Genomic DNA, 68,430 nt, shown 5'->3' with positions numbered 1-68,430 from the left:
CTGCAGTCTGCTCTCAGCTCTGGAGAGACAGCTGCCCAAGGGACAAAGCTAGGACAGGAAGGGCAAAAAGGGATGGTTTGGTAGTCCCCCTGTGATCTCATCTTCCCCAACCTCCCCCTTTTCTTTTTCTTGCAGTGACCCTCAGTCCACCCAGCCCTGTGATAGAAAATGAGCTGCTCTTGTTGAGCTGCAACTCTAGCCACCGGGCGAGCCTTGTGGAGACATGCTGGTTCCACAATGGACGCCTGTTCCCCACCTCCAGGACCTTCTGCTCCTTGCCTGGGGCTCTCTCCATCTTCCGGCCAGCCATGAGTGATGCAGGCCCCTGGCGCTGCCAGCTCAGATACTCCGATAACGAGATAATTTCTGCCACATACGACCTGCAAATTCTAGGTGAGCTCAGCCTCTGTGTTGCTACTCCAGCATCCCCAAGTTTCTCCCTTTGATGTGACTGACCAACCCCAGTGGCTCAAGCTTCCCAGTTCCCACCTTGTCCTCACATCCCAGGACAGCCACCTCTCTGTGGAGCTCTTTGCAGCCACCACCCCACATTGTCCTCTTTCTCTGGCTCAGGTTTTGATGGCCCAACCAACCCTGTGGTCTATGCTGCAGCTGGCTCTGCAGCTGATCTACCATGCACCCTGAGCTACCTTCCCAGCGCCTTCGGGATCAACGTGGTGACAGCCCACTGGAGCCGCCTTGCAGGAGGACACTTGCAAGGCTGGGGCATCTCCCAGAATTTGAGCAGCAGAAGCTTCCCCCTTCATCTCCCTGTGGTGTGGCCAGGTGATGCAGGGCAGTACCACTGTGCTGTCTCTATTGGCAGCAAGAAAATCATCAGGGACGTGACCTTGGCAGTGATTACAGGTGAGGGGAGAGACAGGGAGGTGCATCACCCCTCTGGGGTCCCCCATCACTTGCAGATAAACCTCGCTACACGTCAGTGGTTGCTCCCACTCATAGATTCTCATTCCAGGGCGGGAAACAAGGTCTCTGCTGAAAGCAGGGGTTTCCCTGGGTAACTTGATTATTCTTCTTGAGACTGAAGAAGACAAAGAAAACAAATTAGAGGAAGTAATAAAGAAGGGGTGTATTAGAAGGAGGGATGGGAAAGAGATGTGGACCTGCCTGTAGTCTTTCCTGAGGATGTATTTTCCTTTGCTGCAGTCACCCCAAGCATCCAAGGACTGGTTTCTGAGGGGTCTCGCTTGCTGCTCATCTGCAGCCTCACACACCACCAGGGACACGAACGTTTCCAATGGAAGCACCTCGACTCAGCCCCCACCAACAGCAAGGTGGCTGTGGCCACCTCCCGTAACCTGGAGGGCCACAGGTCCCAGACGGGCCCTAACTTGGAAATACTCCAAGTGTCACAAAAGGATACAGGCACTTGGGAATGCAGCGTCTATGGCCCAGAAGGCAGACTGGGAGCAGTGCAGTATGGGCTGCAGACCACAGGTACTGTCCCCCATGGATCTGTGACTGATCCCTTCTTGCTCTGTTCAGTTTTCTGGCGCCCTTTCCTCTCTCAGTCTCATGCTGTCTTTCTCCTATCTGACCGCTTGGGTTCCCCTCTTGTTGTCATCCTGTCTTAGCTCTCACCAGTTCCCCCTGTTGCTTCCAGTTCCATGCACCCTTTTCCAGTTTGCCTGTCTTTGTGCAGTCCCTGCCTTGCCTCAGTGCAAAATCAATCTTGTCTCCTTCCTAACTGTGGCTCCTCCTCACAGGTGCGCAGGTCTCCAGCCCTCCCACCATCTTCAGTGGGCAGGTTACTTTTGGGCTCACTCTCACCCTCTTCCTCCTGCTTACGGTGTGTGTTCTGGCTGTGGCCATGCAAAAAAGGGTAAGTGTCCACCAGTCCATTTCTATTAGTTTTCCTGTACCTCAGCCGTTATTTGACCTTCCTCTGGGTACCCTAGAGACAGCAGTGCAATATTGCAAGGACACACAATCCAGAAGAAGAATGGGGCTTGGGCAGCCTGCTGAGAGTGCCATGGATGTGTGGTGAAAGCTGCACCCTGGGCATCAGCAGGTCTGGCTAATCATGGCATTCGTCTGGTGCCTGTGGGCAGGTTGGGCTCTTCAGAGGAGGGGTTAATCCCCCCAATAGGCAATCACAGCCCAGCCTTGAAAAGCTTCTTGTTTATTCTCCCAGAGATCAAGCCACGCTGTACTAGAGGAGGGTCAATTTCCAGGCTTTTGTAGGTTTCCTCTCTCTCATTCTTTATCTGGATGCTTTGGTGCAACAGAGTCTCTTCTTCCATCTGGGGCTGCCGGTCCCCAGATGCTGATCTCGATGCAGGTCTGTTGTTGCTGGCTCAGCCCTTGCACCTCGGCTGTCTGCATCCAGCAACTTACTGCACTTTGTTTGCTCAGCTTGTTCCAGTATCTCATCTCCTCAAAACTCTGCCTTGCCCTTATGATTCCAAAGACCAGGCCAGGACTGATCCCTCCCCAGCATGCTACTGGAAAAAAACGTGCAAACAAGTCACACTGTTTCTCTGCAGCTTTCATGCTGTTTCTCTGCAAATGTATTACATGACAAATTCTTCCCTCATAGACAAGGGACACCTTTCATGAGTAGCTGTGGTGTAGTTCCCTTCAACTTAGCTTCTTGGAAAGGGCCCACAGTGAAAATCCTCTTCTAGTATAGAAGGTTCCTGGGCCTCAGAGCGATTTCAGGTTGGGAGAACTTGCCCTGGTGAAAGAGCTGGATGCCTTGAGCCTGCCTTGAGCTGTAGATGAGGAATGTGACAGCATTGATGCAAATTCTTACCAAGTCTCTGTGGCTGGAGGCTGAAGACGGGCAGCACTTGAACAGAAGCAAAACGGGCATTTAGAAAAAAAAAAAAAAGCAGAAAACAAAAAACCACAAAAACACTGCAAGTAGTGCTAGACACACTCATGACCGGTTCTTCGTCAGCCGTCCTTAATCAGCACTGATGGCAAAGGATAATCTGAGGCAGAAATCTACAGTTTCCGGGTGACTCTCTAGACCGTGCAAGTCCGGTCCAAGATGATCAGAACCACCCTTCCTGACCTAAAACCTTGGATGAATAACCCTTTACAGTGTAACTGTAAACCCTCAGCTAGCAGTAAACAGGATACCTGGGTGTCCGGCTCTGTTAGCTTACACAGCTCTAATCCAGCCAGGATATTTACTGCCTCAAAGCATTTGTATATGCCCTCACAGCCTTGCTTTGCCAAGTAGCAAAGCTCCTATGTTGCAGCACAGGTCCACCATCCACAGATGGTCTTCCTGCCCACCTCCCCTGGTGGGCTCAACCCTTGCGAGAGTGCGGATGAGGTGCCTTGAGCAAAGATATAAGCTCTTCTCTTGTTCTCTCCCTCTCTCTGCTGGCATTTTCTGATATTACATTTGCTCTTCTTGCATTGGTTGAACACTAGCTGCTCACCGGTATCCCTTGATGGGCTATTGCCCACACATTAGAAATTCCTGTTCCAGTCTCCTGAGCCTACCAACGTGCTGTTGGCACTGTTGCATTTCATTCACCTTATCATTCAGTTTAATGCTCTGTTCTCCTAAAATGTCTGGATGTCCAATGACATTTCCATCCTCTTTCTTCCAAATGAGGCTCCTCAGCTTTATCAGCTACATAACTCATTAGCACTTTCACGCTCTCTGTGCCATTAATGATTGGTCCCACAACTGATCTTTGAATACTTATGCTTATCATTTCTCTACAGCCTGGCAGAAACCTGCCAGCAAAATCCCAGTACCTTTCTTAGCTGAGGTCACACCTACTATGCCATTCTTTTACTAATCTCACCTTTCCAGTTGTATTGATTACCCGTGTGTCACCATATACTTTACCGTTATCAGGAGCCCTGAGATCTACCTCTTTTCCATTGTCTATAAAGTCACTTGTTAAAGCAAGATCTGGAAGTGGTTCTGTCTTTAATTTGTTCTTACCACATTTTGCATGAACCTTCATGCTTTTAATTATTCACTCTGAAAAGGTGGTGTAAAATCTAGCATACCATTGAACCTGACAATGGCCTGACCATTGCCCAGATCATTGTTTGCTCTCTCTTAAGCATGTCCTGTCTTTATTATTCCTTATGCCCAGGACATCACAGGGAATAGTATGGAGCCAGCCTTCCCTAGAAGAAACTGTGTGTATCTGCAGCTCTTCCCTGGCTCTGGAAGGGAATGGGAGCCTCATGATTGCAAGCAGTAGGACCGTGTCTTCCATGTCAGGGAGAAGCCCAGACTTGTGCTGTTCAGTCTCCCTCTCATGCCTAATATTGCCCTTTTCTTTCCCTTCAGGCACGGTCTCCTGCCTTCCCAGCAATGGAAGGGATGTTTGCAGTCACTGTGCCATGGAAGAAGATGGAGGAGAAGCAGAAAGAGAAGATGCAGCAAACTGAGTGCTGACAGGAGCAGGGACACCAGGCCCAGTCTGCATGGGAAGATGAAACTCTGCATGCCATGCTGCAGAGAGATGGGCACCATGCAGACCTCTCAGGAGGGTCTAGGGATGGCACGAACATATCAGGAGGCCATGGAAGCTCTGTACCTGCAGAGGGGCTGGAAGCTGCATAGCAGGGCAAGACGAGACTCACTGCTGCAGTAAGGTGGCAGGCAGCACAGACGCTTTGGAGCTATTGGAAGTATTTGAGCCAGTAGCTATTGCCTGCTTCGGAGCCACTTCTCTCTCCCACCCTTTGGCCCCCTTCACAGCCTGTCTCACAGCCTTTCACTAGTGGGACACGTGAATGTGGGAGATGGCTGGAGCCCAGATCCCCTGCAGCCCGATGGTGTTTTCTCCTCTCTGCTCACTTTCTTCTCCCTCTCCCTGTACTGCCCTGCTATTGTGCTCATTCAAGTGGCAGAGGGTATCCCCAGAGGACTGCACACGTTGCACATTTTGAGTGTTTTATTTTATTATAAATGCATTTTAGAACCTAAAATAAAACTATCTTACAAAAAATTAAAAAAAAAAACCACAACAACCCTGGCTCCCGTGTATGCTTGTGGAGGATAACACCTATTGACAGTGTCAGTTGTAACTCTGCCTTTGTGAAGCAGCTTGTAAGAACTTTGCTGCATTCTCTTTCTCTTTCAGTTCTCTTTTACTGAAGTTGCCTGTTAATTTCTGACATTTTGGTGGTGGGGAAAGGGAAATAATATGCTATTAGAGAACAAAGGATCACAGGTTCATTCTCTCCTTTTTGCTGTGCTTCAGAGTCTGTTTTGTTTTGGTTTGCTTTGTTTTGTTTCCTCCTGTCTGGCTTTCCCATTCATTAATTCCTTTATTCCTTTAGTCCTCACACTTTCCTGATAGATTGATGTTAGGGCTCTCTGTCACTCTCCTCCAGCTAAGGATGTACTTATGTGAGTCCACAGGTCCCATCACCCACGACCCTCAATGGGTTTAGATTTAACTTAGAGAATTCTCTTCACCACCTTTCTGAACAGCCATGGAAGATCATGGTACCACTCTTGAACAGCCCTTGCATGCCACCCCAGAAGAAAGTCTCGCTAATAAAGTGAGTCACACATGTAGCTTCTTCCATACAGGTCACTGGGCTGTGGCTGCTCTAGGAGGTGGTGGTACAAAAATGAAGCTCTCAGTGTTTAGGAAGGGAGATTCTTTTGACTTGAGAGCTTGGCTACCAGGCCAGCTTTTCATTATTTCAGCAGGCACACAAAGAGGTGTTCTTGCTAGTGTGGCCCTCACCTTCCTCCCAAGAACTTCAGGCACACAGGTAATGAACGGCCTCTGGCAGACTTCAGCTAGTGGAGCAGCACCCAAGAAGTCCCAACTAACCCACTCTGGGGAACACAGCTTGACTCTACAGCTCTTTAACTGCTCAGCTAGCCATGCATTTTACTGGAAGTGATACCCTTTTATCCACCAAGTCATAGAGAAACTCAAGCAGAGGTGCAAGGTAGACGTGTGCTTTAGCTATCTCATGCAGACACTGAAAGAGAAACCCTATAAGGAACGATGGTCCAGCCTAGTACCTGACATCTTCCTCGCAAATGATGTTGTTGCTGCATTTTTTTTTCAAGTTGGAGTCATCTGTCTAGCTCAGTCTCTTCTCTCTGTCACATGCTTTGGAGATAGAAAAAAGGTGGGAAAGCCCCAGTGGGGTTAAAGGGGAGTCCAATATTCAGCAGGACCACATCATATTCCCTCAGTGCTTGACAGCGGTTTGCTCTCTCTTCTCATACACAATGGGGTGCTCTCTCCTCCTGTAGGTAACTTTTCTAGGATTGCCTGTTACCAGCCAGGATGTTCTCATTGCTCAGATGTGTGCCCAATCTGTCTTTAAACCTCATCGTTTTCTTGTACTCTTTGACTTCCTCTGGCAATCAGTCCTCGGGTTTGCTTATTCACTATGTGAAACTGGTTCCTCTTTGTCAGTTTTGAAGTCAAAGCTTTCTGCTTTCATCATCTGTTTTCTTTTTTCCTGTCAGAAAGGATGGAAGAAGAGGGACGCCTATCACCTCTTGGCTGGTCATTATTCTGCGGTCTTTTATCACATCTGTTTTTTCTTATTTCCCTATCCCCTCCTGACTCATTTCCCTCCAGGTGCCAGTCCCGGATTTTGGGGACTTTCTCTGTGACAGTTTGCTCAGGACCATCTCTATGCGTGGTGAACTCTCCTTTGATCCTTTGTGCTGCAACAGGAGGTAGCAGCCTAGTGGGAGAGCAGTGCCGGCTTACAAGGAGGCACGGTGCCTTTCTCCGCATTACTTCCATCCTACCCTCATGGCTCCCAATGTCTTGTCTGCTCTCCTGACTGTAGTTCCCCACTGAGCAACACTGAGCTTGTACCAAGCTGTTCACTGTGTCCTCAGTGAAAGGCCTGTTGTGATGCCTGGGGCTCTTGCTTGACCTGGTACAGGTAGAGAGCCAAAGCCTAGAAGGACTTACGCAGTTTACATTTTCCCTGCAGCTACATGGCTTTGGGAACAGTGATGCTGAATTTCATTTCCTGATGAGCACAGCTTTCTTACATGTCCCCAAAGTTCTTGTCATCCTCTCGTCTCCTGGCAAATTTAAACGGCTTCATGTCATCTACATACTTGGCCTTCTTGCTGCTAACCTTCTTGAACACTAGTAACTATTGTCTTAATTCAGATACTTTTGGGCTTCACTGCTGTCTCTGGTGACAACTTGTAGTTTAATCCTCCTCCTCCCGTCCCACCCCAGGGGTCAGTCTCAGGCGCCCAGCAGAGCTGTCCCACTCACCCCCGAGCAGGGTCAATCCATTGCCCTGCTTAGCCCTGCAGCTCCAAGGGAGCGAGGAGAAGGTGTGAGCTGTTCAGAGATGCAAAATGCAAGCTGAGGACTGAATTACTTACTGTGACACAGGTACTCTTGCTTCATGACTCTTGACCAAGAACTGATGGTACCCAGAGTAAGCTTGACCAGAAGCGCTCACACAAATATGTACAGTTACACTGCAAGACCTGGGTATGCAGTAGGCACCTCCGCAATCATTGTAATATCTCTACCAGGTTCTGAAACTACTTTCTTTGTAACATAGAGGACGATGGTGGCTGAGGTGCATGATCTGCATAGGTTAGGGTGACACCAACTACAAACGTTACAAGACCTCAGGCGCGGTATATGAATAGAAATTCCACCAGCTCTGGGGCGCTGAGAATGGTACCTGAAGCTTCACGGAGGTCGCAATCTTGCTTTTGTAACCCACAGAATACTTCACACAGATGAGCATTACTGACAAAATACACGCATCAACAAAAATGACAAGCGTGGCCATGGATCTGTCATGTTTGACAGACCTCAAGGAAAAATGCTCAAAAGCCAGCTGCCACCGATGCAGAAATAACTGTCTATGGCCACAGAAAGCTTTACAGCCCAAATGCTGCAGGATAAAGAATGTATCACTGGAACACTAGGAAGTAGGAAAATTTCTGAACACTGGGGGAATCGGGATGGCTCCAGGCAAATCAGTACAAGTGAAGTGAAAGGACCAAGAGTCTGTACAATCAAACAAACAAATCTGGAAATCTGTCCCAGGTGGAGTCAATAAGCAGGAGGAGCAAATAAAGCAAATGTCATACCAAGGAGAGAGACCCGATGTTTTGCCACAAAGATACAGCTACAGGTGCAAAGATCAGATAAATATTTCCAATGTACCAGAAGCAGAAAGCCTGAGAAAAACAGAGGAAATCCAGTAGATTCCCTTTTGGCAGAGGGGAGTGGTAAAGGAAGGCAAAGAAAGTACTATGCATACAAATTCCTTTGCATCTGACTCCTCCAAAAGAATGGGAAGAGGATCTTTAATCCCAAATTAATGTTTTTTTTTTTTTGGTAAGAAAGACCAGCACTATCAGAAGACAAAAAAATAATTTCTAGGTCCAGATGTTCTGTGTCCATGTCTTCTGAGGGATTTCAAGTGAGAGGCTGAAGAAGTGTTAGCGAATAGTGTAGTCTGACAAAGAAACAACTAGGAGCAATACATCTATTGGGGTCTTGGTACATTCTGCACAGCCTTTTAAAAACAACAAAAAATTAGAACAAGATCTTGAACGATCTAGGACCCTAAGGCACACTGAGCTTTATAGCTGCCTGGCAAATCAATGGGAACAATATCAGTATCAATTTGGGGGGGGGGGGGGGGGGCGGGAATAAAAAGGAAAAAAAAAAAAATCATGATTCACTACTCTGCTTGGATTTCTTCAACACTTTGATGTAGCAGTGAATAAAACAAAAACAATCTGGAGCCCTTCATTTTGTCTTCCAAAGGTTCTCTCAAGCCAAGCCACTTACTGGAATGCTGTTGTTGTGGGGACTGCATCTTGAGACCCGAGGCATCTGGGACAGCTGTTACATCGTCCTCGACTCTATCAAACTCAAGAGCTTCTGCTCCTTGTTTTCCGTCCTGCTGGCCTGCCAGTCTGATGCAACTCACTCCAGCTCTCAGAAGCTGTCATACGGTGCACCTCTGACCTGGCTGTCGCTCCCACCTGAAGGGAGGGATTTCAGAGGGTCTTACAGGTGAGAGGACACAGGATGCACCCTGTGCATAGGAAAAACAGCAGGAGGTGATGCACAAGGGCAGCTTTTGGAAGAACTTGTTAACTCTCTTGTGTCTTCCCCTCCTGTCACCAGACCAACATTCCCTTTTTTTCATGGAAAACAGCACAGGTTTTTGGACAGAGGAAGGCGCATCAGCAGAATCCCTACCAAGCTTTGGGGGCTGGCAGGGGCTCAGCTGGGACCCTCGGCTCAGGCACTCCCCAGCCCTTTGAAACCTCACACCCGGGTGAGCACAGGTGCCCAGGGTCCCCTCGAAGGGCCTCCCCGCCTGCCCCACGGCTCAGCCCCACGGCTCAGCCCCACGGCTCAGCCCCACGCATCCTGCGGCCCAAAGCCCCGGCTACCCGCTGGAGGAGCCTTGTGCCTCCATCACCAACCGAGGGCGGCCCCGGAGGACGGCAGCGCTGTGTGGGGACACTTTGGGCTGAGGGGTGGGAGGACACGGGTGGACCAGCCGCCCCCACTCCCGCCCCAGCGCAAGGCGGCTCCGCTCCCTGGCCCGGGTTTGTGCCGCCATCTAGTGTCCACGCAGGACCGAGATTTCCCCTCCATCCCCGCCTGCGTTACCAGATACGCCCATCGTTGGTTCCTTTCGTGCTGTGGACACCCGTGACCAGCCCTCCAGTGACCGGGTAACAGGCCCAGGTCCTTCTCTCCCTTTGCTTTCAGCTAAGGAAGTTAAAGCAAAAATTTTATAATTACTACTGAGAAGGAAAACCTTACGACGTGTGCTGTTGGATTGCATTCCACTTTAATGATCCAAACCTTAGGTGCTTCCAGTGTGAAATTCCAGACTCTCTCTGTACTGATGAAACCCTTCCAGTTGTGCGTCATAAAAAATATTGTCACCAGCTTCTCCCCCTTCCTTTTGCCAAGGTCATTACTACTAAGATAGTATGCAACATCTGTCCCACACAAGTCCTTAAAAACTCGTCCAGCTACTTCTCCTGCCTGTTGCATTTCTGACACATCTTTAACACTGGCCTCATTTTGTTTAGGCTCACTTTAGTCCCTGTCACTTTTCATGACACAATTTTGTGGCTGATGATTCTTGGACCATCCCTCTCTACAGAGCTCCCAAGCAGCCCCTGACATCCTGGCACATCTGGCTAGTCTTCCACCATCAGATCTCACACCTCCTCCTAAAATACAGGGGATCCGTTGTTCATGCAGAACATCTCTGGAGATTTCCTAATTTTCCACTATGACCAGCAAATGAACCTTCATGATTTCTGCTTAGGGAGTTGTATCTTCCTAGTCAAAGCTTCTGCAGAGAGACTCCAAGCACCTGCAGACAGGGGTCTCCCCTCAGCATAACCCAAGACCCTTTGTCCTTTCGGAGGTACATAGCTGGGGCAAATCACTAGGCCTACTCACCAGATGGATGGTTATTTCTAGCTCTCCACGTCTAGCGTCAGAAATGCCTCTCAATGAGCTCAACAGGTGTCCTCAGCTATTCTGTTGCAAAGAGAAAGCTCCTGGCCTTTGAGGCTGCTGACATTCAGATGCCTGAAGATACGGTTTTCATGCTGTGTTCAACATTTTTCCTTCCTTCTCTCCTACACCACTGAGCATTCGCTAATTTTCCAGCACATCTGAGTATCTTTTACCCATCAGAGTTCATTGGTACACTCCTAGCCCCCACTGACATGCAGGGAACTCGGTTTTAAGGAGACCATCTGTGGAGGTTTCTTGGCTTTCCGCTGGAGTCAGTAAAAGATCCTTCTCAAAATCTGATTTCTGGGACCCTTTCCTCCCTTTTACTCACTTCCTTGAAGAGACTTTGTGTCTCTGCAGACTGTGACTTCCACCCAGCGTAGCCTGGGAACCTCCTCTCTCCACGAGAATCTGTTACTCACCAACCCCAGTTTGAAAAATATTGCTGGTGATGGGACTAGAGCAAAGACAGCCACCATGGGATGGGTGGGGAGTGTCTCTGCAGGGGAGAAAATGAAAAGAGCGTGGCCTCAAATTTGGCTGAGGGGGCCGCAGGGTCAGTGTGTGATGCTGGATAAGCCCCACTTTCCCCATGGGTGCAGTACAGCAAATGTCCCAGCGAGGTGAGAGCCATAGTCACATGGAATTTAAAAATCAATTAAATATTTATGAGAAATATTACATTCAGAAGAGAGGCTGGCTGGCCAATATTATTCATCCCTCCTGGATTCTGATGTTTAATTAATGCTTGCAAAAAGTGCTTTGAGATGCTTGGATGAAAGCGATGCAAACACGTCACCACACATTGTGATCCTTGGTCCCAGAGGCACCTGTTCACCACACAGCTGTAGCAGCTCTGTGAGATGAGGCTCCCTCCTGAATCCCTCCTCTGGGGGTGAGAATGGGTCCATGGAAAGGGCAAACCTGCAGCTTTGTCACCTCAGATGCACAGGCCTGCTACTCCTTGCAACTCTGCAGCAAGTTTCAGTGTGTTTTGGAAGCTTTACCCCTTCAGGGAATGCTTTTTCTGGTAGATATTTGCAGTGACATTAACCAACTGTTTAAAAACAAGCTGGTATTTTTGCATTACAACATGCTGGGGAGAAAAAAGCAAGCCAGAATCCGTGTGAACTGAAGCATCAGCTTAATGTCCCAGAGCCTCAAGCCCTGAGATGCCAGAGTCTTACTATCCCAAACTGACTTTTCCCAGGACAGCTTGTCTCTGGCAGCTAGTGTCCAGAAGGGACATTTCTATTCACAGGCATGTGAGAGAGTTCTGGAGATACTGATGTGATCCTGCAGGCTCTTGTAGGAAACCTTGTCTCAGAATGGGGCTTTCTCAGGCTCAGGACACTGGCAAAGCGGGCATCCATCCCATCCCAACCTGTTTCATCTTGTCCCATCCCATCCCATTGCCTGCATCCCACACTAGGAAGTTCTTGTCTCACACAGGTGGCTCATTCCCTGTGATGCTTCATCTTTCTCCAAAGACACAACCAATGAGGCCTGGTCGATGCTGTTCCTTTCACACCTGGTGGCACATTATGAGCCTTGGTGCTGTGTCTGTCTGTCTGTCCCTGCTCCTCCAAAGCCTGGTTGTGCCTTGCACCCCCATCTTCCAGGCAAAGGGGCAAGTGACTACCAGGAGAGAAGAGTGGGTGGCACAGAGATGAAATCTCAGCCATGTCTGGGGCTCAGTGGGTTTCCGCCGTCTTGGCTGAGGCTGGGATTCAGAGAGACATTGAATGTGGGTGGGAAACCACAAAAGCCCCCTCCTCCACCCCACAGAGAAGGGAAACAGCTGAGATTCACTAGTGGCACAGGTTACCTCAAAGTAACCTTGTATTGTGTTTGCATGGCAAGATTTTGGTAGCAGAAGAGCTGCACGGGCGGCCTCTGTGAGGTGTGAGCAGGAGGCGGCCTCACGTCCGTCAGAGCCGTGCCCAGCCAGCCCCAAAATGGGCCCACCACAAGCCAAAGCTGAGCCAATCAGCAATGCTGATGGCGCCTCTGTGACAACATATTGAGAGGGTAAAAATGCTGCACGGCACCTGTGAGATGGAGACGAGTGAGAAAATGTGAGAGAAACAGCCCTGCAGACACCAAGGTCAGTGAAGAAAGAGGGGAGAAGGTGCTTTGGGCACCAGAGCAGAGATTCCCCTGCAGCCCCTGGCGAAGACCATGGTGAGACACGCTGTCTCCTTGCAGCCCGTGGAGGTCCACGGTGGAGCAGATGTCCACAGTGCAGCCCCTGGAGAGTCTGCGCTGCAGCAGGCTCCTGGCAAGACCCGGGGCTCATGGAGATCAACCCACACTGGAGCAGGTTTTCTGGCGGGAGCTGTGGCCCGTGCAGGACTCACACTGGCGCGGTTCGTTCCTGAAGGAGAGTACCTCGTGTAGAGGATCCATGCTGGATTAGTTAGAATCATCAAATCATAAAACAGCTGGGGTTGGACAGGAAGATCATCTGGTCCAAGCTTTCATGGAAAAGGGGCCCTGGATGAGATTATCTCGCATCCTGTCCAGTTGCGTCTTGAAAGCCTTCAGCAATGGAGACTCCACTACATCCCTGGGGAGGTTGTTCCAGTGAATGGTTGTTCTCACTGTAAAAAAATGTCTTTCTTATGTTAAGGTGAGCATGAAGAACTGCAGTCCATAGGAAGTACCCACATAGGAGCACATCATGAAGGACCCCATGGTGGAGCAGGGAACAGCATGAGCAGGAAGGAGCAGCAGAGACAAAGTGCTGTGAACTGACCACAACCCCCACTACCCGTCTCCTTGTGACACTCGGGGAGAGGAAGGAGGGACAGAAGAATCAGGTGTGAAGTTGAGCCTGGGAAGAAAAGGGGGGTGAGGGAAGGTGGTTTTAGTTTTGTTTTTATTTCTCACTATCCTACTCTGCTTTTAATTGGCCATAAATTAGATTAATCTTTCCCCAAGTTAAGTCTGTTTTGTCCATGACGGTAACTGGGAAACAATCTCCCTGTCCTTATCTTGACCCATGGGGTTTTTTTTCATCTTACCTTCACCCCCTCCCTTGCCTGCCTGGCTGGGTGGGTACCTGGTGGCCGGCCGAAGTCAACCCACCACCACTATAAAGAAAATATTCTCTCATCTCACCCCAAATCTCAGCCATACTCCACAGACAGGTGCCCCTAACATACCATCAAGGTCCTCTCTTCCTCTGTTATTATTCCTGTGCCACCCCTGGGGCCAGGTCCATGGCCCAATCCTCAGAGGTGCCTCCTCTTAGCAGTGACACAGGCTGGGCAATGGAGGTCGGATGGCTCTTATAGACTATCAGAGGCTCAGGCTAGGTCCAGATCCGCTCAACTAATATGTTCATTTGCGAGCTTTCTTTGTCGGTAGAGCAGAACCCGTTTCCAACGATTCGCTTTTAAGTTTCAGCCCCGTCACGGCCTCCCATCAGCTGCCATATGGCCAATAGGCTCTCTCTGTTTTACACACTCATTCTCCCCAGGCGCTGCAATACATCACCTTCCGTTATGGTCTCCATTTCTGTTCACACCCAGAGCTGAGATCACATGCATTTGGGAAAATCACCATCAACCTAGAGGAGCTAGGTGCCAGGTGCCAGCAGAACCTGGACTGGCAGCAAGACCTTGCTGACGCTCCGGCAGGAGAGGAGGAGACTTCAAGGCCAAAGTCTGTTGAGCTGCTTTCTGAGCATCAACTTCGTTCTTCTTTTGTTTCAGCTGTAGCTGGGTGAGATCAATTACGGCAGGTGACGAACACAAGGAGACAGAAACACAGAGGCAGAGAGGAAGGAAAAGAGGTAAGGAAACTTTCTTTCTTTCTTTCTCTGAGAAAAGGGGCCAATATGTTTTCGGGTTTTTTAATGTTACAAATTTTACTATTCCGCACGAGTTGCTCTTTCTGCACGGATGGATTGGTTTTGCCCCACTTAAAGGTCTGATGTAAAACCATCTTGAACTTTTGACTTGATAGTACTTTTGGCTGTGCAATCCTCCAAGGCCTTTTAGTTTTAACTAAGAAGTGATTGTCTCCCTGGACTTTTCCCTGAAAGGGGCAAAAGAAAGGGAGCTACAAGAAGCTCAACCAGCCTCAGAGGCCGGAGATCTCACAGATCTTTTAAATCCATGTATAAGGAAAGACGTCAGATATGAGGGCCTGTCTCTGGTGACTGTATATCCCCCAGGGTTGGAAATGCACTGGGGAGCAGCCCTCCACCAGCTGCCACTTGCTATCACCTTCTCCATGTGCCCTCCAGGAAGGAGAACATTATTCTAAAAAAAGCCTGAAAAAATAACAAGATGTCGGTCTCTAGCTAACTAGGGGCGTCTGCTGACATCTGTAGGAGCTGAGACCAGAGGGGTCTGTTCTGCTAATCCAGGCTGACTGGCTCACTGCCTGACGCTGGCTGCCGATGCAGCCTGATCCACTTGCTCAGGGCTGAGCAAGCAGTGTTTCTTGGAGAAAGAGTAATCCTTTCAGTATAAGGATACCAGAAAAGAGACTTACCTTACTCTTCCGTGGGCTGCTGCAGTGTTCTAAATGGGAGTTTCATTTCTGGTTGAATTTTTAAAGTTTCAGATGCTGTATCCTACTCAACCTCCATCAGCCACCTCAAATATTCCTCCACATGGTGCATTGAGGTTGAGCTCAGGTTGCTACTTAATGTTCTCCACTATAAACTAAACAATCCTCTTGAGACCCTGGCGCGCATTAGCCTCAAAACAGTTCACAGCCTTTGGCTTTTTTCCCTAGTGTTTCATAAACATGGCTGCCAAATCTGCCTGCAATACAGCAGGGCTTGCCTCATCTCAATTGAGCATCTGTCCCATTCCCGCTTGTGGTTCTCAGCTGGCCAGGGACTCTTTCTACCCAATCTGCTGCCACCCTCTGTATTCACCAGAGAAAAATTAAGGAGGGGTGTCTCCTGGGCTCCCCAGATGTAATGGATGTATTTTTGCTCTGAACGGGCAGGTATATGCCGTTTTGCTGTGCTGACCTTATCAATATGTATACAGACCCTTCTCCAGTCTGGGCTGCATGTCAAGTATGCTGCATGGTAGGATCTCACTGTTCCCATTTTGGCAGCTGTGTGAACGATACCTGAACATCAAACCATGCATGCACATAGCTTGGGAGGGTGATGGAGGGCATGACTTCAGAGGGCATCTCAGTGCCTTTGCTAGTCACAGCCTCCAGTGGCTTTAGAAAGTCACCTCTGGGCTGCACTTGCAAACTGCAGGATGAGAGGCTGTGGAGCTAAAATGAGGAGGGTTAGGAGGAAAGAAGGGGACTAAGTGTGGGGGGAAAAGCTCAGAAAGCAGGTGCTGCAATGCCTGTGAAGCAAAGGCAGATCTTGGCTTCCCTGTAGGCTGCTGGAGGGGTTAGAGGCTGCAGGGAGCAGCCCAGGCTGTGGAGATAGAGCCACTTCTCATGGCCTCCACATGGTTCCACGCACATGGCAAGGCCACGGGAACTTTCGGGCTGACGGAAGCCCAACTGGCACTGACATGTTGGCCTCGCCACCCTGCCTCTGGAACCTCTCTCTGGAGGGGGTCAGCAGCTTTCACCTTCCTGATCCCGGGGACTCCTCCCGCAGCAGCTCCCAAGGGTGGCAGCTGCTCTCGGGTGAACGGCCCCAGGCACTGGAGGGGACATCGAGGCAGGGCTGGCCGGTCTGCGAGGGACAGGACAGTGGGGCCCGTGAAATGACCTTCACTGCTATCGTCTCTTTGATCTCTGGTGGCTATTTTTTGTTGCATTTGATCTCTTACCCTGCCTGCTGCTCGCATGCGTTTGCTTTAACTTTAATCAGTAATTTCGAAGACCAGCTTTGGTTTAGATGTTTAAACTGTGAAAAAGAGAGGTGGTCCTCTGCAAGCCAGATCCCCAAAGCAAATCGGACCTGATGTGCGGGGACAAGGGGCAGCTGCGTCCCTCCCTCCGCTCTGGCCCGGCAGCCACGGCAAGGGGAAATGCCGTGCGGCAGCAGAGCAGAGGTGTGGGAGCCCTGGGGCGGACGGATGGCGGGGAGGCCCCCCCGCCCCAACCCAGCGAGCTGCTGCCAGATCAAAAGCACAGCCACAAGCAAGAGCGAGAGAAAAAAAAAAAAAAAAAAAAAAACAACAAGAAAACCACACTGCATGAAAGAGGCACAGGAACACAGAGAGAGAGGGAGATGGCCTACTCAGGAGCGGTTTCTGAGTTTTTGGTGTTTCGTTGTTTTTTTGAGTTTTTTTAATTTCTGTTTCTTCCTGTGTCATGCCAGCGCCAGCCTGGGGAAGAGCTCTCTGCAGCCCTCGCTCCCCGGTGCTGGGTGCTGGAGGGAGCGAGGGCTGCCAGCCCCTCTCCCAGGCAGATGTTCTCCAGGCCAGGCTGGTCCTGCAGGCATCGTCCCCCAGACAGCTCACTACCCCAGCTCATCTTTTCCTATCCCTCAGAGAGGCAGGCATTATTAAAATGAGTCAAGAAGGAAATTAAACCCGTTTAATAAGAGGGGGAAGTTAAAATGAAATGGAAATCGATGTTCACTTGGGAGGGAGCCTTGCTCTTCCGTTGCTAGACGTGCTAATAAATCAAGTGTGCCTGGACTGTTCTGGCAAAGAGGCCAACCGGCATGAGATGGTCTGGGCTATTAAACTCACTTAACCTTCAAAATGAACTGGCGACATGCCAGCTGCCTAATGGGAGTGGTCCCTGGCCCCTGCTAACACCTAAATGCATCTCCGGAGTTGCTTGGGAGCGCGAGAGTTGTCCTGGGCCAAAAATCTGTCAGGAAATGTTCTAGCAATTTAACAAGGCTGATGAGTGTGTGTTCCAGTGCCTGGGGACATCCCCTGACACCACTTAATTTATGAGTACCACCATAAGATACAGCTGGGCTGCCTGTAAGGAGGTTGCGGGTCTGCTGGAGGCATCCACTAATGAAAATTAACATAGCAGAGCCTTACCCACTGAGATCTGTAAACTCCAGAGTAGCAATGCCTGTGATCTGACCTGGAAAGATACAGAAGGAGATAGAAAGACAGCGGAAAATAGGAAGTGGCAGGCATGAGAAGAGATAATCAGTAGACAAAATGTATGAAAGAAATGCTAGCTGAAGGCAACCCGTTTTCCCCATTGACTTGCAACATGTAGGTGGGTAAACATAATATTGTAGAGATTTGCCACAGAAATACAAAGATTAGTGTGAATGAAGTAGGAATGAAGAACATGTGAAACCACAAGAAGAAACAGAAAAACAAAGGTAGATCACTCTGTATCTACAAAGCTGCATGAGTTCAGCAGTTCACCAGTCCCACGGTGCTCTGATTGTGGGGTTTCACTCAATAACCAGATAGCAAGAAGGCAAAGAACAAACTGAAGCCATAAGATGACAGAAAAATAGAGATTCCCACCTAAAACAAAGTGATGGGGTGTGACTCAGCAATTTGATTGATTTTTACCCGTTCCTTTACCTTCAGGTTTTATATAAAGTTTAATGACTTAAAATATTCGAAACCCAGCACTGGCCCTGTTAATTTGTAGATATCACTTTAGAGTGGGGACTGACTTTTCCTGCTGGTCCCTCTAGGACAGGTGATATAAGTGTTCACAGCGGGGATGAGGTTTCTTCTGTTGTCTCAGGAATTGATCTACCCGGGGCCCTGCGCCAGTTCTCGGTTATGGACGTTTCTTTAGATTGAGATGCATACAGATGCCTTGTTGTTGGCCCTTTCTTTATTCTGTAGCATAGCCCAGCAAACTGCTTGATCACTGCTACTGCATCTTATTAGAAGTGATCTCTAATCACATGCACTGGTTCCTTCATTTTACTTTTTTGCACAAAACAGCTCATGCAAATATTCCCTGGTGCTGGGATGGGATTTTTGCATTGCACGAGGCACGCCACAAATTTTCTCTGACTGTGCCTTTGCCATCTATGTATCTTCTGATGGTGTATATGGCTGCTGCCTTGCTCTTGCACCTGTATTTTTCATATCTATATGTGTGTACATCTGTCAAGCTGTCAAATTGTTGGTCGTGCTTACCTGATCTCCATGCAAATGTAGTGCTGATGTTTTCATCTACTCTTTGATAGTTGCATGTGCTCTAATAATTTAAATTAATTTCAACTTTAAATTATCCTCTAATAGGATATATTATATTTAATATTGTACAATAATACATATAAATATTGTATACAAATATTCTAGCTTTTTTTTTAGTTCAATCCCGTTATGACTCCAGCCTTCTATCTATCACACTACCTGCAACAGAAAGTTTCTATTATCAGCTAGAGCTGAGTGACCATCCCACCAGCTATCCTACTGATTTCACAGAATCACAGAATCACAGAATGTTAGGGACTGGAAGGGACTTCGGAAGATCATCCAGTCCAATCCCCCCGCCGGAGCAGGAACACCTAGGTGAGGTTACACAGGAAGGCGTCCAGGCGGGTTTTGAATATCTCCACAGAAGGAGACTCCACAAGCTCCCTGGGCAGCCTGTTCCAGGCTCTGTCACCTTGACTGAGAAAATGTTTCTTCTCAAATTTAAGTGGAACCTCCTGTGTTCCAGCTTGAACCCATTACCCCTTGTCTTACTGTTGGTTGTCACCGAGAAGAGCCTGGCTCCATCCTCGGGACACCCACCCTTTATATATTTATAAACATTAATGAGGTCACCCCTCAGTCTCCTCTTCTCCAAGCTAAAGAGCCCCAGCTCCCTCAGCCTTTCCTCATAAGGGAGATGCTCCACTCCCTTCATCATCTTCATTGCCCTGCGCTGGACTCTCTCCAGCAGTTCCCTGTCCTTCTTGAACTGAGGGGCCCAGAACTGGACACAATATTCCAGATGCGGTCTCACCAGGGCAGAGTAGAGGGGCAGGAGAACCTCTCTCGACCTACTAACCACCCCCCTTCTAATACACCCCAGGATGCCATTGGCCTTCTTGGCCACAAGGGCACAGTGCTGGCTCATGGTCATCCTGCTGTCCACCAGGACACCCAGGTCCCTTTCCCTACACTGCTCTCTAACAGGTCATTCCCCAACTTATACTGGAACCTGGGGTTGTCCCTGCCCAGATGCAAGACTCTACACTTTCTTTTGTTATATTTCATTAAATTTTTCCCTGCCCAGCTCTCCAGCCTGTCCAGATCTCGCTGGATGGCAGCACAGCCTTCTGGCGTGTCAGCCACTCCTCCCAGCTTGGTGTCATCAGCAAACTTGCTGATAGTACACTCTATTCCCTCATCCAAGTTGTTGATGAATATATTGAATAATACTGGTCCCAGTACTGACCCTTGAGGGACTCCACTAGATACAGGCCTTCAACGAAACTCATTGACCACGACTCTCTGGCTTCTTTCCTTCAGCCAGTTTGCGGTCCACCTCACTATTCTGAAAACCAGTGTGATTTTTTTTGTTAGGGATCCAGATCTCCTTGGGCTTGGTTCTCTCATCCATGTCCCCGCTACTTATTAATTCTACTTCTGAGATCTGATTTTCTCCATTGGTAGCATCCATAGCATTTTCCCATACTCCATTAAAATAGGATTTGGTTTTTTCAGCTTGCTTCCCACTGCTTGTCCCTTGAGCTTCATCAGCTTCTGCCTGAACCTTCACCTGAGGACATGGAGTTTTTATGTTTTGGATGCTTCGACCCACATTATATGCTCATCTATACTGGCTGGATTTTCCCGTCTTAGTTTTTTAGTTCTTAATTTGTGTCAGCAGCTGGGTGCTGTTTTGGTTTAAATAAAGCCTCTCTTGCTTCTGATGAAGCCCATGTTTTCTGTACAGCTCAGTTCCCTTGTTCCTGACGACTCCATACTCCTTTTCTTCACACTACTCTCTCTGTCACACTTTGCAGCTCTAGCACTCTGCCTCATCATATGCATGTTTCTAGAAGAATTTACAGCCTTGATCTTCCTGCCTTACAAGCTAGGCTATGCAGGTAAGACCTTTCGTGACCTGTTGCCGTGCTGCCAGTGTTCACACAGCACTCTCCAGCTGCCTTCACAAGCCTGGCATCCTCCAACCTTTGCCTCATCCTGACCAGTACCGAGCTTGGAGGTAGGATGCTTCTGAGCTGCCCTATATCAGCTGGCTCCTGGCCCCTCTTGGCTCAGCCACCTTGGCCACAAGAGGCCCCTTGGTGGTCTCTGTCTGAGGTTTGGTGGATGCCTGCCAGGTACAAGTCCTCACAGGGCTGAAACCTTATACAAGCAACAGGGAAGGTCCACCCTAAGGGCGTCTTGGCATGGGGAGTGTCTGCTTTCGGAGAGGTGTGGTTGCCTCACTTTTTTTGCTCATTTCCCAGACTAGTTAACCTGCTTGTCTTCCTTTTTGCGATGCCTTGGTTTAGGGATGGAGAGCTCAGTAGTCTCCTTGCACCAGCAGCCATGGTCCCCTTCACCTTGTCAGCCCACGCAGCTGCAGGTGATGCCAGCACTTGGTCTCTGCTACAGTCAGATCCTTCATCTAATTTGACAACTCACCTTAACACGATAGTTTACTCTCAGTTGCCACTTAAAGTTTTGTTATCATCAATGCATCTTGTTCTTTCTGACCTCATTCCTCCCTTCTCCCTAGACTTCATGTTGAATAGTCCTAAGAATTCAAGCAAGTCTTTCCAACAACATCCGACTTGGTGGTTATTGATATTTTTAAGAGAAGAAATAAGAAGGCAAAAAAAGCAAACTAAAGAAAAACAGTAAAAGCCTAAAGATGTCCTTAATCATAGAATCACAAAATTGCACAGAAATATTTAGATGGCAAGGGACCCCTGAAGGTCTCCAGTCCAACCTCCTGCTCACAGCTGGGCTCCTTCTATCTAGTCAACAGTTCCTTGCTGCAAGCTATGGGTGCTCCCTCCTGTTCCTCTCCTGTACACCACTGAGAAAAATGTGGCTCCTTCTTCTAGGTAATGTCCTTCAGATAACAGGAGACTGAAGTTAGACCCCACCTTGGCTCTCCCTACCAAACCCTCTGTCTCTACTTGTATATCGTGTGCTCCAGCCTCCTCACCATCCCTGTGGCCCTTAATTGGACTGTGTCCAATTTGTTGGCATCTGTCTTGTACAGGGGTCCCAAAACTGGATCCTATATTCTAGATGAGACCTCAGGTGTGCCAAATAGAGGGGAATAACTACTTCCCTCAGCCTGCTGGCTGTGGTCTTGTTAATGCAACCCTGTATATGTCTAACCTCAGTCGCTGCAAGAGCGATGATAACCCACCATAGAGAAGTAAAAAAGTGCAGAACTCTTGGCAACATAAACACCTGCAGTCCAAGGAATGCCAGAAACCTACGGATGACTAAAATAAAATGTTTAATACCATGCTCTAGGGGGAGCTCTGTAGATGGGTTCTTTGCTGAAACACAGGGCTCAGGTGACTTTAGCAATGAGTTTCCATTTTGCTGCACTCAAGAATGGTGGGTACTCACTGGGAACATTGGTCCCATCCACCAAGGTCTAAAAGTGAAACATTTTTAACACAGCATTTGAGTCTTCCAGGATAGCATCCCTTGGCACCAGCAGCATTTCCAGCCCTGCGGTCCACAGCAAGGACGAGCACTCCCACAGCGATGGAGTCATGTGGCATGGTGGTGAGCAGCACACTTGCTGTCGTCTTGGTTCTGCATCTGGGTGAGTCCTCGGCTCAGTGAACCCTCCCAGTTCTTAACAGCCTTTCCACAGCCTCACCACATTTGGGGTGTTTTTAGGCTCCTCCTGATTTGCCATTTGTTATATATATTTTATATTTGTTATAACATCCCTCACAGGGCTTAAAGCAGGCTCATTCCAGTGATGAAGCTATGACAGCTGCCTCCTTACCTTGTATGGCCCACTCCTGCCCTGCCCAGCAGCTCTCTGTGGGGCCATGCAGTGAAGATGAGGACAGAGGGTCTGGAAGCTGGGAGGCTCCCTCCATCTGTGCCCTATGACTTCAGAGGCAGCATGGACAGCTCAAGTTTTGGGACTCAGGCTGTTCCCAGCCTGCCACCTGCTGAGCCTGCCAGCCAAAACCAGGGTGCCTGGAGCCTCACCAAGTTTGGGGAGCTGCCCTGTAGAGGTGCAGGAGTGGGGTTCCTGTGAGAGCCAGCTTGCACACTGAGGGCAGAGTGGAAAATACTGCTCTCCACACTGCCTCCAGCTGCTTGGGAAAAAAACCTGTGTTGCTCAATACAGATTTGCTTTTATAAAGGTGATGCCACCAGCTTGCTCAGTTTGACTGCTAATGTTATAAGATTTGGAGGACTTTTTAGTGCTCATTTTCCAAGAAAGGAAGGTGCCTGAGTAAGGCCAAGCCTGCATTTCTTGGATAATCAGCTGTGATTCCTCTGGTTGCAGAGGGAAGATTTAAAGGGAAGAATTAGAGGAAAGATTTGATCTCTTCTATGCACACTAGCACCAAAAGCAAAGCAAAAGTTACCAACTCTTATTAATAGCATTTATAATTTGACAGTTTAGGCAAGTTCATAATTTTCTGTGATCCAATGTGCAATTATTGAAAACCCCCATCCCTGGACACATCCAAGGTCAGGCTGGACGGGGCTCTGAGCAACCTGGTCTAGTTGAAGATGTCCCTGCTCATTGCAGGGGGGTTGGACTAGATGAGCTTTGATGGTCCCTTCCAACCCAAACTATTCTATGATTCCATGAATCTACCACAACTACTGGCATTTTCCCTCTTTCAGAATGTATGTGAAATAGAATAACCATTAGCCAGGTAAAGAGCCAAAAGTGGACGGAAGGGAAGCTATGGAGCTGAAAAGAAAAGGAATTGATTGATGAGACAAAGACATGAAAAAATCAGAAATTTAAGTCAATCTTCCCAGTATCTGGGAAAGGGAGGAGAAATATCTGCATCTTTCTGGAGGAATGGGAGGTATTCACTAGCTGGTTTGGGTGGGTATTGACTTTCAGGTCTGATCTCCATTACGGCACAGCAAAATGAAATGCAGATTGGGGTCGCAGGACAGGCAGTCGTCTTGAATTGTAGAGGCATACCTCATCATGCAGCTGTGACCTGGAAGCACTACAAGCTTGTTATTAAAAAGTCATCTACTACCACTTTGAAAGGCAAGGCTTCCAATTCATCACCCCTTTTCCCCAGTATATGGCTGAGAAACCTCTTCCCTCCTAACCAAGCTTATTTTTTCAAAAGGCAAAGCTACCATGAGTGATCGATCGGAAATCATCCCCAGCAATAAACACCTGAAGGTGATGGACTTAAGGCTCTCTGATGCTGGCATCTACACATGTGAATATGAGTCTCACACAGTCAGTATCTCACTACATGTCTTCAAATGTGAGTGATTAAAGGGGTTTTGTACCTGAAGAAGTGAGCAGGGGGGAGATTTTAGAGCTCAGAGAGACCTCTCTGCTGGGATTCTTAATCCAGCTGCTCTGTCTTTGGTCCTGGGCAGGGTGAAAGGTCCCCATATTCTCTTTTCTGTAACACTCATTCCTCTCTCACAGGAAGAGTAGTTGACTTACTGGTTGCACTTTTTCTCTTTATAGTGATGATCTCTTTAGATGGGCACTTCCTGCCAAATGAAGACCTTGAGTTGACTTTAATGCAAAATTCATCCCATCCTCTACCCAATCTCAGCATCACATTGTTTAACAGTAACAACCACATTGAAACACCAATAGTATTAGAAGACAAGACCCATCAAAAATACACAGTGAAGTCAAAGCAACTGGAGGCTGCGGACAGTGGGACTTGGATGTGTCGTGTCCATTCAGACTCTCCATTGATTAATCAGAACATCTCCTTTGATGTAAAGGTATTAGGTATGTGACAACAAAAATGCAACTCACACACAGGCTCAGGAACCAGCTCACGAGCTGAGCTGTTACTTTCCAGCATCCCAAGCAATGGTGCTCCAGGGTCGATTTGCCCACTGCAGCCTGGGGATTTCTCTGCTGCCTGAGCTCTGTCCCGCACTTGCTCTCATTTTCCGCTCCAGACTTGGCCTAAAATATTCCACTCTCCTTGGGGTCTATTCTTTTCAGCTCTGGTAAGCTTGGGAGCTTTGGCTCTTTAAACTTGTTCTCAGACACTGACTATTTATCCTTCCTGGGATATCTCTTGGCTTTTCTTCAAGTCATCTTTCAACTGAGCACAGCACACATCTCTCCAAATCAAGGGTGGACACAGGGAAGTGTGGCCGTGGCTTTCCCTGCCTCTGTATTCCTTGTCTCTTCTGAATTCAGGTTTTCAGAATCCAGACTTGGAAAGAAAGTATGCAACTGTTGATAGCACTGTCATCTTGTCATGGCGTCTGAACTTCCAGAAGATAACATGGAAAGAAGGTTTCACAGGACAAGTGAATTGGAAACAACAGGAAAGTGCACCTGCTCATGAACTACTTGATTTCAACATCACAGCATGGGGAGAGCAGCATAAGACCAAAAAAAGCAACCGCTTTTGGTTTGAAATACCTGAAAGCAAACCTGGAAGCACCATAGAAGTGAAACTCCCCAAAGTCCATTTCAACTACTCTGGGCAGTACCAGTGCCAGCTGGCATACAACAGCAGATACGTGCAGAGCAAGATAGAGCTAGTGGTGATGAAAGGTGAGAGAAAGAGAAAGTGGCTCAAGAGATGAAGCTGCAGAAAACTGGAAGCCACAAGAGTATGGGTAGACCCCTCTTCCCATCCTCTCTCTCCCATGTCCTTTTCTTACCTTCACAGTCTCAGCTAACCCTGTTGGGCCACTCCCCAGAGGGGCCGAGATGACCCTGACCTGCCAGGTCTCTAGTCCACTCCCATCCAACACACATTTGCGCTGGGAACGTGTGAATGGGACTCAGATGGACGTCAAGACGTCAAAGCAGCATGAAGTAAAGGTGGAGGTGAATGTCAGCGCTGCAGGGCTGTGGATCTGTCACCTCATAGAAGACAATGACTTGAAGATCAGCCTCAGTTATTCTGTGGGTATGGAAATTAGCATCACATCCCTGCCTCCACCCAAAAGCTTTAAAATTCTCTTTGTATCTGTCTCTGAATACTTCTTTTCTTCCACAGAGGAAGCTCCTGTTTGGATTAGCTATGTGGTAATTGGAGCAAGTATTGGAGGCAGCGTGTTGGTGTTTGTCCTGGCGTGCCTGTGCACCATCAGCGGTATAAGCTGGCAGAGGAGAAGGGTGAGTGACCCAGTCCCTGTGAAAGGTGAAGAGATGACAGTCTCCCCAAACCATAGGAGGAGTCTGATTTTCTGTCAATTCTTAGACTCAAAGCAAAGGGTTACAGATGGGCAGTCTACAGATGTCAGACAGTACTTTACCACCACTTCAGAGGTGAAGCATTAAAAAAATCCAATTGTTATTTATCTCCTCTATCCTGGCAGCAACGGGCAAAAAGGATGGTACAAGCACGACAATACTTGCTGGAAAACAAGACGTGTCAGTGTCAACAGTAAGTGGCAATGAGGGCATCTGGAATGGGCAAAGACTCTTTTCAAGACAGTGTAGCCTGATGGTCAAGTGGGGGAAAATGGAGCTTGAGCCTGCTTGGTGCTACAGTACAGCTGTGTTTCAGCATTTTCAGTTTTTCTCATGTTAAGTCATGTTTAAGGGTTCAATGAACTAGATAGGTTTAATGAACTTCCTGTTATGCCCCAAACCCATGGTAGTAGCACTGTGCTGGAAAACTTTTGAGTAGAAAGGTTTCACTTGAATTACCTTGATGTTGAGAGATGTTGGCCAAACCCAAATAGGAGCTCCAAAGTCCTTTGATGGGTTCCATAGTGGATCTGGGACCTGGATATAGAGGTTGTGGAGTTGGAAGACACACAACCAAGCTCAAGGATGAAACACAAATTTTAAAAAGCTGTGATGTCCATAATGTGATTCCAGCTCTGCTAGGGTAGTGCTGGACTGCAATTTGTGAAAATTGCCAATAAACTTGTCAGAGCAAGTAAAAAGAAGAGAAAACCCCAGCACACTGTGAACCATGCCCTCTCCCAAAGGCCTTAGGTGTTAGGAGATACACCATAGTGTCCTGTTCCTTTTCATTGAAGCAAGGATTTCCCAGCAGAGAAGCTGCCTTTTTCCAGGTATTTAAGCTTATGTGATATCAGGCATCATAAGCAGTTGTGAAGAAACACTGGCAGCTATTCTGTCACTGGAAGTGGAGAGCTAAGGGCAGTATAAATGATCGCATTAACCAGGTCAATGGATGTATAGGTACAGAACTGTATTTCTGCTTAATTTTCACTGGTGACAGTGGCAAACTGTGATAATTTCACCTTTTTTTTCCACTGTCACTGCGAATTCAGTGAGAATGTTTATTGGCATTCATAGCTGGGATGTATAAGCGGTGAAGAGTTGGTTAGCATAACGTGTCAAAGAATTCATCTTGTTTTCACCTACTTTTTATCAAGGTTAAAAAATAACCTCCATAAGAAGAAGACAAAGCCCATACAACTACATCAAAGACTTGATAAATCTGTGTGATACAAGTGCTGATACTGTTGTTCTTTAACTCTCTTTGCCAAGTCAGCAGCTCAGTGTAACTGAAACCTAAACCACAGCCATGTGGATGCACAAGTAACCATTTGCATCCTCAGCTACAGAAGTGGGCAGTCATCCTCTACACTAAGCAATAAAAGTGTGGAGTTGGCTGGCTTAGAGATACCCAAGTGAAGCCTTTCACCTCTACAATACTGGTACTCACATGACACTTTTCTCTTGCAGTCGGCTGAATAAGTAGTATTGCAGCACTGGCCTCAGAAGGACTGATGAAGTCTCTGCTAGTATCTAAACACCTGCCATCCCATAGTGCTCTGTGAATCCATCTCACTGTCTCCTGTTTTGATGTAATCCTTCATTTCTTCATCATTCCCCCCATCTAATGTCCTGGAGGGATGTTGTCTGGCTAGGAGCTGATGGACAATACAAGAAACCCTTAAGGGGTATGATTGATACCCAGTTCTATAATGAGAGACACTGAACAGAAGATGCATATGTATGTACCTGTATGCTTTATTTTGCTCATGCACTTAATTTGACCTTCTTATGGAACTGATTTTATGTACTTCTTTTATCTGCCTGAGCTACAATAAATTACTTCAGGGTTGGGTTGGGTTTTTTTTTTGCAAGCCGTTTTTTTTTTTCTGAGGCATTCTCATGTGGTTCAAATTCATACATCTTCCTTTCCTGCTGGGATGTAGAATCCTGATTCTCACTATCTCCTTCCACCCTGGCTGCCATGAGCCTTCCTTAACACGCCAGCCCTCTGCTCTCCATGAAATCTGTCCATCCTCATTTGCCTTTCCTGGGCAGTCTGAGCCCTACAGTGACCCCAGCCACATCCCTCAGCCTGTACTTTCGCGTCTCCCACAATAAACCAATGCACGAGTGAAAGAAATACGAGCAGTGGGATAAATCAGGACTAATTTTGCCAAGAAGGTAGTTCACTATACCAATGGCTTCTGGAAATCAGAGCCTGAAGAAGTTGTGAATGTTGATCTAGAAGGTAAGTTTGGGAAGGGGGTGACCAAGTCATTTCCTAGGGGAACAAACCAGCCTTGGACTGTGCAAGCCCACAGAGTGGAGGAGAAGAAAGAAGAGATCCTTCTGAGAAAGAAGAGAAGGAGAAGAGATCCTTCTGAGAAAGCCACCAAAAATGGCTCCTTGTTGGCTCAAGGAGATGGGAAGAGGGAGTGAAAAGTCCAGGAAATGTAGGATGGAAGTAAAAGTGTGCTGCAGAGATGCCAAAATGTTCTGAAAGAAAAATACTGCTGAAATATGTACACAGAAGCCTTGTGTTTATATAAGCTATTCTACTGTCTGCTAGCAATGGGTCAGAAATGCTTTGAGGTCCTACAGCTGTGGCTGGCTGCAGTTCAGGTTTGCTCGTTTGTGCTGGGCTTGCTGGAGAGAGGCAGAGAGAGGCACTGGGCTGTGGGAAGTGCTCCCCATGATGTAGACCCCCCTCCAGGATGCTCAGTGCTGGAGGAGGGGGTTTATCTGTAGCAGCCACATGAGCATCGTACTGTCACTGACAGTAAAACGACAGATGGCAACAACGGCAGAAACAACACCTGCGAGCTGGGGGAAATCTTCCACCCCACAGCCCCATCTCACCCCTGGAGTGGGGACACAGCCCCAGGCAGCTGTGGCAGCAGGTGTGGGCCACCACCAAAGTCATGCCTGCTCCTCCACCCCCTGACAAAGGCTCGTGCCAATGTCATTTGCCTTCCCCATAGCTTGTGCTTGTGCACACAAAACTACATTACTTTTGGAAAAGCCTTGGTCCATATCCTGGTGCACACAGTTGCTCCTCCTGCTCCTGTCCTGTCCCTGAATTATAGAATCATAGAATAGTTTGGGTTGGAAGGGACCTTCAAAGCCCATCTAGTCCAACCCCCTGCAATGAGCAGGGACATCTTCAACTAGATCAGGTTGCTCAGAGCACCGTCCAGCCTGGCCTGGAATGTCTCCAGGGATGGGGCATCTACCACCTCTCTGGGCAACCTGGGCCAGTGTTTCACCACTCTCATTGTAAAAAATTTCTTCCTCATGTCTAGCCTGGATCTCCCCTCCTTTAGTTTAAAACCACTTAAAACCATTTTAAACCATTACCCCTTGTGCTATCACAAGAGACCTTGCTAAAAAGTCTGTCCCCATCTTTCTTATCAAGCCCCTTTTAAGTACCGAGGGGCTGCAATAAGTTCTCCCTGAAGCCTTCTCTTCTCCAGGCTGAACAACCCCAACTCTCTCAGCCTGTCCTCACGGGAGAGGTGTTTCATCCCTCTGATTATTTTGTGACCTCCTCTGAACCCTCTCCAGCAAGTCCATGTCTTTCTTATGGGAAAGACAATTTCAGCTAGCGCATTTTCAGCTAGCACTGGACTGCCAGTGTAAATTGAGAGCTGGTTGAGGCTGATCAGTCTGCTAAACAAGGCACCATCAAGGTTTAAGGAGAGGTCAGTTTTGGGAGCTGTATGAGGGAATTTGAGCCCAGGGTCAGTGGTGTTCGATATAACGATCATGACCAAGTGCTTGGCATAGTTCTTTCAACCAAAACCCAACCCTGCTCCTGCAGTCCAGACCCTTTTTTAAAAATAACTGCTTGAGTACCAAATTCTGTTCCTCTTCCCGCTCACATGGGTGTCTGGAGCAGAGGGATTATCCTGTATCACCTGATCCCCTGCTGGGACAAAGCAGCATGTTGGGTGAGGGTCCATCATGAGCTCCCCTGGCACTGCAGCCAACTCCAGCAGTTCAGGTGCTCACCTGAGACTCTGGCAGCTGAACCAACTACCTCTGTACCTAAAAACACAAGCCTTGACTTTTTCAGTGAGAGGATCAGTCTGCCAATGAGAGACTAAGCTGATAGGGCCTAACTGGGTCCATCAAGCCTGGCTTGTCAAGGATGAAATGCCTGGGCAGCAGAGAATGTGCCCACTTGTGGCTTGGAGAACAGTGAGGTGCCTGTGCTGCCTGACAGTGCTGCCCGCAGCTGTGGGAGTCCAGGAGGCAGCACACCTGCTTCACCACAGCCCTGATCTCATGCTAGCAGGTGGTGGTGCAGTCTCCAAACCAGGCTGGTCCTCTCATGGAGCGAGGAGTGGCACCATGTAGACACATGACCCTCAGCTCAGCAACCCCAGTTCTGCTCTCTTCCAAGGGCTGAAAGAGGCATGCTGAGTCCCCACAAGCAACCAAAGGCTGTGTCCCCACTTACAGCTGGGACCGACCTGCAAAGCGCAGTCAGGCTCACACTGACGCCATCGATACAGAAGGTCCTTCCACCCATTTCCAGGTGACCTGGCTGATGTTACAGCAGATGCGACGGTGACACTGGAATACGTGTAAGTACACAGCTGTGTCTACAGATGCACAGGTTCCACTTCTCACATCTGGATGGGCGTAACAAGAATTATAAGCCTTCCTCAACACTGCACATTTCCTCAGTAGGTGTCCCCATCTCAGCAGTCATGACCCTGCCCTACTCTACATGAAACTCACCTGCAAGTACAAACCACTGTAGGCTCCAATCTCATGAATCTCTTTTTTTTTGGCAGTCTGTATCTTTTCACATGATGAACTTCTTTGTTCCATAGATGCACAGACTGCCCCGATTGAGAGAAAAGTCTTTCACAGAGCAAGTCCTAGATGAGCTTTGCTTTCCGAGTGCAATACTAAAAGCTTCAGTGTGGGCGTCAGGGCAGCACAGAAGTGGAGGTTCAGACCAGGTAAGAACAAGCTTGCACAAAACATAAGTGTCAATGTAGATGTACCTGATGAGTCCCCAGCTGGAGCGGACTGGGGTCACATCTTGCCCAGGCCTGGCCTGAGGGAATACAACAGCGTGCTCCCTTTCTGACACAACACGCTGTCTTCACAACCTGTGCAGGAGGTGACACTGTGGCAACAGCACTCCTACACACATTGAAGACAGAAAGGAGAAGCCAGGTGTCCCTATCAGATCACTTTGTGTGGTTCCTTCCTTGTGGCACCCCAGGGCTTCAAATGCTGTGTTGAATGTATCCTGGTCCTCCTTCTCAGGAGGACTTCTCCCTTTTCTAGGTGTGATGAGGGTGTATCTACACTATGCAACAGCATAATGCCTCTGCACAACACAAACCACAGTGATGTACAACTCTACAAAGCAACAAACACAATGACAGACATATTTTGTCATGTGGTGACAGCTCATCAGAGTAGCCCTGAAAAGATGGCAGGACTCAGAACAGCGTACAGGCCCATACTTACAAAACAACAACAGCAACCAGAGTGCAGTGATGTGGAAACATCATGGAAAGCAAGAATTTAGATTAAACTGAGAAGTGTTTGCTTCCCCTAACATGGTGGTCTTTCTGGTACTACCGTTCCCCACATTTCTGGGCTGCAGAAGGAAAAAAGCACAGGCTTCCGTCCTTTGGACCCACCTCCAATGCACGGGCCCCCACCAGGACCCACAGACCTGCTTGCTCCTGTGGAGAAAAGGGCTTCGATGCAGCTGAGGCTGTACTACCCCGTCCAGTTCTGCTGAACCAGAAGCACAGGGGCTGAAATAACCCCGACCCATAGCCCTACCTCCTCAAGGCCCTCCGGCTTCCTAGTTTATTTCTGCCCTTTGAGTGCAAGGCGAGGCGGTGATTCGGTGGATGCTGTCAGCCCGGATCTGCAGAGGCAGCCCATGTGACTCATGCTCCCCGCGGGCTCTGCAGCGAAGCACTCGCATCCCTCAGCCTTCAGAGCCAAACGACCCTGTGTGTCTCTTTACATGTTCCCAAGGTCTAGAAGGGAGGAAGCTGTGCCCTTCAGCATCTTCTAATTTCTTTTTATCTCAGGGGGGGAAAAAAATGCACAGCTTTCAGCATCCATTTGAGTGGCTCATCAGCCTAATGCAGCGGCAGAGAGAGTAGCTTCCCTCCACCCTTCTCAAAGGTGAGGGTACAGTAGGAATTCCAGACCCTTGCAGATGCTCAGCTCTGGACTGATTGCTTTCTGAGTGTACTCCCAGTGCAGAGTTTAGTGCACACACATCTGAGCAACACTTCCAAGCCATGGCAGGCTGCCTCTGCCTCATGCATGTCAGCGTCCTTCCCCAACATCCCCCTGAAGAAGTCTTTGGCTCTATTCTTGTTCATTTTCTAGCCAGCTTGGCTGAGCCTTAGAGGATCTCCAGATTTGTAGAATTAGATAGTAGCAGAATAAGTGGTGATGGCAGAGACTGACTCGTTGGCAAGGAATCAAAAGGGAAGGAAGAGAGGAGAAACCCATTCTCCTCAATGCTTTGGTACCAGCTGGCTGGTGTCAAAGTGCCTGTTTCAGGCTCTGGTGCTGGGAAGTCCCTCCTCTGAGCTTGTCTGTGTGCTGTGCGGAAAGAAAGTCCTGGAGATGAACAGCAGTAACAGCGATGCTGGCTCTGTGAGGGCCATGGCTCCGGAGAGGCCACCACACCAGCTGGAATGACAAGGGGAGCCAGAGAGCTTCCTGACATGGGACAGCTGCATCCAGCGTGTCAGCAGTGCTCCTGAAATCTCAGCACATTTTTGAATTAAGAAAATATTGTTCTGGTCTTGAGAAACCTCAGACATACCTAGGCAAGCTAGGGGAATGGATAGTAAAAAGAAAGTTGTAATTTTGTGTTACAAATCCAAATAAAAAATAATGTCAGCTCCCTCCAGATATTGTAGGTTCCCAGATTAATGATTCAAGAGCTCCTAATTATCCTTTCTGTGTATGAGAACAAACAAGTAAGTGTCCTGTAATTTTGGAAACTGGCACAATTAAATTCTGAAATGATGTTTTTACATCCTTTACAGGCTAGAGCTCACTGCACTGGGATATCAGTGAGGACACAAAGGCAGAAGGGATGTAGAAGGGGTCAGTAACACACAGAAGAGAACAACACGCAAAGCATTACGTCGGGTGGGTAGCAAGGTAGGGGAAGCACCTGTGCCCAATGGCATGCAGCTTCAAAACAACCATGTATTTGACAAGCCTACCCTGGTACTTCCTTTTCTCAAGGAAAATATCATATACAAATATTTATGTATGTGACAGAGGAAAAAAATCCTATTTTAGAAGGTGCCCAGTTGTGTAAGGAAATACATTCAACTGTAAACAAACACCCACAAGTTAAAATTCCAGTTTTTACATTGCAAGCCCTTAATATTTCTGTGTAGCTCATGACCAGCATTAGTCGTCTGTCCCCTGATGTGAGCTATTATCACTTGCCCATTTTGCAGATGAATTATCCAAGAAGTCTCACTAAATCTTTCCATATGGTGCTAGAAATAGAATCTAAGATTTGGATATGACAAATCTACGTTGCAGTCACTGTCTTTTCTGAAGGAATATGCTAACGTATCTACTTGGCTGGATTCTTGTTAGCCATTAACCACACCCTCCTCAAAGAACCAGGAAGGATGCCAGGAAACCTGCTTGCAAGCACCCCAGCATGTCCTCACAAGGGGCTGTGTAAGCCATGTTGGGGCTCTGACGATAGATTTAGTTGCATCCATGATCTGCGAGAAACATGTGTGAAACCTCCCATGGTCGCTATCAAAGTCCCAAGTAAAAGCATCAAAGCCCCAAGTAAAAGCGTCAAAGCCCCAAGTGGAAGCATCAAAGCCCTGTGAAGTGAATTTGGCTGTTCTGCTAATGCTTTTGGTTTTACAACGCTGGTGTTTGTTGCTCGGTTAATGAGCTCCGTTCCTTTAAGAATCCAGGGCACCTCTGGGAAGAGCATTTCCCTGGACCTGCAGAGCTGCTGTCCAGAAATAACTGATCTTTACGCAATGAACTTTTACAGAAAGCATTTCATATCCTTACATTGTAACGCTGGTGTTTCCGTGGGCCTGGATGCCTCAGGATATTCTAGTGAGCTGTTGAACCTTTAGACAGCAGATCACCAGTCAGGGACCTGCCTGGCTCTGTAGGAATTAAAAATCACTCACAGCTCTGTGAATCCTTCTAGGAGATGCGTCTGGGGGTATCTCACTTCTAGCCTGGACTTCCTAGATACACAAGGTGATCTGCACCATGGGGCTTCAGGATCTCCAGATCTGAGCATTTGTGTTCCTTTGCATCTGCATTGTCAATATGCAGCACATATGCAGTTGTGACCCACCATTTATCAAAACCAGTGAAACCAGGTGTCTGGGAGTCCTAGGCAAATAAACAGTGTCTTTGAAAATCCCTTTAGATGAGATGGATGGACTAGCATCTGCTTGGGAGCATGACAGCCCTAGGGTAAATGCTCTTCTTCCCACAGAGTTCATTCTGCTTACAGTAAATATTCAGTTTTATGCTTTTATTCAAACTAAGAAACCAGCCACATTGCAAACACAAGAAGCCTCCTCGAGACAGGAGGACTCGTCCCTATCCAGCTCTGCTCACCGATTTCTGTCAGGTGTATCCCAAGCCCTGAAGAGATGCTGGGCTGCAAGATGTCCCTACCTGAGTGAAGCTGACGCAGGCAGCGCAGAAAGTGCCAGAAACTTGGTTTGCTTTTTCCCTGAGATAATAAGAGGATTTATTCACCCACGCAGGCAGGCTAACAACTCACACTAAGGAGACTCAACTTCTGAATCAGAAGAGGATGGTAATGTGGAAGTTATCACATTAAGTAATTCATACAAATGACACAACTAGAGCTGCACAAATGTTTACGTCTGTGGATATAGACCTTTTCACTTCAAGACGTAAACCTCACACAAATTACAGGAGTTGAAAAGATATGACTGAGAGGGGCCATGATTGTCCCTTCTCACGTCTCTGGCTCCTGCTGTTGCTGGGCTAACCACTAAGATGAACCACCTTGGGGCTGTTCCATCGTGGCAGCTCCTGCATGACAAAGAATAGCCAGAGCACAGCAGCATTGTCACCACTTCATCAAAAATATCTCTTCACGTCTACCTGACACGAAGCTAGATCTATTATAGTGGTTCCTGATTCTATTCACTGTCTCTAAAACAGGCTTCAGTGACAACAACCGGTGCAATGCAGACAGGTCTTGTCTGAGATATGATCTGTTTTATACCTCTGGAACTGCCTTCACTGCTGTCCCTGGGCCTCAGAACCAGCAGTACCTCCAGTATCCTTACTTAGGACTCTTTCTGCTGACCATGCAAACCTCAGATGAAATTCCTTAGTATCCAAGGCTCTTGGGATCACCTCAGCCAATATTTAGAATGATATATGAAACTTGCCCTGTCAGAGAGGGTGCTAAAGCTGAGCAGATGCTGGATCTGTAGAGTCAGGTCCACTTTAGCAAACAGGGTGATGCAGCAGGAGCAGATCTATAGAGGAAAACAGCTGATGCTGAGGACTTAGTGGCCAAGCTGTAAACGTCTGGGCGCTTACTTCAGACTATTTCTAGTCCAAAGCAAAGCTGAATTCTCATAGTCCTCAAAGCACATCTGTTGCACATCTTGCAAGTTCCTTTAATCCAAATTGTTCATGATCCAAACTGAGGTGTTAACTGTCCAGAAACATGGACTCCCATCCCACCCCAGTTCTAATGGAGGAAAGAGATGTAGAGATTTTGGGAGACATCAGCTGCTGAAATGACCAAGGACAAGGAAGGTGTTGGTGCCTTCACTTCAGTCACAAGACAGCAACTGAGGAAACTGAGACATCCATTGTCTTGTGAAGCCAGAATTGCCCTCACTGAGGTGACACAGCTGGAGGGGGAGCTTCATTCTTCTGACATGAGCAATCCGTTCCTCTGAGCACTGATCCTGCTCTGTCTCCTTCCTTCTCTTTCCCTTTCCCTGTTTGTGGGACCACGCTGCTGGCCCGTGATGGAAGAGGCCACTACAGCAGCTGAGTGAACTCAGCTCTGCCACCATGGCCGACCCCGGGGCAGCAGGTGCCCTGGGCACCCTGTGCTCCAAGCATCCTTTTGCAGGCCCCTCTGTTAGCTCCTTGCCTTTCCCCTCACACCAGACGTCTCGTAGGTTGCCTCCTCACAACCCTCTTTCTTTGGGAACGGGAGCTCGGCACTTGCTTCTCCCGCAACTCGCGTTCCTGGGGGCGGCCCCCGCGGGGCAAGAGGGATCCGTACGAGGTGGAGCCCGCTGGAGCCGGGCAGCAGCAGCCCCCGTGGCTGAGCCCCGGCCAGGACCAGCTCGGGACGTCGCGCGTTCCCCGGCACAGCCGGGCGCAGCCGCCCCGCCACCCCGCGGCCGCCCGGGCGCCGGGAGGGGCCGGGACCGGGGCCGGGGCGGCGGCTCCCGCGCCCGGCCGGCCGGCCCGCCCCCTGGCTGCTCGGCCCGGCGGTGCTCCCGCCGCCGTCTCCCGCCGGCGCTCCCCGCCCCTCGCCCCTCGCCGTCGCCCCGCCTGGCGGATGGCCGGAGTGCGGGGCCGGGGCGGCTGCCTGCGGCGTCCGCTGCGGCGGCCGGGGCCAGGGGCCGGCACAGCCGGGCAGAGGCGCGCACAGCCGCGCGGGGCGCCCGTCGCCATGGCAGCGCTTGCTCCGGCGAGAGGTAAGATGGGTCCCTCCGGCCCCCGCCGCCATCGGCCCCCGCCGCCGCCTTCGGCCCCCGCCGCCGCCTTCGGCCCCCGCTCCGCTCCGCCGCGCACAGGGCGGCGACGCCGCCGCCGGGCACGGCCGCGCCTCGGGGCGCCCCGTGGGCTCCGCGGCCCCGGCCCCCGCCCAGCCCAGCCCCGGCCGCGCCGCTCCGCTCCGCTCCGCTCCGCCGCTGCCCGGGGCGGCCCGGGGCGGCCCGGGGCGACCCGGCCCGGGGACCCCCGCTGCCCCTCCAGCCACCGCGGGGGCCGCGGCCGTGCCCGCGCTGCCGGGCGGGGGGCAAAGGGGGGGAGTGGTGGGGGGCAGCACCGCACCTCGGCCCCGAGCCGGCCGGCTGCATCGCCTGGCACCCCGGTTTTCTCTGCTCTTCCTTGCAATTATTCTGGGTCATCTTCCCCTCAGACCTCCCGCCCTTGCCTTCCCCTGAGTCACCAGCCCCACGAGTCTCTCTCTCCGCGCTGGTGGCATGGGCGGTGGGATGAGATGGGGGGCTCAGGCCAAGGAGCAGGGCCAGGCGTGGGTGGGTTTTCCCGACCTGGCCATCCAGCATCAGCGCCGGCGGTCTCCCATCTCCGAGAGCGGCGGGACCACGTCTTGGAGCAGAATCGGGCCCCGAGGCCAGCAGAGGCAGGAGGGTTCCTGCCTCATCAAGGGACCAGCGTGGGCCACCTGAGCAAGCCGGGTGGGAAGGGCAGCAGAAGGAGATGCTGCAAGGAAATTCATTCCCCTGGGATTATCAGGGCTGGCTAGCTCTGTAACTGTCTCCAGAGGCCACTAGGCCTAACTGCAAGAGCGGTGGCATGGGGGGGAGAAGAACTGAACCAGGGCAGCATGGGTGCGTCGCCAATCCAGTAATGACAAATTGCTCCAAGCAGGGGGGAAAGGAGGCAAAGCCTCAGGTGGTTACAGAGAGGGTGAGAAAATACGTGAAGCAGAAGGAAGGGGAGAGGTGGGAACAGAGCCACTAGCTCAGACTTGGGGGACACTGATCCATCCATGGAATGATTTAGTTTACATCTCAAGGTGCAGAGCAGGCCTATACCTTCCTGGAATATACTGCTTGGGTGTACCCTATAGATGAATACAGGAGAGGGGTTCTGAGCTGGTAGGACCAGGGGGCAAAGGTGAGTAGTCTCAGCATGAGGTTACCAGTCTGGTTTGATTGGTTTGTAACCGCAGGGTGTCTGGAGACCAGAGCTGCTCTAGCAGAAATGTGCTAGGTAGGGGAGGCGTGTGGCCGAAAGACTTGTGCTTCAAGTCTGCAGGATGGCATGGTATTGCTGGAGTGGTGGCAAACACCCGTCAGCAGGACGGGACAGGAGCGGCAGGTTAACATCCAGAACACTGATGGAGAAAAGCTGAGGTCCAAAGACTGGTGGAGCTGTGGGAGCTGTACAGCAGGAGCGAGGGGTGTCAGAACGGGTGCATGGGGAGAGCAGGACCAGAATAGCAGGGAAGCAATGTGAAACAGGCCTTCCATTACAGAAATGGCATTAGTAATGCCTTGGGTGGGGAGCCTCAGACTGGAAGGCCAGGGAGCACAGGGTGTCTTGGCAGCACTGGAAGGAGTTGCTGGGGGCCAGAGTCCAGCGTGAGGTATGCAGAAACTGGTGCAAATCTGGTTCTTCTGTTTCCTCAAAGACACAGGGAGTGTTCTACATAGCCTAAATCATGACAAGGTGTTTGTGTGGGCAAGGAGAGAGAGAGAGATCTGGGGAGATAGAATGATCTTAAATTACTTTTTCTCTTTTCTCTCTTCTACAGTGAACCTTGTGCCCTGAATTTCCAAGGGAACGTTTGAAAAGGATCTTCCCCTCCCTGCCATCTCCTTATTGTTTGCCAGCTCTGCCCTGTGCTGTGCAGGGAAGCTTGAAAGAGCAGGCTCAGCCCTGGAGGACAGCAAAAAGGACAATGTAGTGAGGGTGCTGTGTGGTCTTGCATAGGGAACCTTCTGAATCTTGTTCCTCACCCTTCACTCTCTGCTAATAGGTCTCTGACAGCCTTGGCAGGAACCTCTAGCTGGCCACAAGCGTGGCATTTGGTGAGAGGGGCATTACACACCGTGTATACATCACCCTCACCATTTCTGTGGGACCTTTGTCCTGCCTCCTGTCATCTCTGAAACTCTTGCTTAGGTCCTCATTCACTAGGACACTGGGCAGCAGGCACCTGCTACTACCAAACTGTTTAGAGTCCCCCAGCAGTGTGGCCTTCACCAGTTCCAACAGAAGGTGGTCCCTGAGACAGAAGGTGCCTGGTGGGCCCACGAAGTAAGGAGAGCTTTTTCTTTGGGGGAAGAGTGGAGGAGGGAGATGAAATAGATGGGGAGGAAAAAAAAAAGTGAGCCCAAGCGAGTGAGGGGAGAAGCACTGGCAAGTATTCATGAGAAAGAGAGAGCAAGAAGGTGGAAGAAAGAAAAAGAAAGAGAACAAGGGAAAAAACAGATGAAAAGGTTAGAACAAGGGAAAGAAATATAAGAAGGGAAAGGGAGAACCAAAAGTGAGACAGAGTTGGCAGCTGTTCCACCTAGCACCTGGTGGCAATGCCTTGAGGAACCTCTTCAGCGTGCAGACACCTTGCATTGCAGCAGCAGCAGCAGATGAGGAGGGACGGGGCTCCCCCAGTGAGGAGTCCCACTCGCCCTCTTACAAAATCCCAGCAACAGGGACAGGGTGCAGCCTAGCAGGAGTGGCAGTATGGGGGACTCTGAATCAGAGTCCACCTTGCACAACAACTCACTGTGGTGGCTGGCATGCGGGATGCTAGCCCTGTTGGCCAACTCATGGATTATCCTCAGCATCACAGCCAAACAACAGAAACACAAGCCTCTGGAGCTGCTGCTGTGCTTCCTCGCTGGGACACACATCCTTATGGCAGCAGTACCTCTCACCACCTATGCCGTGGTGCAGCTGCGGCGTGAGTCCTCTGACTACGACTGGAACGAAAGCATCTGCAAGGTCTTTGTCTCCACATACTATACCCTGGCGCTGGCCACCTGCTTCACAGTGGCCTCCCTTTCCTACCACCGCATGTGGATGGTGAGGTGGCCAGTCAACTACCGGCTGAGCAATGCCAAGAAGCAGGCTCTGCACGCAGTCATGGGTATCTGGATGGTATCGTTCATCCTCTCCACCCTGCCCTCCATCGGCTGGCACAACAATGGCGAGCGCTACTATGCCCGTGGCTGCCAGTTCATTGTCAGCAAGATAGGGCTGGGCTTCGGTGTCTGCTTTAGCCTCCTGCTGCTTGGAGGAATCGTCATGGGCTTGGTGTGCGTGGGCATCACTTTCTACCAGACGCTGTGGGCACACAGAAGACGCCGGCGGTGCCGCCATCAGAGGGCAGAGGAAGCATCATCCTGCTCTTCATCAGCACACACCACTTTCAATGTGCCAGCCATTGTGGTAGAGGATGTGCGAGGCAAAAGGAGGTCTTCACTGGATGGCTCTGAGTCAGCCAAGACCTCCTTGCAGATGACCAACCTCATCAGTGCTATTGTCTTCCTGTACGACACACTTACTGGGGTGCCCATCTTGGTAAGCAGCTAGTTCTCCTTTTCCCTTCAGGGTCTGACATTAAACTAGATTTCCATTTCTCTCATGTTTTAGGGAAGAAATCCTGTCTTCTGTCCACCAGCCACAGAGTTGCCACGTCTGAATCTGTGTTATTCTGAGGGCTGGTTTTAAAAAGATTGCAGTAATTCTCTCATCCTTCTGCAGCAGCATTTTCTTAGGACAAGTCTAAGCCTGGGGAATACACAACACACCACTAAAACCACTGTGAAAGTTTTAAGTGGCTGAGAGGAAAATGTTCTGCAAACTTACAGGGGGGTCTACCTCTAAAACAAGGAGATTTCTATTTCTCCAGTTTGCTTCTGGAGAACTGATACACCAGCTTTAAAAGCTGTCACAGACAGTTTTCTTTTTCCTTCTGTTCATATGGTCATAGTCAGTATCCAGGTTTTGGCTGGCTGGTTGATTCTCTGCAAAACTGGAGAGCTGGGGAAGTTCTCAAAGGGAACCGTTAAGAGAACAGAGGCTTAGGGCTTAGTCACAGCTTTTTTTTTTCTTTTTTCCAGTGGCTGTGTTCTCTGTTACCACCTATTTAGCTCCAGCTCATAATGAGCACAGGGGAGAAGGGATCATAACACCATGTCTCATGTTAGAGATATGACAGGTCAGAATATGGTCCAGCACACCTGGACAACACCTCAGAACAGTTTTTCAAAGGGGCATGGGGCAATTACTTGATGAATCTTTTACAGACAGATTATGTTCTATGACATAATTGACTCCCGATATCTTTCTCCTTTCATTCCCACTTCTGTCTTCTTTCTCAGCATTATTTCTCTCTCTTACCTTGAAGGTTGTGAGCTTTTTTAGCCTGCGCTATGATACGGCCCCCACCTGGATGGTCCTGGCAGTGCTCTGGTGCTCCATGGTGCAGACCCTGCTGCTCCCCTCCTTCATCTGGTCCTGCGAGCGCTACCGAGCGGATCTTCGCACCGTATGGGAGCAATGTGTGGCTATTATGTCTGAGGAAGACGGAGATGATGGTAAGCCCCTTGCCACCCCACAGTCACTTTTCTTCATTAATCCATTTCCCAAGAGACTACAGAGGAAAGAGGGGTCTTCCTTGGGAAAAGGACCTGGTGGCACTGGGAGTGGTGTTGTGGGTGGCTAGGTGGGATTCATGTTATAGCTTAAATCAGCAACCATGAGAAATTTTATCCTGAAGAAGTCTCTGCTGATCACTTGCTGCCTTAGGACTCGCTAGCGTCCAGGAAAAATTAGTGCAGCATCCTTCACAGTAGAAGCAACAGTAGAGACAGTGCGTACAGCTGCCAAACCACAACCAAAGTGACATGCTGGGCCTCAGCCCAACTCGCTGGTCCAAGTTCTGGCAGTGGGCGATTCAAAGGCAAGACAGAAGAAACAGGGCAGTTTCTGGGTCCTTTAGTGCTGCTGGAAGCAGAAAGATGAGGTCCTTGTTCAGAGGTGAGCCCTGGGGGCTGCAAGTAGGGCGGCAGAAGTTAGACAAGCATTAGGATGGCATCCAGGTGCCCTGATAAGGCTTCTCTTCTGGCTGAAAAGTGTTGACTGCTGTTCCTCTCTTTGCCAACAGATGGTGTGTGTGATGATTACGGCGATGGCAGGATCTGCAAAGTGAGATTTGATGCAAACGGGGCTGCAGCTGTGAAGAGGGACTCCCGGGACATCAAGCTGCTACCCATGCACCACATGTTGTTACCGCAGGACAAGGTGCACTACCTGCAGGTGAGCTGACACCTAGCAGAGGCAGCCCCAGAACCCCCTTCCTTTTCAGTCTCCCACACTTCTGTGTCTTCTTGATTCTCTGGGGCCTCAGCTACTCCCCTCCTATTGTCTCTTCAAGTCTTCCATCACCTCCCTCCTTCTCTGTTTTCCAGGTCCCTATCTCCCGAAGAATGTCACATGATGAGACTAACATCTTCTCTGCCCACCGCTCCGCTCCGTCCTTCCTACACAAGTGGTCTTCATCTGACGACATCCGCATTTCCACCCCTCGCAAGCCTGGAGGCCCCGGCTTCTTGCCTCCTCAGCTGCATGACTACCAGCACCGCCGGCGGCCACCAGAAGACGAGCTGACAACCCTACGGCAGTTTTTGGAGGCAGGGCTGATGCCCCGGGTCTCCAGCTCCAGCGCCTGCTTCTTCCGAGATGAGATCACCACTTTCATTGACGAGACACCACAACCCACCCCAGCCTGCAGCCCACGGCACTCCCGTCTCCTGCTCGCATCACGCCGCGATCGCCGCCTCTCCCTTGGCAGCAGAGAGGAGGAGAACGTCGACCGGCCACGGCGCTGCTCCCTGGCTGGGAATGAAGCCTGGCATCTGCAGGATGGAGAGCAGCCGCCACACGAAAGGACCCTTGAGGCCTGCGAGGCACAGACCTTCCAGGATCCCAAACTATGAGAGACAGCATCAAAACCATTCAGTGCCATCATGATTTTTAAATAAAATTTCAAGTGTTCCCTTTGTCCTGGGACCCGATCACTAATTTGCATTCTCATATTTCTCGCCAGCAGGCAGGAAACATGGCACCCCACACTGGTGGGGGAAAAAGGAGTGGGACAGACCAGCAGAAGGTAGCACGACAGACGGACATGGACAGCCTGTGCCTGCCCTCAGGTTACAAATACACCCACCGCTGCCACCGCCACTTGGCACCCTTGTCAGTCCCATCCCTTTGTGAACTCCACCCTCTCATCTGCTCTGCCCTAAGAGACAAGGCAGGCACAGAATGGTATTAAAATTCTATATTTGGAGTGTCAATCGTGTGTCTGTTTTTAAAATAATATATTAGTAATAATTTTGTTTCCATAGAAACAAAATGACTGGCCTAATGTTTAATGAAGCTTCACAGGCTTCTGGAAGGGAAATGCAAAAAGTGTGAGGCTCCTTTCCTCCCTCTCCATCCCTTTCTTGTCAGTTCATCTGGAAGGCAGCAGATGCTTAGCAGCCCAGGGAAGGGAACGAAGCCTGTGTCGAGGAGTCGTCATGGGAGACCGAGTGAAAAGCTTTCCTGTCCATTTCAGGAGAGACTTAGGCTGCCTACAGCTAAGCAGGAGCAGCCTCTGTGGTTTCTAATATTGCTTTGAGGCAACCCCAGGCTTGCAAACAATTACATCATCTCCAAAAAAGACCCTGACCTATAGCATCTCATTTCACTGGTGCAGACTTTTGGTTCCAGTGCAAACTTTGCATAAAACACGATGGCCCAAACTTCTCACCCAGACAGGAAAACTGACAGAGCCTTCCTCGAGCAAGGTCCCTGTCTGCCTACGCTGTCAAAGCTGGGAGCCGTGAGGTCCAGAGCAGGCTCCTGCCCTGCTCAAATCTCTCGGAAGTGAGGTGCAGGGATAGTTATGTGGGAGATGGGCTTCCTCCCATCTGCTGCTGGCTCTATTTCCAGCCATGGGCAAGTGGGGGGGAGGGCTGCATCAGAGGGGCTGTGGGACTGGAGCGAGTTCTGGTGAGGGGCCTGGAGCACAAGTCTGATGAGGAGCAGCTGAGAGAACCGGGGCTGTTTAGCCTGGACAAAAGGAGGCTGAGGGGAGACATTATCACTCTCTACAACTACCTGAAAGGAGGTTGTAGCATGGAGGGGGTTGGTCTCTTCTCCCAAGTAACAAGTGATAGGATGCAAGGAAATGGCCTGAAGTTGTGCCAGGGGAGGTTTAGATTGGATATTAGGAAAAATTTCTTCATTGAGAGTGTTGTCAGGCATTGGAACAGGCTGCCCAGGGAAGTGGTTGAGTCACCATCCCCAGAGGTGTTTAAAAGATGCATAGACGAGGTTCTTAGGGACACGGTTCAGTGCCAGTGTTAGGTTAACGGTTGGTCTTGATGATCTTAAAGGTCTTTTCCAACTGAAATGATTCCACGATTCTATATATAGCCCTTCACCTCCGAAGCACTTCTCCATGAGATGTGACTTGGTATATGAACTGCCAAAGTGTGCCTTGCTCCTGGCATGGATTGTGACAGATCAACGGTACCATCTTACAAGGTGTCTCGCTGGAGGAGTCTGGGCGAGCTGTACCACAGGGAGGGTTAGCGCTGGCAGATGCTCGGCGGACACCTGGGTGAAGTATCACATCAGACAGCGAGCTGCCGGGGTTCTGCTGTCCCACGCAGGGCCAGCACTGGGCTGGCGCAGGCGCCCACGAAGAGGCGGCCGGTCTCGGCTGACCTGCTCCCGCGGAGAGACGTGGGCACGGGTGCGGCGCTCGCCCGTGTGCCCCGCCGTGCCCACCCCCAGCCCGGGCGGGCCGGCAGCGGCTCTCCCCCCGCTCCCCCAGCCCGCACCGCCCCCCGGCCCGGCCCCCTGGGTGGGCCTAGCCCGGGGCCAGCCAGGCCGCCTACCCGCCCCGGACCCCTTCTCCTCCTCCCCGGCGGCTCGGCCATGGCGTCCCTCCCCCGTCTCTGCCTCTGCGTCCTCCTCGCCGCCGCCGCCACGTCGCCGGGCCGCCTGGTCCCCTACGACCTGCTGTACGCGGACGGGGTGCGGGCGTACTTCGCCCGGGACTGGGGGCGGGCGGCCGAGCTGCTGCAGCGCGCCCTGCACAGCTACGCGGGGCTGCGGGCGGCCCGGCGCGCCTGCCGCGCTGCCTGCCGCCGGGAGGCGGCCTTCCTCGGCGGGCCGCCGCGGGCCGGGCCCTGGGAGGCCGCCCTCTTCGGGCCGGTGCTGCAGCGCGCCGACTGCCTGCAGCACTGCCTGGGGAGCCGGCTGGGCGCCGCGCCCTCCGCCCACCGTGCCAGCCTCGCCATCCGCCGCGACTTCGAGCGGAGGGAGCCCTACAACTACCTCCAAGTGGCCTTCTTCCAGGTGGGGACCGGCCCCGGGCGCGGCCAGGGGCCCCCCGCGGTGGGCTCTTCCCGGGGGCCTGGGGGTCGCCAGCCCCGGGCAGGCGCAGCGGGGGCGGCGTGCTGGCTCTGCGCGGCTCGCCTTGGTGGGCAAGAGCTCGCCAGCCCGGGACAGGGGACGTCGGGACAGCACAGGGCGCAGATGCCTTGTGAGTGAATCGAGGGGGCAGCTGGGGTGAAGGATGGGCGTGAAGAGGCCTGCCGGAATGTGACAGGCGCCGCTGCCTTTTCTCCACAGCTGAAGAAGCTGGATCAGGCTGTGTCTGCTGCTCACACCTTCTTCATCGCTAATCCCCAGCACCTCCAAATGCGGGAGGACATAGAGAAGTACCGGCGTATGTCAGGGGTGAAGTCGGACAACTTCCGGGACCTGGAGGCCACACCACACTGGGTGAGGGTTTGGTGCAGCGCTGGGCATGACCAGCTCTTATCCCATCCTAGGGACCAGTCTGAAACCCTGATCTGTGCCTACACAAGGGCCATGGCTTGAGACAGGGCCCCCGTACGTAGAATCACAGAATGGTTTGGGCTGGAAGGGAGATTTAAGGATCACCTAGTCCAAGCCCCTGCCATGGGCATGGACATCTTTCAATACATCAGGCTGCTCAGAGCCCAGTCCAACCTGACCTTGAACACCTGTAATGATGGGGCATCCCCAGCTTCTTCTCTGGGCAACCTGCTCCAGTATCTCACCACCCTCATCATAACAAGTGGCTTCCTTATCTCCAGTCTAAATTTGCTGTCTTTCAGTTTAAAACAACTGCCCCTTTTCCTGTCACTACAGGCCTTGGTCGCCCACTCTTTCTTATAGGCCCCCTTTATATTTGAAAGGCTGCAAGAAGGTCTCCCTGAAGCTTTCTCTTCAGGGTGAAGACAAACTATTGCAAGTGTGACTTTCTGGTGACAGTTGTGGCAGGCTGCAGGGCCTTGCAGAAGTATATTTGGCTTAAGTCCAGAAGATTTGCTGTCACTGCCTGGTGGGCTGTGCATGATCAGGCAGGCCCCTAGATGTCAGCACTACCCTGTGAGCGACCCAAAGTCTCAGGGCATCCTTTGGTGTCACCCTCACTGATGAGGGGCCTGGATCTGTCCTTTCCAGGAAGCATATGAGGCTGGGGTGCAGCACTACGATGCAGATGAGTACCTGCAGGCTGTGGCCAGGCTGGAGGAGTCACTCACGGAGGCTCTGTCAGCACTGGAAGAGTGTCGTGCCCTGTGTGAAGGGCCTCGGGAGGATGAAGACGAGGAGGAGGAGATGCAGCCTGGCCTGTACGAAGCCATTGCAGGTAGCATTAGAGGCACGGCAGGTTGGGTAGGAAGGCCGTGCTCCCCACGCTGGACATGCCTCATTTTTCAGCTCTCCTGTCTGGCAGAAGTGGGAGCTGCTGTCTTTCTTACTCATCTCTCTTGCAGCCCATTATATTCAGGTTTTGAAGTGCAGACAGCAGTGTGTCCTTGAAATCGCCACGAAGCCGGGGCGGATTTCTGCCACAGAAGATTTCATACCCTCTCATCTTGACTTACTGCAATTTGCCTACAATCAAGGTGAGCAGTCACAAGCCAGTGGGTTATGCTGTGGCACCTCTAAACTTGCCCTTTTCCTCTGAACCTGGAATCATGGGGAGAAGTGGCACACTGACCTGAGCTCTGCCTCTTGCTTCCCACTTCTGCCCTCCGACTCTTCCCAGAACCTCTCTTCTCTTGCTCAAGACTGTGGCCACCGTGGGAGAGGTCCCTTGTGGTCCACTTCAGTCTTCTTGTGCAGCTTTTCTAATGTTGGTTTTTCCCACTTTTCTCCAGCACACTCCATTTCAAGTTCTTGCTCCAACTATCTACTGTGTATTTTTTACCCTGTCTTTCAGTATGTGACTCCAGAACAGGCCTGCGTTTCCCATCTAGAGCATGTGCTTGCATCTCATCTTGACAGCGCTGTTCTTTCTGAGTCAGCCCTGCCTGCCCTCACTGAACTGATCGCCTGTCACAGCACTGGTCATGTTGCCACCCTGTCACTTTCATACATCCCTCAGCTCTTCTCATAGATACATCTACTCCTTCCCACACTGACCCAACCATCTCTCATCTCCTGTCTCAAGTCATTGGTAAAACTTGTATCTCAAAGAAGCCTCTAGATCCCTTATCATGTGGGGGAGGTGGGACCATCTTTCTTCCAAATATACTTCTTTTTTTTTTTCTTCTGTTTCCTCTGAATGAGCTCCCAATAAATTTTGAAAATTGGCCCATTCTTAATGGGGCTCATTCCCTGTATTGTCTGCCCATCATTGGGTAGAAGCCCAACTAGGTGGGGATTGATGTGTACTTGGTGTAAGGCCTCCTGCTGCTGGACTGTGACTGTGACCTTGGGTGCTGCTGGCCTGTGCACATTGGCTGCTAACATCAGGTCTTTCAGAGACATACCTGTTTGTTCTGTTCTGTCCCTGCCCAAGTTGGGAACCAGGTGCTGGCTGCTGAATGTGCTGCTTCCTACTTGCTCTTCTATCCTATGGATGAGCCAATGTTGGAGAAAATGAAACAGTATCACACAGAACTGGGAGAGGACACAGCTGTCACAGCCAGAGAGGTAGTTACAACCCCAGGTCTGTACATTTTTGGCCCTCCCCTGTCCCACACAACAGAATCATGGTCCAGTAGGGGGGACGTTTCACAGCAGATGTGTACCAAGCCCAGGATTGAAGAAGCTGGAGCCTGAGTTTACTTATAGTCTGTACCAGGCAGGGTCCCTGCGGGACAGAACTGGGCTTTCATAGTGCACAGCAGTGTGTTGGGGCAGGTTTCTGCCCTGGATAGGGATGGGATTGTCTTTTGTGGAGTGGTTGTTTGACAGCCTCTTTGCTTTCTTAGGTTATTCAACATTATGTGCAGAGATCTTTGATGGAGAAGAAGTTGATTTATTATGCAGTGGAGCATCTAGGAGAAAGTTTTGACGACCCTGTAAGTAATGGTATAATCTTAATCTTACTGCCCTGATTTCACAAAGACAGTTGTCAGAATTCACTTCAGAAGGGATCAGACACTGATGAGAAGGACTCCCAAGTCCTTATGAGTTTCTGCTGCTCCAGGACTAAAGTTAGTTGGAAATTGCTGAAGTGACCAGATGCATTACCCCAATCTGGCTGTCATCAGAAGCAGGCCAGAACCATTGGTCTGATATTCACTGGAGAAGGGGGAAAAGGAGCTGGCTGTTTGATATCATCGGATGTGGGAGAAGTTTGTTGTGTACTGAACCATCTGCATTTGTTCCTATAGGATCTTTGGACTCCAGATGAGCTGATTCCTGAAAACCTAAAGGAGAAACACAGGTAAGGTTGGCCAAGTTGACTAGAACCGGAATGTAACTATCGGAGGTAGTGGATGGGGTTGGACTAGCAGAGGTGGTACAAGGAACAGTAATACCTACTGAGGAATGGGCAAAACAGGAACAGGAAGGGTGTGAAATGCTGCCACAGAGGAAGATTAGGCGTAGCTCTGTGTACTGACAGCCACGGTGTCTGTTTTTTCCCTTGCTCCTGAGAGAGGATCAGGAGAAGCAAAAGCAGGAAACTCTGGATGTGGAAGAGATGGAGAAGAGGGGTGAGTAAAAGAGCTTAAAGAAGGACTTGGATGCAGTCAGCCAGGCTTAGCGAGGCTAAGCGCTGTCTTTTCTTCCATTGTCAGACATTTGAATGTTAGCATAGATGCAGACTGACTCGAATGGCTCAACAAGTCTTCTCACTGTTTCTTTTCTCCCTCTATAATGCATGTGTCATCTTGAAAATCTCACTGTGTACATCTCTGGGATGGGAACTCGAAGAGCACTGTGGCTGGAGAAGCTGAGTGTAGTGGTGTCTGAATATGTGACAAGCCTGTGGACTGGCAGATCCCTGTTCAGTATGGCAGGAGTGTCTACACCAAAGCTGGTTCAACTCCACCAGCCCAAATTCAAACAACCTTTTTCTGAAGGGGACAAGGAGAGAGGTGGGAAATGGAAACTAGTAACAGACTATTTGGCTTGGGCAAGTCTTTCCCTGAAAAACACAAGTCCAGATGGTTGTGGCTTAATGCTATAGATTGCAGTGCAGAGTCCTGTGCTCTTGCTGGTCCTTTATTCTTATGTATGGACACACGGCATCTTGTGGGGCTCTGTTCTGGAGTCTTTGCTTGAAGTGAACCCAAGTGGTTCTGTACTGTGACGCATGGGAGAGCAGATCATTCTGAGGATCTAAGTACCTTGGCATTCCTGACCATCTAGAGGTCAGAGATGGGGGAAGCAAAATGGCCAAAGATCAAAAGATCAAGTCACCAACTAATACCTATTGCTTCTCTTTAGGGCTGAAGAAAGTAGAAAAATTCACTGGAGATAATTCTGGCATAAGATGTGTTATTGAAAGGAGGGTTGATTGAGGTGTTTACCTGCTTCTTTTCTCCAGAGCCTCACCCCAGCAGGCTGGACCTGTTCTGCTGCTACGATCCACAGTGCACTCAACTTTCCCCAGCTCCCTGCTGCTCTCCCAGCAAGCCCCACGTTTCTGCTGGCTCCTGAAGCACGCGTTGTAGGCCAGCTTCCCCAGCTGATGCTCTGGTTCCCCTGAAGCATGTGAGGGGTGCAAGTGGCCCAAGGTCTGTGAGGAATGGACACTTCTGGGGAACTGTCCTGTCTTCTCAGAGAATGTGTAGCGTCTCTCCACTTCTTTATCCAGGCTGGGGGTTGTTGTGTGAGGGTTTCTTGTCCAAAGCTCACTCATGTCTGTCTGTACTTGCTTCTTGACAGGTCCATTGCCTTTTGAGGGTATTGCTGTTACGATGGATTCCCACCAGATGAATGGAACCCAGAGGGTTGTGTTTGACAGAGTGCTGACCGAGTCTGAGTGTAAGGACCTCCTCCGGCTGACAAAGGTGAGGCCTGAGTCTTGCAGGAGCTTCTGTGTGTGTACTTTCCTCCTCAGCAGGCAGAGTTGTAGTGTTCCTAAGGGTGAGAGGTGGCAGCCTAATGTGTGTCATCTGTATCCTATTCCAGGCAGCAGGAGAAGCAGGAGATGGCTACCGGGCAAGACGATCACCTCACACCCCACATGAGAGATTTGAAGGCTTAACAGTTCTGAAGGCCATGCAGGTAAGTGGCTCTGTCAGTCTGTCGCCTCCTTGATTGTCCAGAAAGAGTGTTTGCCACACCAGCATTTTCCTCTGTGAAGTGCACTCTGGATGGGGTCACGGTTGTGTTATCTTCCTCACAAGCACACATGCAGTCTCCTCTACAATCATGTTTAGGCATGTTGTACATGGAGGGCTTGAAAAGTGCTTTCTCTCCTATGAGACAGAGTTTTGAGATTGCTACTTGTTCCTGTGAGGTAGTCTTGCAGACATGCTTAGCTTAGAATTAGAGAATAAAATAAAGGTGGAAGGAGCCTCTGGAGACCTGTAGTCCAACCCCCTGCTTTCAGCATGGCTAGCTCCAAAGCTAGATGAGATTCCTCAAGGCTTTGCACAGGCAAGTCCTGAACACCTCCAAGGGTGGAGATTCCCCACCCTCTCTGGGCACCTGTTTCAGTGCTGTAGCATTCCCAGGAAGATGAAATCTTTCTTTATATCTAGACAAAATTTCCCTTGCTGCAGCTTTTGCCCATTGCTTCTTGTCTTTTCAGTGTCTTCGTCTGAGAAGAGACTGTCTCCATCTTCTCTATAACCCCCTTTCAGGTGACAGGAGACTGTAGTTAGATCCTCCTTTGGCCTTCTCTAGGCTGAACAAACCCAGCTCTTTCAGCCTCTTTTTTGAAGTCATGTGCTCCAACACCCCTGCCATCTTAAGACCCTTCACTGAAGACTCATTCCAATTTGCTAGTGTCCCTTGTTTATGGGGGACCCAAAATGATACTGCATTCCAGATGTGGCTTCATGTGCTGAGTAGAAGGAAAGAATTTCTGTGCTGTACACATGTATTCCTGACTTATATTTACATGAGAAAACATGTTCTTTTCTTACATGTGTGACCACAGGACTTTACACAGGTCTCTTCTTCTGCACTGTGTATGTGTGTAATTTCTTAGAATATTTTTGTATGTAAGTATTCTAACAGGCTTGCTTTTCACTTGTAGCTGGCCCAGAATGGGGACGTGGACTGGAGAGATGCTAAATTGTTTCTGCAGGCCAGTGAGAAATCACGTAAAATCGTAGAGTCCTACTTTACTCCTGGAAAGAAACTCCATTTCTCATTCACACACCTTGTGTGCCGCACAGCTATAGATGGTAAAGAATCTTTCACCCTGTTAGTCCATGTCTCCTGGGGAGTCTCCTCAGTCCCAGCCATGTGCTCTCAGGAGACTCTCTTCCCTTTACTCTCGCCATGCCACTTCCTCTCTGCCTCATTTTGTGAAACTGAAAATGCCCATGTTCTTTTTTGAAACTTCCATTTTCAGAGGAACAGGGAGGTCGTATGGATCTTAGTCATCCTGTCCACGCTGATAATTGTCTCTTGGATCCTGAGGGGCAAGAGTGCTGGAGAGAACCGCCTGCTTACGTGTACAGGGACTACAGGTAAGAGAAGAAGGGGACCTGCATTAGATGGTGTGGACATCAGAATGCCTCCACAGCCCCATCAGAGGATAAGCTCAGCTTATGGAAACCAAGTGATGCGTTGTTGGCTCAAAGCCAGCCAGGGCTGTAGCATCAGGCAAAAGGCTGCATCAGTGCCTTCAGAATGAGGTGTAAAAAACCTTTCCTAGCCTGGGAAGAAGATCTAGTCTTTCTCCTTGCTCCCTCCCCAAGCATTAACAGGGAGCAGAATGAGGCGCTGAGGCTGCTTGAACTAGAACCATGATATCAAATTGTCTTCTTAGTGGTCTACCACAGTACTACTGCCCACTGGCAGCACTGCCAGCTGTTCCTTTTAAACATGTTCAATCTTTCATAGTCTTACTGGTGCATTGTCCATGAGTTACAGGAAAAGGAGAACTAGGCTTCTTGGATTTCCTTTGTTTGAGCAGCCAGTGTACTTTGGTGAATATTTTCCCATTCATCTCTCTCAAGATCCACTGCCAATACTTTATGTTTGGTTTTTCCATTCTATGTGAAAGGTTTTGGGTTTTTTTCCAGCCTGTGGCAGAATTTTATATTCTTCTGTGAAAGAACCTGAAATATTTTAAAGATAGGGACAATTGTTGCATACTACAGACAAATTAGGTCAGTTTTCTATAGCTGATTCCCGCTATTTACCGTCCCATATATTGGCATCCAGAAATCTTATTTGCCTTTTCTTTGAGTGGCAGCTGTACTCAGAGCAGAAATCTTTTCTGAGCAGCCTTTGGTAAGGATGTTGGACTTAGAGGGAGTTGAGGTATCATTGAGTCCATTTCCCTTCTGACATAGATGTTGATGTGGTATAGTCAGATTGTAAAGTTACCAAGCTCTGCAGTGTAACTGGTTAGATCTCTGTATTTCCTGTGGGAAAGCTGTCCTGTCACCTGCCTGGCAGTGGGCTTCTCTGACTTCTGCTTGAATGTATATTAAAATATCTTATTGGGATCTGTGTCACTGAGCTATTTCCAGGAGTATTCCTGTCCTCTTGCAGAGAGAACTGTGATTTACCAACCAGCTCACGAGGGCTGAGCACTTCCAGTGTTGTTTTGAATGAGGACAAACTCCAGGAAGTTTGTGCTCCAGACTTCCTGGATCTCTTCTGTGTATTTGTGCAGTCGTCATTAGTGAAACTATTGAACAGTATTGAGCCCAGGGGTCCAAGTGTTCCAGTGATCCTCCTCCAGGCAAAGAGCACTCCTTTGGGTGCCAGGGCTGCACTAGTCAGTGTGAGCTGTTCATACGTTCCTCTTCATCTTCTCCATGTTCATTACTAATTTCTCCAGTGGCACTATTCTGAGGACTCTTACCAGAGTCCAAACTGCTGAGATCAAGCATGTTTTCTATGCCTGTGAGATCAACTGTTTTGTCAAAGATTGTGTGACTAACCCAATCTGCTTTTAGTACCCCCATGTTACATTTTAAGACCATTTTCTATTTACCTTTTGTCCTTCAATTACCCTTCTCAGAAATGGAGTCTGAAGCCCTGCAGCCTACTGAGGTCAGGCTAGTGGGCCTGTTCATGCTTCAGCTGTTATTTCCTACCCTCCTACCCCTTCGTGCATCTGAGAGCTGTCCTTGCTTTTCTTCAGTCATGTTACCACCCTGACTTCAAAGTCTTATTGAAACCCAAGGGCAGAAGAGCTATAACTTCCTGGGTTTCAGGGCTGGTAATATTCTCAGTGTCCCTATGTCCATAATGTTTTGCTTCAGCAGCCACAGTGTTGATTTCTGTTTCTTTCTCACAGTGCCATTAATAAGCCTCTCTTGTTCTCTGACATTTTCTATCAGCTTAATTGAACACCAAGAGGAGTGCAAGTATAATAGTTTGTGGCCCATTCTTTGACCCGGTTGACAGTGGTCTCACCTGCACTGCACAATGGCCTCGCTACTTCTCTTTTTGTCTAACATTAGTAAAAGAAATTATTGTTTTATGCATGCACTAAGCCTCTTTTTGACCATTCTTATGTCACCCTGAAATCCCTTGACTCTTAAGACATGGCTTGCTTTGTTCATCAGTCTCTTCTTCCAGTTTTTGGATTATTCCCAATCTTAAAAAGCATCATGCAGGTTCATCTAGCCCAAGGTGTTGTCACAGCAGTGTCACAGATACATGCTACAAGAGGATTAAAAACAGAACAGGACAACTGCGTAGAACTATCTTGCTGGCATGCTCTCCTAGCCTCCTGTGGCTTGCAGCTCAAGGACTCCCCTGAGTCAGGCGCTGCTGTATTTAACACCCCCCCAAATGGATTCTCCTGTAGAGTGATCTGGTCACTTTGAACCTGTGGTATCATTCAGGTCCCACAGCCTCCTGCGACAAGGAGTGTGGGGAGCACCTGGGAAGAATGAGCTCCACCCTCCATATGTCCTCTTTCTTTTTATCCACAGTGGCATTCTCTACCTCAATGATGACTTCCAAGGTGGGGGCCTTTTCTTCACTGAAATGGACACTGTGACTGTCACAGTAAGTCTGGGACTGGCCAAAAGAAGAAGAGAGGACTGAGCAGGAGACTTAGTCTGGGCAGGAGGAAACTATTTGGTTATTGGATCCCATCACTCCAAAAGCAATCCAGTGCTGGTGCTGTGGCAGATTCAAATAGGGGCACCTAAAGGCAAATCGACGCAAATCTCAGATAGAGGAGAGATTAACTCTTTCCTAGCTGAGATGTTCCAGGCTCTTCCAGTCTGTGCATGTCTGTAACCTAGGTTGTGCCTTAGATTCTCTCTGTCCCTCCGCAAGACCTGCCTTGCTGATAGACTGGCAGTGGGTGCCTAGTGGCTCTCCACTCTTCCACGTACAATGACCGTATACCCCAGAGTAGGGTGACGCTGGCTTCATTGTCTCTTCTCTTTCCTGGCAGGCTGAGGTGCGTCCTAAGTGTGGGAGGCTGGTAGCCTTCAGCTCTGGCAAGGAGAACCCCCACGGCGTGTGGGCAGTGAGCCGTGGCAGGCGCTGCGCCATGGCTCTCTGGTACACACACTCCCGGGAGCACGCTGAACAGGTAAAGGACCATGTTGGAGAACTGAATACAAGTACTTCCAGGCCAGATCAAATCCCCCTGAGGAATGGATTCTGGGCTTTCCCATGGGGCAGAGCCTAGTGCTGCAGCTCGGGCTTGTCCTCTGACAAGGTACCTGGTGGAGGGGCCAGCCTATGATGGGTCCCACAAGAGACGGTGGGCTCTGGCAGGGGTTGGATGGATGTGGCAAAGATGAGATGTGTCTTGTCAGCCCCTGTGAGCAGGATGAAGACCCTAGCAGAGAGGGGTTCACATCATCTCTGTCTCCATGGCTGCAGGAGCGGGTGAAGGCAGAGGAGGTGATGCAGCAAAGAGCTGTGGAGCAGGACCGGCCTAACGGAGGAGAACGTCAGGGAGCTGATCACAGTGGCAGATCCTCCTCAGAGCTTCCTGTTTCCAGCGGTGGAGCCAGGCCCATGAGCTGGAGACGCAAGCCTGGCTCAGACAGGACACAGCGCCCCAAGGAGCTGCGCGCCAGAGACGAGTTCTGAGAACGTGGGGCCTGGGGGCAGGACTGACACACACCATGGCCTGGCAGGTCTTGGTAGAACCAGGACCACAGAGGCCTGGAGCAATGTATTAGCATGCTAGAGCCATAGTGATGGGGCGGGATGAAGCTTTCTTGTCTGAGACATCCCAGCAGCCAAAAAATGGTAGCAGGGACAGAGTATTAAAGTCAGCAACAACAGGAACTTTCTTCACTGCTTCACCGATGTGTTTATGTCACTCAGAAGTAAGCAGATAGGGTCTCCTCACCCCACTCCTCTCAGTGCCAGATTCTTGGTCATCCAGGGCCAAATCCAAGACGAGGAGGAGGAGCCTGAGGCCTTTCAGTAAGGGCTGTCACATTCAGGAACTCGAAACAGCAGCCTCTGAATTTCCTAGGCACCTGCAAACTCCATAACCTCACAACTGGTCTGCAAAGGTGAGGGACTGTGAATATATGGAATAAAAACAAAATGCTGGACACAGATGTTGGTGGGAGCTTGAGTCTGTACACCAGGAGGGAGACATTGTCCCTTGTTGCTGATGGAAATTTAATTAACAAGTTGTGGAAGGAGACTGAGCCCTAAGTGAAAGAAAGTAATTGCCAGCTGCTTCCAGTAAGGGAGAGCAAGAGAGAAAGTCAGGTCTGCCATGACTAACCCCTGGAAAACGTGGGAAGTCCCTTTAAGAAAAAGCACTGTATGTTCATGGTTTCCTGCAGCAAAGTATCTCTTACTTTTTTTTTTTTTTTCCCTGTCTATGCACCAAATTGCCCCTGAAAGCAAAAGAGATATTTTGTTTATGATTTTCCACCCTGATGCAAAGACAATCTGCTGTCACTACGCAGGGGATTAGTGTCCTGAGATGAGATTACATGGTAGCCAAACAGGAATTGAATGGGGTGGGTATGGAATATGGAAAAGCGCAGTGACCCTTTTCCTGGGAAGCATTAGAGCCAGAGATCAACCTGTGGTCATGACATACACAGGCCTTGGTGGGAGTTGTACATGGAGACCCAAACTACAGTTCAGATGGAAGAAATCGATAGGGCCAGGGCCAACATTGTGAGAGGTGGATGGGTGATCCCCATGTCACTGTTGGCACAGGGCTCCTGCTCCATGGAAAGGTAAGTCTCCTCAGTTTGAACCCTGGCACTTCCTTAACACACATGCTTGGTAAACCTGCATGGACAACCGTTTTTACTTTCTGTCCTTCCCAGGGTCACAGGAAAAAGACCGTTCCATGTGTGCATTTCAACTTCCCTCTCCCTGGTGGGAGGTCCATCACATCCTTTAGCACTCACATGTCTGTCCCGATGATTCATGTGGGGTTGTTGGATGGTTCCTGCTTGATGGGGATGTGTTGGGAGGTGAGGGGCCAGTGTCCACATCTCTGGCTTGTTTTGCCCAAAGGTGGCTTGGGTGATTAGACTGATGGCCTCCTGACGTCAGATGAGATCCGTTAAAAGGTATTTATCTCAGGCTTGGGCCAAAGCCGCGGGAGAGATTAAAAGAGATTGAGGCCAAGATAATCCCCTCACAGCATCCCACTAAAGTGGCTGCCAAAAGGCACGCCACCAAATCTTTTGCCACCCTTGGCCCCTGTGCCCAGTTCTGTTTTCCCCATGCAGAGCCCAGTTTGCTGCCCAGAGACGGTGTGAACCTGGCTCTGCCATGAGTTTTCCTTTGACAGGACCACCTTAGATGGCTCCATCCCTTTTCCTGCCCTGCCCAGGACATGAGTGGCATGTTGTCCCTGGGAAAACGGGGATTCCTGTGGACTGTGAGGTGCAGCAAGCCCTGCCCCAGTGGCTGATAATCCTAGCCTGTTCTATCTAATCTTCACTTTATTAGTTTGTGTCTGATATAAACAGAGGGAGTCAAATCTGCCGGTGATGGTTTCTTCCCCTTCAGGAGCAGTGTGCTACTCTCTCTTTTCACCCCTCCCCATCCACCTGCTTTGCATTACGTCCCAATCCGATTTCCCCAAGTCTCTGGTGTCTGATTTAATTTGCCTGACGCTGCTCCTGGAATCAGCCCTCCCCTAGCCCCTCCCGTCCAGAGCCTTCCAGCTCCCCATGGGGAGATCAGTCCTGGGAGAGGCTGAGGAGCAGAGAGGCAGCAAAGGACCCGCTGAGTGGACGGGAAGAACTGACTGGAGACTGGACAGGGACGAGGGGCTTCTGGCTGGCAGGAAGCCATTCTCAGCAGGTGAAGCAAGCCGTGAGGGTCCCGTACAGGAGGGACGGCAACCCACCTCGCCCTACAGATCCCGGTAAGGATGCTGCCTCGTTGCGATGCCTGAGGTCACCTTGGTGAGCTTGGGACACAGGGTTTCTGGATGTGATGCTGTGGGGAGTATTTGTACGAGGTCTGACTTCATGTACAGGCACCTGAGAATGTGGGAAGGAAGACCATAGCGGGGAAGAAGTTAGGGTTAGCACCGAGATGTCTTTACAATGATAAGGGGCTTTGCGCTGGAACGAGGTTGCTTGTGCTCCCCTTGGCAGGTAAATCTCACCAGTTTCCAGACTGGAGCTGGAGGGTAACACCTCCCCAGAGGGACCTGGCACTCACTACCCGTATGCAGTCCTGCACTCCTAATGCACCCCTGCGCACACTTCTTTGCAGATGGCTGCTTCTCTGGCTGGAGAAGGACTCCTCAGAAAGCAAGGAGCGGAGCAGGGTAATTTTACCCTGGCCTTTGATCTCCATCACAGGAGAGGGGGATCATCTCTGTATCCGGCTCTGGAAGGAGCCCAGGGTCACCAGGGCAAGTGTGTGAGGCCAGCCTGGGATTACACAGAGACCCAGGGATGCTGCATATTAATACTAAGTCCTCCCTCCTGCACCTTTCCCTTTTCTATTTATGGCTCTCTCAGCATCCCACAGAAGGAGCACTCCCTTCCCAGGGTGGGGGAAGCTACACAGAGGATAGGGAATAAGGGGGTTCACCTCCCCTTTCTTCCCACCCATCACTTGCATCCGCATCCCCACTAGAGAATGATGCAGATGGCTTAGCAGGACAGTCCCCCAGGGTGCAGGCAGGGCCCCTGCCCTAGTATGGTGCAAGAGACACAGCCACTGCCCTGAAAAGCCATGGCGTGGCAGCAAAAGGCAGAAGAGGGATGATTCCTGACTCTCCTCATCCTCATGCCATGGTAGAGGCATTGGGTCTACAATGAACAGACACCTGAGAGCTCAGGATGGGTCTGGTTGCTCACATACAGGAGTGCTACAGCAGGTGCCTCCAGCAAGTTTGTTGGAAAAGGCAGGAGGGAGGAGAACTGTCACATTGGAGAGCAGAAGTGAAATGTGGTTTCAAAAGACAAGAACAGTGAACTGGATGAGCACAGCCAAGGCAGAGCTCAGAAGAGGGCTGGCATGAACTGACTAAGCCCGGGCTCTGTTTAGCTGTGCCACACACCTCAGTGATGCTTGCAGGAAGCACAAGTCTGTAGACCAGTGCTGGTGCCAAGGTCCTCCTGACGGCAGCTCTTTGCAATGCTGGGGGGGTGGCAGCGAATTGCTTTTTTAAAGGTGCCTAAGACTTGGTTTCCTCTACTGCTTAGCATCCATTTGAAAGAGCCCATACTTCCAGAAAGCACTGAGCATGCACACTTTAGAAGCCTTTCCTCTTAAAACAAGGCTGAGTAGCTACCATGAGCAACTGCGAGCTGATCTGTGGATCCACAAGAAATGTGCATCCCTAAGGTCCCACTGGTCACAGCAGAACATGCCTTGGACAGACTCCAAGCTCCATTCCCCTTTCCTATGTTTTCCCCCATGTGATTCCTCCATTTCCTGTCCTAAATTTACATGACCATGACAAGCTGCTCTTTTGCACACCTGCCATGGTCCTCCTGGGAGGCAGCTGTGCTCCAATGGGGACCGGGTAACTCTCTCTCTGCAAATTGCACTGGACGTGACTGGTAGAGGCGACTGGCAAAACTGGAGCTATTATTATCACTCATCTGTGGCTCCTTGTCCTTCTGAGGCTGAGAACAATTCCCACCTTCATTTAGAGTGTTCTCTCAAAGGGATTTAAGGGTTTGGACAGAGTCCTGAACCTGAGTGGCACCTTATCTATATTTAGCCCCTTTTATCCGTGCTCGACATTGTGCTCCTGCGCTTTGATCTGCCTACCGGCTCCGAAAGCCCCTCATCTGGTTGTGCAATTTCACCGAGCAGGCGCTGTGAACTGGCACTCCCATGTTAGAGCCAGCATTGAGAAAGAAACACCCAGGGAAGGGAAGAGGATGGTAAAAATCAGGAGGGATGCAAGGAAGATTGGGTGTCCGGTGGGTGGTGGGAAGGATGGGCAGCCAGCTTTACCTGGGGCAAAAATTGCAGGTGAATGGAAGGAAGAGAGAAAAAGGTTCCTGCTTCCATGCACGTCTGGGCAGAAAAAACCAGAATTCCATGATGACAGTTTAAGGCAGGTGACTGGACAATTATCTCAGCCAATGCTCTATGAAATGATGGCCTGGAGAGCAGAGAGCCGGTCCCGTTCCAGCTGAGAGGAAGCTTTAGGAAGGGTTTGCTGTGGAGAGACCAGACCTTGGGGACCATGCAGAGGAGACTGGAAGGAGAGAATCAGAGGGAAGAGGTGGCCCACTAAGAAAAGGCAATCTAATGCTTAGGGCTGATGGAGAGCAGGTAGGATCAGTCCTAGGGAAAACAGAGAAAGGGGAAGGTGTGGACAATAAAAAAGTTATTTGCTGCCCTTGGGTCACAACAATCTCAGGCAGTGCTATAGGCTTGGGGAAAAGTGGCTGGAAAGCTGCCTGGCAGCAAGGGATCTGGAAGTGTTGATTGACAGCTGGCTGAATATAAGCCCGCAGTGTGCCCAGGTGGCCAAAAACGCCAACAGCATCCTGGCTTGTATCAGAAATAGTGTGGCCGGCAGAACTAGAGAAGTGATCATCCCCCTGTACTCAGCACTGGTGAGGCTGCAGCTCAAATACTGTGTTCAGTTTTGGGCCCCTCACTACAGGAAAGACACTGAGGTGCTGGAGAGAGTGCAGAGATGGGCAATGAAACTGGTGAGGGGTCTGGAGCACAAGTCTGATGAGGAGCAGCTGAGGGAACTGGGGCTGTTTATCCTGGAGAAAAGGAGGCTGAGGGGAGACCTTATCACCCTCTAAAACTACCTGAAAGGAGGTTGTAGCATGAAGGGTGTTGGTCTCTTCTCCCAAGTAACAAGAGATAGGAAGAGAAGAAAAGGCCTCAAGTTGCACCAGAGGAAGTTTAGTTTGGATATTAGGAAACATTTCTTCACAGAAAGGGTTGTCAGGCACTGGAACAGGCTGCCCAGGGAAGTGATGGAGTCACCATCCCTGGAGGTGTTTAAGAGACATGTAGATGAAGTTCTCAGGGACATGGTTTAGTGCCAGTGTTAGGTTAATGGTTGGCCTTGATGATCTTAAAGGTCTTTTCTGAACAAAATTATTCCATGATTCTGTAATGGTAGGCCTGGTCTCCACAGAGTGGCTGGAAGTTTAGAGCTGCCACTTGGTATGCTAGGAGGCAGTGACTAGAGCTGGACACAGTCTCTGCATCTTGTCTGTACGCTGAAGCTGAGGGGCAAACACCACAAGATAAGGAGGATGTGCAGCCTTCTACTGACAGCGACAAGGCCTTCTCCAGCGTCTCCCCAGTCTGTCAGTTAGCTGAGAGATGGTGTGGGGTATCCAACTCTTCCCAAAGGAGTAGAAGTGCATGTAGGTGGGTTTTCATGGCCAACGTCACTCATCTAGGTGCAGATATGTATCCTTGCTGGAAGGAACCTCCTCATCACTGCTCTGTCAAAATGTGAGAAGAAAAAAAAATACAGTGGGAAGGGCCCAGCTCAGTTGCTGCTCTGTCCCCATCCTTCAGCATAGCTGAGGTTGGTAGCCCCAGGCCACCGCTGTGGCCTGTGCCTCCAGGCCCTGATGGTGCAGCCCAGGGCTCCTCTCTTGATCCTTCACCATGTGCTGGGACCAGCAGCCACATCCAGTGCACAGGCAGGGAGCAGGGAAGAGGCAGCAGTACTGTGCGTTCAGGTTTGCAGGCAGCAGGTACAAGTCTTCCTCTGCAAAGTGTAGATTGTCTCTGGGATAAGCTCATGCCTCATGGGAGCTGGGGGAAACGTTTCTCTCCTTGTCTTTCCTACTCCTAAGCCATGCCTCAGGAGTCACTGGCCAAACAGAAACTCACCCTGCCCATTGGATCAAAGGAAAGCCACAGAGATGTTGAGGGTAAGGGATTCTGGAAGGAAACTCAATGACCTCTACAAAGCAGTGAACAAAGGTGGGACTTGGGAGATACCTGCATGTGCTTGTCCACAGCAAGAGAGCAGCCGGGCATGGAAGGATCTAAAGCCCCGTGGGCTGGAAGAAACAAGGCCTTCAGTCAATAGGCCAGAGGCGGGTGGAGATGATGTGATTCACAGGGACCAGGAGAATTTCTGCAGAAGCTGATAGAGCATTTTTTGGCCTTGAGGCAAAGTGCTGTTTCTAATGATGAAGAACACCTGGAGCACATCTGGACACTCACACCTACCCAGGAGAAAGACTGAAGCAACAAAGACAAGATTTGTCCACAAGATTGGGAAATGCTGGGATCACTGGTGAAATTTAAGTGCATGTAACAAGAGAGAACAAAACAGAGATGGTGTATAATCGTATGGTGCACCTGTGTCTTGAATATGGATTACAGTTCCGGTTTATTGCCCTCCCTGCAAAAACGCATCACCTATACTTTGTAAACAACTGAAAAGGCCTTAGAGAACAACAGAGGTAATAGGACATAACAGCTTACATGGGAGGAATTAGTAAGTGTGCTCTGCAGTCTGGAAAAGAGGTGAATGCAGACAGATATGACAAAGATCTATTAAAAAAACAGGTGATGCTGAGGTGAATAGAGACCAGTTATTTGCTGATTCTTCCAACTCAAAGGCCAGGTACCACCAAGTGGAATTAGTGCCATCCAGGAGTAGCCAAACCAGGAACTTCTTCGCAGAGCATGCCACTAAGCTGTCAAAGTCCTCACCATGGAGGATGCTGAATTTCAGCATGGGTGCAAAAACTGTGGACAAAAGCATAGAAGAAAAGTTCATAAAAAATTTGCATACAGTAATGCTCCCTTTAGCTTTGAAAGTCAATGAAAAGCTGGGGCTAGGAAAGTAGCAGAAATACAATACTACTATCTGCTTATGTTATTCTTAGATCATTCCCTAGGTACCCGCTTCTTATTGTTGTTGCTGTTGTGAAACTAGAAGGCAACCCTGACAGAACACCTCAACAGCCCCTAGGTTTTGTTGGTGGTAAAAGAGGTGGTGGGAACTGACTGGTGATGCTTTGCCTGGGACAAATGATAGGAAATAGCCACTGGTCTCCCCTCATCAAGCTTTCTACTCCTGGAGCTGAAATGGACAGCTTGGCCGTGGACAGGGAGAAGCTGATGGAAAGGACCCAGGTCTTGGTAGGGTCTGGAATTGGAAGGTTATAAATAAGGAGATGAGGGGACAGGTGCAGCCAGAACCTCAGCAAGAGATTCTGGAGGTCTTCAGCTTCCAAGTGTAAGTATAAGCAGCATACAAGACCAAATGGACCTTTGATCAGGCCCAGTACAAACTTTCCAAGTGTTAAGGGCTTTGATAAGATACAGCATAATATTACCAATCATTCAGCCATTAAATGGTTGCTGAGTCCTTATCAGAGATGCCTATGTTTGCATACTTGATCAGTCATATATTAGTGCCCTTTCTATCTCACGCCTTTCTCCTTTGATTTGTCTCCCCAGAGTCAAGGCTGCCCCACGTGGAGGAGCCACCCCTAGGTCAGAAAGATGGGGGAAATGGAACAGATGAAGCAGGAAGCTGAGCAGCTGAAGAAGCAGATTGCGGTAATGCTGGCAACAGTCATTAAACTGCTGAGAGAGTGTCCACCCCTCGTGTCCAAGTTCTCCTCAGCCACAACTTGGAGTTGAGCTTTCATCCTTGGAGCCCTCTGCAGTTCTGCACCACTCTTTAAGTGCTGGTGGAGATCTTCATAGCATGGTAGGGGGAGGAGGGGGAGAGGAAGGAAGAGAAGAGGCGACTCTATAACAGTGAGAAGGAAGTGGCCATGGGCGTTTTGTCTGCAGAGGGTGTAGTGTGTCCCTGGGACCTCCTCAGTCTGCAAGGCAGCTGGTGTTCTGCCAAGCAGGAGGATCCATGCAAAGGGTGCAGTATGGGGAACTGGATGCTGAGCAACTTTTGGCTCACCTTCCTGATGTTTGATGGGTGCTGAGGTGACCTGGTCACAGACCAGGATCCCCTTCTGCTGGCTACAATCCAAACACAGCAAAGCCACGGTTCCTACCTCTAGCAGCCGACTAGCTCTTGGGTATGCCCCTGAATTTCATGTGCCATTGCCTTCATCATATGGCTTTTTTTTTTTCTGTCTCATTTGCTCTTGTCTCTTCTCTAGGATGCCCGGAAAGCCTGTGCAGACACAACGCTTGCTCAGGTAAGGGACAGGGCTGGCTGGGCAGGTGAGTGTGTGGGGAGGACAGCTAGCCCCAGTCCAAAGGGGATCATCCACAGCTGGGAAGCAGAGTTAGAAGGCAGAGATGTGGAGAGCAGTAAAGCTCCTGTCAGACCAAGATTAATTCTTCCTCTCCTCCTCATCTTTCCTCAGATTGTGTCTGGAGTAGAGGTTGTTGGCCGCATTCAGATGCGAACCCGAAGAACCCTGCGTGGGCACCTGGCCAAGATCTATGCCATGCACTGGTCCACAGACTCCAAGTGAGAGAGACGCTGCCGATTTGCTGGGTGCAGGGCAGCACATGGGTGTGAAGGGCAAGAAGGCTCCGATGGGAAGAGAGCTACTAACATAATCTTGTTCCTCTCTCACAGACTTCTGGTCAGTGCCTCACAAGATGGGAAACTGATTGTGTGGGACACATACACAACGAACAAGGTAGGAGTCAGACAGCTGCAGCAAACCAGGATGCTAGACTGGGTCCCTTTGGAGCTAGTGCCCTCGCCCTGCTCTCTCTGCTGCCACAGTCCTGACATGGTTTCTTGTCCTCCCAGGTTCATGCCATCCCTTTGCGTTCTTCCTGGGTCATGACCTGTGCCTATGCACCCTCAGGCAATTTTGTGGCCTGTGGGGGCCTTGACAATATGTGTTCCATCTACAACCTCAAGACTCGTGAAGGCAATGTCAAAGTGAGCAGGGAGCTCTCAGCCCATACAGGTGTGTGTGCTGCCTGCCCGCAACCTGGGTGCCCTCTGCTTCCAAACTTGCCCCGTTTCTCACATTTCCTTGTTGCCCCTTCCCAGGTTACCTCTCCTGCTGCCGATTTCTTGATGACAACAATATTGTGACTAGCTCTGGAGATACCACATGGTGAGTGTTATCTTCTGCATCCTAGTGACATGACCTCTGGCTCTTAGAGGCATAGCTGACATCAGCAAGTGCAGTCCTTTTGCTCTGCAGCACTCCACTCTCTAAGGACCAGTTGCTCTGGCACAGGGAAGCCATGCAGAGCACCTTAGGAAGCCAGATCCATTCTTCCTCCCTTGGCAGAACAGGTTCTCCTTTTCCTGGTTAAGGACACACCAAGATGCAGATCTATTGGTGAAGCAGTAGGGACCATGTCGTCAGCTCTTACAATGCACTGTGTCGTTTATGCCAGGACACAAAACTTCATAAATTTACATGAAGCCCAGACACACACTCCACTTCTTAAGTCTTACACACTGTGCAAGGGACACCTGCAAAGCCAGTGCCTGGATCCTTTGACTCCTGGCTCTCAGGTCTCGCTGGGCTGTGACTCTCTTTATTCACCCCCCACCCTGTTCCAACACTTGCTTTGGAAGAACCTCTTGACCGAGGATGAGTCGGGATGTGGCATTTCCATCAGAGATCAAGGTTACATGGGGCTTGTTTGCCTGACCGTAGTGTGGGATCCCAGTGAACACGGCTTGTACATCCTACAAGCGTGGATATGACAGACCTTTCTCAGCTGTTTTCCTGTGAGTCCCTCTTACCTCCTCTCAGTATTCCCTTCAGCTGTTGCATTTATGGGAATACAGTCAAACCCCACACACCCCCAGCCTTAGTCTCTCTCTACTGTGGTAAAGGTATGAAGATATCTCCTGTTGTATACAGCTGACTCCAGCGATACTCTCACCCGTTTTCCCATGCTGTAGCCAGGCTCATGGCTTCCCTCCTTGTGTTTGCAAGTGGGACAGCTCTTCAGCCCAGCTGTAGATCTGCTCTGCCTGGGTTGGTTCTGAGAAGCTCTTATCTCTCCCACAGCGCACTCTGGGACATTGAGACAGGGCAGCAGAAGACAGTGTTCCTGGGTCACACTGGAGACTGTATGAGCTTGGCTGTCTCCCCAGATTTCAAACTCTTCATTTCTGGGGCTTGTGACGCTACTGCCAAACTGTGGGATGTGCGGGAGGGCACCTGCCGTCAGACCTTCTCAGGGCATGAGTCTGATATCAACGCCATCTGCGTATGTATGCTGTCTGCACAGTGGTGGGGAGGCAAGGAAGATGGATGGTGGGCCAGCTCTGAAATAGGGTCTTGGGACAAGCTTGAAATAAGCTGTCATGGTTGTGTGGGGAACAAGGGTCTCAGGAGAGCTCAGCCCCATGATCCAGCCTGAAGCAGGGAGGGCCTGAGTCCACCGAAGTTTGGAGGCTGGGTCTTCCTGGGCACCAGGGGACAAAAGCATCTAGGTCTGACTCAAAGCACTGCTTGAACCCAGCCAGCAGACTGTGATCTGTGGAGCTCAGCACCCTAACATGGGTGCTGCTGCAGCTTTGCTCACAGCAGCTGTTGAGAACCGCGATTCAGGCATGGTCCAGGAGCCCTGGGGCAAGACACACATGAGGCAGCAGGAATATCTGACTCAGCTGAGGGTCTTAGCTCCGGACAGCAGAAATGGGAACCTGGGATCACAGGGAGATCTTCTGAAGGTAAAATCTTCACAGGAGGCAGCACAGATGTGTAGGGGCAAGTATTGCCCTCAGAGGCAAGGATTCAAACCAGAGCCCTAGAGGTGGCAGGACATGAAACATGTCAGTTTAATCCTCTTCAGCTAACCAAATGAGTCTGCCATTTTTCTGCAATGTCTGCTGCTTGAACCACCCTCCACTGACTGCAATTAGTACAGCTTTTCTCACCCGTCCCACGGCTACCCTGCCAGCCATATCATTTTCTGCCATACCTGCTCCTGAGAAGCTCTTTTTTGCTCCTCAGAGCAAGGATACAGAAAAAGAGAGCGTATGAGAAGGCTGATGTAGGAGGATCAAAAAGAGGAAAGCTGTCATAGCTCTGACTCGTGCCAGACCCCAGCTGGGGAATAGTGCGTGGACACTTGTCAAGCCCCAAACTAACAGCTGGATGTCCCTCAAGCACTGGGACATCTTGCAATAGCTCTAGCCCTTAGGTCATTTGCTTTCTTGAGGTGGAAGGGGTTTACTAGGTCTTAGGAGAAGCATCAGTCTCCTCCTTCAGCAGACTCAACTTTTATTAACTGGTGCCTTGTCCCACTAAGTTTTCCTACCCCTGTGGTGTCCTGGTGGTTAGAGAGGAGGTGAAGAATTGAGAAAAATTGCAAGGCACATCCTGATTAAAATCTGATGTGTGCCCTCCTCAGTTCTTCCCTAATGGTGAAGCCATCTGTACCGGCTCAGATGATGCCACCTGCCGTCTCTTTGACCTCCGGGCAGACCAGGAGCTCATAGTGTACTCTCACGAGAGCATCATCTGTGGAATCACATCAGTCGCCTTCTCCCGCAGTGGGCGCCTCTTGCTTGCTGGGTATGATGACTTCAACTGCAACATCTGGGACTCCCTGAAAGCAGAGCGTGTGGGTGAGTGCCTCCTGGATGCCCCTCTTTCATTCCCTGTAAGGTCTTCTGACCCTACCAAGGCAAGGAAAATGCCTTTATTTTTTCTAAAAAGGACACATCTCATACTGACTGAAACCAAATAAAGCTTCCTCACCCTTAAGGAGCACATAATAAGTAGTACAACTATATTTTTGGTAGAAGAATTCTTGGCTTTGATGTTAAGGAAGTCTGGCCTTTAAACAACACTGTTTCAAGGGAGAAAAGAGCGTTAAGGTTCCTGTTAGCTGAAACTGCTCACAAGTACCAGTAGTATTTCCTACTTTCTCCTAGCCTCTGCTGTTTGCCAGTGCCAGCTACTCACAGTGCCACTTGGTGGCCAGGTACCAAGCTGAGCATGGACCTGGACTTCCATCCAACATCTCTGGATACTCTGTGATGCTCATACACAGAATACACCCAAGTGCCTCTTTTCTTTCAGATGAAAATCTGAAAATTTATAATGCAGCCCATCAACAGCATTGCTATTTCTCAGCCTTATCAAGGATGCCATTGTTTCTTAGTCCTACTGTTTCTCCAGGGTGAAAGTGGTTGTATGAACATTCAGCTAGCCAGACCTTCCCAAGAACATCATTGTTCTTCGGCCAGTCCCATGGGTGGTGGCTGTATGCCACAAATGTTCTTCTGCATGTTTGTTCTTACTAGACATGTACTGATTGTAACAAGTTGTGCAGGAACAGACAGCACAATGCACAGGGGTGTAGGTACACAGCCTACAGTGTGTTCTCAGCATGGTCAACCCCTTCATTTCCCCCAGGCCCCACTTCTTCTTCTGATCTCTCTTCTTTCCCTCCATAGGAATCCTTTCTGGCCATGACAACAGAGTGAGCTGCCTGGGGGTGACGGCAGATGGCATGGCTGTTGCCACTGGCTCCTGGGACAGCTTCCTCAAGATTTGGAACTGAGGATGGCAGCAGAGAGGGAAAAGAGCAGGAGAAGCATGGCCCACAGCCCAAGCTCATGCAAACAACAGAAATGCCTGCCTACCTACCACTCCCGCTTGTCTCTAGACACAGGTCACTAGTAGTGGTCTCCCAGAGCAAAAGGGAAAGGAGAGGTTGGGGAAGTGGAGCAGGGAGAGCTGGGGAGCAGCACACACACTGGCCCTCCTCCCAGCAGTTTCCAGCCTCATGCAGGCCTGAAGACCTGCAAAACACTGTTCTTTATGTCTCAGGATGTTATAGTGCAGTTCAGACACCTTGCATCTTCAAACATCTCTACCCACATGGACACTCATAATTCAGAGGACCCCTCATGCAGCACCTCTGTCCCAGGCTAAGCTCCATCCCTGATTAAACTCTACCTAGCTTCTCTGCACAGCTGTCCTATATCACTGCAGACAGCCTCAGAGATGTACTGGGTTTGAGATTTCTATTATGCAACATCAGGCAAAAAGGTAGTGTAAATTTGGCTCATTTTTCCATCAGGAAAGACTTAGCTCAAGTCTTATCTATGCATAAATGGGAGAAAGTAGCCCTCAGACCTGCCAGAACACTGAGGAATATTATATTTATTCTTATTGTTTGCTTCCTGCTGTTCCTTCTCTTTTTGCCTCACTCCTGTGTTGTGTGGTGACCCTGT

General features: G+C 49.9%; 5 protein-coding genes across 6 annotated transcripts in view; all 5 read left to right on the top strand.

Annotated features, from left to right (window-relative positions):
- LAG3 (lymphocyte activating 3) overlaps positions 1–4,399 on the top strand; it is a 5,307-nt gene extending 908 nt beyond the window's left edge. Inside the window, exons 4-8 of the mRNA XM_065658720.1 lie at positions 136–393; positions 574–867; positions 1,168–1,458; positions 1,728–1,843; positions 4,292–4,399. Of these exons, the coding sequence (XP_065514792.1) occupies positions 136–393; positions 574–867; positions 1,168–1,458; positions 1,728–1,843; positions 4,292–4,399 (1,067 nt within the window). The remainder of the gene's footprint in view (positions 1–135; positions 394–573; positions 868–1,167; positions 1,459–1,727; positions 1,844–4,291) is intronic.
- Positions 4,400–22,048: 17,649 nt separating this feature from the next.
- LOC135997871 (T-cell surface glycoprotein CD4-like) lies at positions 22,049–25,894 on the top strand. Its single transcript, XM_065650791.1, has 8 exons — positions 22,049–22,109; positions 23,391–23,546; positions 23,632–23,775; positions 23,988–24,263; positions 24,687–25,049; positions 25,168–25,410; positions 25,501–25,619; positions 25,823–25,894. The coding sequence occupies exons 1-8, from the start codon at positions 22,049–22,051 to the stop codon at positions 25,892–25,894; spliced, it is 1,434 nt and encodes a 477-aa protein (XP_065506863.1).
- Positions 25,895–36,280: 10,386 nt separating this feature from the next.
- GPR162 (G protein-coupled receptor 162) lies at positions 36,281–42,740 on the top strand. Its single transcript, XM_065646700.1, has 5 exons — positions 36,281–36,424; positions 38,233–40,004; positions 40,834–41,023; positions 41,593–41,744; positions 41,897–42,740. Exons 2-5 carry the CDS (start codon positions 39,165–39,167, stop codon positions 42,422–42,424), a joined length of 1,710 nt encoding a protein of 569 aa, XP_065502772.1. The 5' UTR covers positions 36,281–36,424; positions 38,233–39,164; the 3' UTR covers positions 42,425–42,740.
- A 1,630-nt stretch (positions 42,741–44,370) lies between these two features.
- Positions 44,371–55,425, top strand: P3H3 (prolyl 3-hydroxylase 3). 2 transcript variants are annotated; one of them, XM_065651750.1, is made up of 15 exons: positions 44,371–44,840; positions 45,117–45,269; positions 45,978–46,164; positions 46,292–46,423; positions 47,323–47,456; positions 47,738–47,827; positions 48,143–48,195; positions 48,687–48,850; positions 49,644–49,768; positions 49,890–49,985; positions 50,965–51,115; positions 51,286–51,403; positions 53,834–53,909; positions 54,307–54,447; positions 54,744–55,425. In XM_065651750.1, the coding sequence occupies exons 1-15, from the start codon at positions 44,418–44,420 to the stop codon at positions 54,954–54,956; spliced, it is 2,256 nt and encodes a 751-aa protein (XP_065507822.1). In that variant the 5' UTR covers positions 44,371–44,417; the 3' UTR covers positions 54,957–55,425. The 2 variants fall into 2 exon arrangements, with proteins under 2 accessions (XP_065507822.1, XP_065507831.1); XM_065651759.1 differs by lacking the exon at positions 48,687–48,850 and adding an exon at positions 48,408–48,466 and having other exon boundaries at positions 44,396–44,840.
- Positions 55,426–62,783: 7,358 nt separating this feature from the next.
- On the top strand, positions 62,784–67,754 carry GNB3 (G protein subunit beta 3). The gene is made up of 9 exons (XM_065642853.1): positions 62,784–62,840; positions 63,407–63,445; positions 63,617–63,723; positions 63,835–63,898; positions 64,015–64,177; positions 64,264–64,330; positions 65,246–65,447; positions 66,597–66,813; positions 67,648–67,754. The coding sequence occupies exons 1-9, from the start codon at positions 62,784–62,786 to the stop codon at positions 67,752–67,754; spliced, it is 1,023 nt and encodes a 340-aa protein (XP_065498925.1).
- The last annotated feature ends 676 nt before the right edge of the window (positions 67,755–68,430 follow it).

The sequence above is a fragment of the Caloenas nicobarica genome, chromosome 1 (assembly GCF_036013445.1).
Source record: "Caloenas nicobarica isolate bCalNic1 chromosome 1, bCalNic1.hap1, whole genome shotgun sequence".
NCBI lineage: Eukaryota > Metazoa > Chordata > Aves > Columbiformes > Columbidae > Caloenas > Caloenas nicobarica.
The sequence above is the reverse complement of the archived record's forward strand: the minus strand, read 5'-3'. Positions and strand labels throughout refer to the sequence as shown.

Coding starts and splice junctions, on each gene's coding strand:
- LOC135997871 (XM_065650791.1), top strand. CDS start 22,049: ATGGAGTCATGTGGCATGGTGGTGAGCAGCACACTTGCTGTCGTCTTG. Junction 23,547..23,631: donor ATCTACTACCACTTTGAAAG/GCAAGGCTTCCA, acceptor TTTTTTCAAAAG/GCAAAGCTACCATGAGTGAT. Junction 25,620..25,822: donor TAAGCTGGCAGAGGAGAAGG/GTGAGTGACCCA, acceptor CTATCCTGGCAG/CAACGGGCAAAAAGGATGGT.
- GPR162 (XM_065646700.1), top strand. CDS start 39,165: ATGGGGGACTCTGAATCAGAGTCCACCTTGCACAACAACTCACTGTGG. Junction 40,005..40,833: donor TTACTGGGGTGCCCATCTTG/GTAAGCAGCTAG, acceptor CTTACCTTGAAG/GTTGTGAGCTTTTTTAGCCT. Junction 41,745..41,896: donor ACAAGGTGCACTACCTGCAG/GTGAGCTGACAC, acceptor TCTGTTTTCCAG/GTCCCTATCTCCCGAAGAAT.
- P3H3 (XM_065651750.1), top strand. CDS start 44,418: ATGGCGTCCCTCCCCCGTCTCTGCCTCTGCGTCCTCCTCGCCGCCGCC. Junction 47,457..47,737: donor CAGCTGTCACAGCCAGAGAG/GTAGTTACAACC, acceptor TTGCTTTCTTAG/GTTATTCAACATTATGTGCA. Junction 53,910..54,306: donor TGGACACTGTGACTGTCACA/GTAAGTCTGGGA, acceptor CTTTCCTGGCAG/GCTGAGGTGCGTCCTAAGTG.
- GNB3 (XM_065642853.1), top strand. CDS start 62,784: ATGGGGGAAATGGAACAGATGAAGCAGGAAGCTGAGCAGCTGAAGAAG. Junction 63,446..63,616: donor CAGACACAACGCTTGCTCAG/GTAAGGGACAGG, acceptor ATCTTTCCTCAG/ATTGTGTCTGGAGTAGAGGT. Junction 64,178..64,263: donor GGAGCTCTCAGCCCATACAG/GTGTGTGTGCTG, acceptor GCCCCTTCCCAG/GTTACCTCTCCTGCTGCCGA.